The following is a 72,089-nucleotide window of genomic DNA, read 5'->3' as shown; positions in this document are numbered from 1 at the left end:
CCAACAAAGATGATTATTACTGGCCAATAACCATAAACCATAAATCATTTTCATTCCCAGTAAAAGAAGAATATGAAGAGGCCCTTCTACTAAGCTGCGCTAAAATGTGGTCAGCGCTATCCCCAGCACGGGTCTTTGCCATGCTCTGAGGCCACTTTTCCTGCCTGGGTGGCAGATTGTCTTGGGCCGCCCCTGCTTACTGCAGCTTAGTTAAAGGATCTCATGTGTCTTTTAAAATATAGGTTAAAAATAGGTGCCTTCCTTCACTATTGGCCTAGATGACTCTAATAAAATTACCCTCTCAGATCATAAAGGAAGTAGTGGTAGAACATCATTACCACAACTGTTGACATCAATTTTAAACATTTTTATTATCAATATCATTTTTCCAGTTAATCGCCAATCATCCCATCATAATAATTACCATTGTAATGATCATTATCACTGTTACTTAATGTGATTGTTGACATGGAGGAGTGGCCTAGTGGTTAGAGCACCAGTTTTGCAATCCAGAGGTGGCTGGTTCAAATCCTGCCACTGCTGTTCCTTGTGATCTTGGGAAAGTCACTTAATCCTCCATTTTCTCAGGTACAAACTTAGATTGTGAGCCCTCCTGGGACAGAGAAATATTCAGTGTACTTGAATGTAACTCACCTTGAGCTACTACTGAAAAAGGTGTGAGCAAAAAAAAAAAAATCTAAAATAAATAATTACATGTTGCTATTATTTAAAAAAAAAAAAAAAAATCAATGTGAGTATTACAAATCACCATTACTAGTATCCCTATCTTCAAAATATCATCACCACTAGTGTCTTTGTCAATGCCATCCAGACCTCATCAAGATTACGATCATCCTTGCCATCCTCATTAATGTCAAGATCACCAGACTTATTATCAAAGAATCAATGTCATGAATAGCATTGTCATTATCAGTTATGAACATTACTTTGTTCAAAATTACTATCAACATCACCCTCATGCATGACTATTATACTTGTCGTCATCATCATCATCATTAAATCAACTAGAATCATTAATTTTATTGTATTTGGAATTTATAGCATTTAAAAAGGGCATTTTTGATATGACATCTAAATCTGACTTTGGATGTTTTGCTGAGAACATCCAAAATTCAAGTGGTAAACATAGCGATTTTGAACCAGAAAAATGTCTATTTTTTTATGTTTTGAAAATGGCCATTTGCTAGATGTTATTGTGCTCAGTGCATCTATCTTTTTTGACCATTTTCAAAAAACCCCATCCAAGTGAAAAATGTACAAAAACAAGCCATTGGGACGTATGGGGGGGGGGGGGGGGGCTAGCATTCATACTAGACTGGCCACACAGACATCCCATCGTAGCAGTGAGGCACAATGGACTTTACATAAAAGGTTGCAGTTATACATCTCACCTTTACCCCCTTACATTCTATGGTAAGCCCTCCAAAACCCACCAAAAACCTATTGTGCTCTTATGGCCCTTATGTGGGTACAATAGGTTTTTGGTGGGTTTTGGATGGCTCACATTTTCCACCACAAGTGTAATAGTTAGAGAGGGATATGGACCTGGGTTCCCTTCTCTACAATGTATTGCACCGATCACTAGGCTACAGACCAGCTTGCTGCTCTAATAGGACTGGCCATAGCATCTGAAGCTGTCATAGAGGCTGATGTGTGCTGTTTCTTCACATTTTCGGGGGGTGGGAGATGGCCGGTGACCACTGGGATAGTAAGGAGGGTGTTATGCTTTAATCCCTCGAGTGGTAATTTGGTCATTTAGGGCACCTTTTTGTGACTTACTCTTGATTTAAACAGGTTTAGACCAAAACGTCTAACTTTTTGCCCTGGACATTTTTGTTTTGCTTCATTATGGCAGAAAAACATCCAAGTTTTGGGAATGCCCAAATCCATTCCCCAACATGCCCCCGGTATGTCCATCTGCCGCTTTGTTCCACTTTTTGGACTTTTCACCTTAATCAACTAGGATCATTAATTTATAGCATTTTCTATTAAACTAAACAAGATAGGACATTTTGCAGAGTTGACTTGCTTAATTATGGGGAGGGAGGGAAGGTAGATCTTACTTGTGGAAAACCCTTTCAACCAGATTTTGTGCAGCCAATGAAACTTGAGTGTTGTCCAGGCATTCCATCTAGGCTGCCTCTAATGAGCCATGACCTAATAGGGTCATAAGATGCTAAAGAAAGGAAATATATATATATTTTTTTGGTTACATTTGTACCCCGTGCTTTCCCACTCATGGCAGGCTCAATGCAGCTTACATGGGGCAATGGAGAGTTAAGTGACTTGCCCAGAGTCACAAGGAGCTGCCTGTGCCTGAAGTGGGAATCAAACTCAGTTCCTCAGGACCAAAGTCCACCACCCTAACCACTAGGCCACCATGGAACAGCAACAAAGTGAAAATAGTGGAGGGTTAAGAAGCAAAATACTTAGAATATGAAATACAGTAGATGGTATAAAATGCAGATTATAGTTAGAGTTATCGGCATAGAACCTTATCACTGCTATAAAATCAGATTGGAATATATGTAGGAGGTCACATGTAGTGAGGCAGGAGAAGAATCATAAAAAGGTAGATTTTGCATGAGTTTGGAAAAGAAGGAGGTATGAAATTGTCAATACTTTCATAATTACCATTGCCATTACCATTAATATCATCATTGCTATTTGAAAAATAAACTTCTAAATAATTCTCTTATCTTACAATTACATCCTTTATGGGATAGAGAATAAATGGATTGAAAGATGTGATTGAATGGTTTTTTAGATATGCATAATGTAAAGGTATTGCTTAGGATAAGTTTTATGAAAAGAATTGATAATAAAAAATAATGTGCCAGTTGCCTAAGGTGTGTCTTTATTATATTTTTATGGTGTTTGCCCTGTCTCAACATGCTGTCTTTCCCCACCTATTGTTTATGCCTTAACTCTGCGTGAATGTTTGCACTTTCCTATTAGAAAATGTAGTTCTTTTCCCTTTTCTATTTGTATTTTGTAGTATGTACACCGCTTAGTCCTGCATAGTCAGTCAAAGCGGTATAGAAGCATGAATAATGATTTATTTTATTTATTTTTAGCACTTGATATATTGCAAGTGATCCCTGAGGTGACCATATGTGGTTTGCAATTTCTGTTACAGATACTTTGCACTGTCTCTAATGTGCTCACAATCTAAGTTATGTATTGTACCTGGAGCAATGAAGGGCTAAGTGACTTTCCCAGGCTCACACAGGGCTGCAAAGGGAATTGATCCTGGTTCCCCAGGTCCGCAACCCACTGCACTATTGCCTACATTTTAAACAGACAGTGCGGCAGACATTTTAAACTCATTCACTTTGGAACAAAGTTTCAAAGGGAAACTACTCACATTATCCCCCTTTGAAGATGAGTCCACCTTATAATTGTGCAGATGGCTGAACACAGTAGCATAGTAAATGATGGCAGAAAAAGACCATATGACCCATGCAGTCATGCCCTCAATCCAGTTGTTGCTCTGTGCAGGATACTCCTTACCCACGCCTTCATTTAGGGTTGTAAGTGCCATTTGATGAAAGTAACTCCCAACACCCATGGCTTCTTTTTTTTTGAGCTGAGACACTCGGGACTAGATTCTATATATGGCACCCAAAAAATCGGTGTTGAAAAAAGCACTGTTTTATAAGCTGTGCTTAAAGTTAGGCGTGGTTTATAGAATAGTGCTTACATCCAGGAATTGTGCCTAACTTTAGGCGTGGCCATTTGTACCAACATGGTGCAAATGTACACGCCTACATTAGGTGCCTATCCTCGTTATTCTATAACAACACGCATTAATTTTAGAAACGTCCCCGTTCTGCCCATGACCCTCCCATTTTCACGCCTCCTTTTTCAAATCACCTGTAAAATTTAGGTGCAGATCCCATGCCTGAATTTACACGCGTAAAGTTCAATTATCTTTAATTAGTGCCAATAATGGCTTGTTAAAAAGCCAACTATTGGTGCTAATTGCCTCATTCAATTTAAATTTGCAAATGCAATTTTTAGTGATTTTTATAGAATTAGAGGGTTGATGCTTTGTTTTTTTTATCTTTTTGCCATTTGGGGATCCTGAGTGCAATTCTGTAAAGGGCACCTATATGATGCCTTTCTAAAAAGGAAAGAAGTGATCTCCCTCATAGAATAGTAACATAGCTGGCTCTATATGTGTGTATGTGCTAAAAGCATAAGCACTTATGCCAGCCATAGAGCTGGTGTAAATTTTCATACTTAGTGGCCCTTTTTTTCTAAGGTGCGCTGAAAAATGGGCTGCACTAGTGTAGGCGCGTGTTTTGGGCGTGCGCAGATCCATTTTTCAGCGCGCCTGTAAAAAAATGCCTTTTAAAAGTTTTGCCAAAAATGGACGTACATCATAATTAAAATTGGCACGTGTCCATTTTGGGTCTGAGACCTTACCACCAGCCATTGACTTAGCAGTAAGGTCTCTTGTGTTAACTGTGAGGTAATCGCCTATGCGCTTCAAGTCAGAGTTACCACCTGATTTTCACATGCGTAGTGGATGTGCGTAAAAATGAAATTACCACACAGACCATGCGGTAGCTGGGCAGTAACTCTACATTGACATGCGTGGGCGTGCTTAGACACCAACGCAGCTTAGTAAAAGGACCTCCCCCCCTTAGATTTGGAAGATACATGTGGGCAATTCTATAAAACTAGTAAAAAAGGCCTGTTTCTGTTTTAAAGAAAACGGGCGCTAGCAAGGTTTTCCTCGGAGTGTGTATGTTTGAGAGAGAGTGTGTGTGAGACTGACTGTGTGAGAGAGAGTGAATGTGCGAGTGTGTGTGTGTGTGACACAGAGAGAGTGAGACTGTGTGCGAGTGTGTGTGTGAGAATGAGAGTATGTGCCAGGGTCCCCCTCCCTCCCAGTTGCAGGGTCGTCGTAGTCCCCCGGGTCTGTCTCGCAGTTGCAGGGGGTTCACCCCTTCCCCTTCCCCCCCCCCCCCCCAGTTGCAGGGTCCCCCCTCCCTCCTTCCTCCCTCCCTCCAAGTTGCAGGGTATGTTTGTCTCCCCTCTCCTTTTGTCCTCCAAGTTTTAAGGCACTGTCTATCCAGTTGAAAGAGGTTTAGACTTGTTTCAGATGGAACAACATTTTAAAAACGACAATATCAAGCAGCTGCAAGTTTTTGCTTGTTTTTCAGTGTATAGCAATGACGGCTGCGTAGGGGAGTGGAAACAGAGATTAACCAATGGGCTTCACTGCTTACCGTAGACTTGCTTTGCTGACTTCCACTCCTGTCTATTGAACTTGCTGCAGCATCTCATAGGTTTGCAACCTTTGTTTTGAGTGAACGGGGATGACGGCTGCGCTGTAGTAGGAGCTGCTTCTCTTTGCCTCCTCCATCTTGCGAGTCGCCAGTGGACCCCGACCCACGTCCTGAGCCCTCACCCGCCTCCTGCAGATTCGAAACTCGCCGCAGGTGCTCACTCGCTGTGTCGCCGCCCTCCCTCTTCGTCCTCTCCGATTGAGGGCGGTTAGTGTGCGCGGGTGGTTCGGGAGGTTCGCAGGCAGTGTGCAGCGATTCCTAGGCAGGGGGAGAAGTAGGGAAACACGCTCCGCATGTTTCCCTACTCCTCCCCCTGCCTGGGTCACTGTTTGCTGCTGGCTGGGTCGCGATTTCCCTGGGTCGCTGTTTTCTGCTGACTGGGTGGCGGTTTGCTGCTGGGCGTCGGGCTGGACTCGGAGGCACACCCAATCAGTGGCACTTCTTTCATGATGTCACTATTATCTACTCCACTCCATTAAGTAGAGCACCTCTGGCTGGAAGCCAAGGTTCCAGGCAGCCTCAGAACGTTGGAGGTGAGAATTATTATATAGGATGTCACCCAAAGATAGGCACCAAACCCCAGATTCTATATGTGACGCACAAAATTGTGCATTGAAATTTGGGTCAAATCGGGTATATTCCATAATTGCGTGAACAACTTAATTGACAAATGAACAGTCAATTGGCAATAACTGGGTGGTAATATTCAATGATTGGTGCTAATTGGCAACATTTAAAATCTGCACACACATCTTCCTAGTCGGGATTTTGTAAAGATGTGCATGTAAATTTTCCATGGGGATCTGAAAAGGGGACGTGGCCATGGGAGGAACATTGGTGGATCAGAGGCATTTTTAGAAATTGCACACAGTATTATAGAATACGGCAGATCCGTGCCTAATTTAGGCACGAGGATATACATCAGGTTTCAGTTGGTGTAAATCTTCATGCTCAATTTTGTGCATGGATCCTGGTGCTAAGCGCTATTCTATTCAAAGTGCTTAGTGCTCTTTTTTTTTTGCATCCAAACTTGGGCGCCATTTACAGAATTCAGTCCCAATTGTGTGTGTAAGTTACAGCATAATAGCACTTTGAAGCATGATTGGTGCCACTGGCTGCACTAGATGGCAATTATGTGTGCAAGTGCTGGGAGCTATGCTGTAACATATACACCAATATTTATTTATTTGGATTTATTTGCCGCCTTTTTGAAGGAATTCATTTAAGGCGGTGTACAGTAAGAATAGATCAAACATGAGCAGTAAGCAATTAGAGCAGTAAAAATATTCGAACAACAATACCAAGTATGGCATGGTATAGTACTCGCAATGACAACACAATATGTACTAGAACATTTTAATTGGTAGTGAGGAGTAAGGCAAAGTTGTAACATACAGATGAGTAAGAAAGTAGGAAGAATTAGAAAGTAAGGTGATTGATTTGAAGAAAGTTGCACGTCAGGTCAGAGAGATGGTTAAATATTATCTCAGCTAGGGTAGGAGTGGATAAACATGTCCCACTGCAGTATGTGCAGCCCGAGTCAATCCTTGTGTGTGTGAGTGAGACTAACAAGTTAGTTACTTCTTCCATTAAAGGCTTGGTTGAAGAGCCAAGCTTTCACCTGCTTCCTGAAGTAGAGGTAGTCTTGTGTTAAGCGGAACCTTTCAGGCAATGCATTCCAGAGTGTGGGGGCTACTCCGGAGAAGGCTCGCTTGCAGGTCTCACATTGTGTAATGTCTTTTGGAGAGGGTGTAGTTAGTGAAAGTCCTTGGGAGGACCTTAGTGTCCTTGGCGGTGTGTGGAGGATCATCCTATTCTTCAGATACTCGGGGCCATTTCCTTTCAGGGCCTTACTTGCTTAGCAAGTAAGTGCAAGGGGACATAAACATGGGTTGGGTATGGGCGGGTTATGGGCAGAGTATGGGTGGGTCATGGGTAGAGTATGGGCAGGTGATGGGCACAATATGGGTGGGTCAAGGGTGGGTCATGGGCAGGCTATGAGCAGAGTATAGGTGGGTCATGGGCAGAGTATGGGCAGGTCATGGGCAAGGTATGAATGGTCATGGCTGGAGTATGGGTGGGTCATAAGTGGAGTGGGCAAGTCATGGGTAGAGTATGGGCGGGCCATGGGCAGAATATGGGTGGGTCATGGGTGTAGTATGGGTGGGTCATGGGCGGAGTATAGGTGGGCGGGGTATAGGTGGGTCATGGGTGGAGTGGGTGGGTCATGGGCAGAGTATGGGTGGGTCATGGGTGGAGTATGTGTGGGTCATGGGCAGGTCATGGGTGGAGCATGGATGGGTCATGGGTGGAGCATGGGTGGGTCATGAGCAGAGTATGGGCAGGTCATGGGCAGTTTATGGGTGGGTCATGGGTGGAGTGGGCAGGTCATGGGCAGAGTATGGACGGGCCATGGGTGGAGTATGGGTGGGTCATGGGTGAAGTATAAGTGGGTCATGGGCGTATCTCTGGAATACATGCAGAATTCTCTGTTACCCCTATTTCATGACACAGTCAGATGCGAAGAGTTGTAACTGACATTGATGTGGTGTAACTGTTGATGCCTAACTTTAGATGTGCAAATGCTGACTTATACTAGTGTTCTATAGTGGTATCTTGGCAGGAAAAAGCCATTATGGAATTGGCACTAAGTGAGTGGCAGTGGGGTGCCTAAATCGTGGCTCCAATTTATAGAATTACCACTATAATATTCTATAACTTACACACTTGAGTCCCACTCGTGTTCCACCCTTGCTAATAACCACCTATAAAATACATAATTTTGAATACTAGTAAAAAAGGCCCGTTTCTGACACAAATGAAACGTGCACTAGCAAGGTTTTCCTTGGAGTGTGTATGTTTGAGAGAGTGTATGTGAGAGTGACTGTGTGTGAGAGAGAGAGTGAATGTGTGTGTGTGTGTGTGAGAGAGAGAGAGAGTGTGAGTCTGGGTGCGAGTGTAAGAATGAGAGTGTGTGCAAGTGTGTATATGAGACACAGTGTGAGAGAGAGAGTGTGTGTTTCACACAGATACAGTGTGTGCGAGAGTGTGTGTGAGACACAGACTCTCTGTGAGACTGAGTGTATGAGACCAAGAGAGTGTGTGAGTGACTGTGTGACACACAGAGTGAATGTGATACAGTGTGAGACAGAGTGTGTGAGAGACAGTGTGTGAGAGTGAGAGAAAGAAAGAAAGAAAGAAAGACATTGACTGTGTGAGAGAGTGTGTGTGTGACAGAGAAACCTCTCCCCCTCTGTGGTGTCAGGCCCCCCCCCCCTCCCTCTCTCTCTCTGGTGTCTGAGCGTTACTGTGCAGGACGCTGAGCTCTGGCTGTGCTTCAAGGAACTGACCAATCCTATTTAATAGAATGCACCTCCAACATTCTGAAGCCGAGAAACCTTGTGTGGTTGGTCACTTCTGCTTGTGAGGAACCCGGAAGTATGTGATGTCAATTCAGGAGATGGATACAGAGAGCAGGACTGCCTCAGCCATGCAGTCAGCTTCAGAATGTTGGAGGTGCGTTTTATTATATAGGAGGATGATCTGAAAATACAGAGTTGAAAATTGCTGTTTCTACCAGGTAGAATAATTTTTAAAGCTGTTTTAGTGATATTTAATGTAGATTTCATGATATTCATATGTACAGATGGGAAGGTTTCAAATACATTAAAATGGTGTGCATTAAGAAACGAAACACAAAAATCTTATGTCCTTTACCCCTAGTAAAAAAGGCCCTTTTCTGACACAAATGAAACGGGCGCTAGCAAGGTTTTCCTTGGAGTGTGTATGTTTGGGTGAGTATGTGTGAGATTGACTGTATGTGAGAGAGAGAGAGAGAGTGAATGTGTGTGTGTGTTTTTCTTTTTTTGTTTGTGTTTGTTGCTTGTGTGGAAGGTTGGTTTTTCCTTTTTGTGTGTGTGTGTGTGTGTGGGGGGGGGGGGGGGGGGGGGGTGTAGCTCCTGTAAGCACTTGGGAACCTGCCTGTCAAGTCGTTAATATGCCTGTGTTCTGGTGAGCTGTGTTTGCCAATTTGAACTGCATGTGTATTTGTCAGCATTCCTTGTTCTGTGGAAGGCTGCGTTTTGATTTGTTTTTTTTGAGGTGGGGGGTGGGGAGGAAGTTCCTTTAAGCACTTGGGTACCTACCTGTGAAGTCGTTAATGTGTGTTGTGGATAGCTGTGTTTGCTTGTGGTTGGGGGGAGTGTGTCTTTTGAAGCTCCTGTAAGCACTTGGGAACGTGCCTGCTTGCTGTTTTTATCTCCATTTGTATTTGTCTGGTTTTCTGGTTGTGTGGAAGTGTGCGTTTAGATTTTGGGTGGGTTGGGGGGGGCGAGGGGGTGCAGACGTCGAGTCAGTGGTTAGTTTTGTGGGGGTGGTCGTTTCTTAGAGTGGCTGCACATACCGGGAGCAGGAACATGGGCAACCAAATAGTTTTGTCCTTCCAGCGATGTTCCTCGTTTCTCTGTGCTGCACAGAAAGTGACTTGCTGTGCTGCTGAGTCTCCTCGGAAGGAAGAAAAAACGTGTATGTGCTTGGTTTTGAGTGTATGGGAATGACGGCTGTGTTGGGGAGTGGAAACAGAGATTAACTTCCTTGCTCGTGTGTAGTAATCGTCGTGCACCATGGCCGGAGTCGGAGAGGAGAGGGAAGGTGGTGGAACGGTGAGCTAGCGGCTGCGGGAGGGTGGGTGAGGGGGACTGTGGGTGGGGTGACGGGGTACAGCCCGATTTTGGTTGGTTTTGAGTGTATGGGAATGACGGCTGCATTGGGGCGTGGAAACAGAGATTACCCAATGACAATCCGATTTGTTGAGTGTCATTACTCCGCCCTCAACGTCATCACGTTGTGACGTGTGGGCGGGGCAGACACTCATGAGATCTTGCAACTACAAATTTAGAACGTTGGAGGTGCCTTTTATATATAGAGATATATCCATATTTGCCCAATACTGCATAGGGATTTTTGGCATACATGCTGTATGTGCACAAATATGCACATATACGTCAGTATTCTGGTCATTTACATGAGTATTTGCTCTGAATTTATAGAATTACCCACCCCCATGTGTATTCTGCTTCATTTTGAATTCCATTCCCTCTTTGGCATTCCAGGCACAACCCCCCCCCCCCCCCCCACACACACACACACACTATCCTTTCAGCCACTCTGCAGCTTCATATCATGTCCCCTGGCTGTTCAGCTTCTTTTCCTTTGCAAAAGGCTCATCTCTTGCATACTCATACCTTCTGAGCATTTAAACATCTGCATCATATCTATGCATTTGAGCTGGAATGTACCCTCACTATCTTACTTCCCTGACCACTATATGGGATGGGAATGGGACTTGACATACCGCGGTTACAATCAAAGCGGTTTACATATTATATACAGGTACTTATTTTGTACTTGGGCAATGGAGAGTTAAGTGACTTGCCCAGAGTTGCAAGGACCTGCACTAGGAACTGAACCCAGTTCACCAGGTTCTCAGGAACTCCTTGTTATAACATGACCAAAGGTTTGCACACTAGAATGCCAGCAGATATCTTTAGCTGAGCAGAAAAAGGCCATTTTCTATCATTTTATCCTGCTATATAGTCATTCAGTCAAGTAACATAGTAACATAGTAACATAGTAGATGACGGCAGAAAAAGACCTGCACGGTCCATCCAGTCTGCCCAAGAAGATAAATTCATATGTGCTACTTTTTTATTTGTACTGTCCTCTTCAGTGCACAGACCGTATAAGTCTGGCCAGCCCTATCCCCGCCTCCCAACCACCAGCCCCGCCTCCCAACCACCAGCTCTGGCACAGACCCTATAAGTCTGCCCAGCACTATCCCTGCCTCCCACCACCGGCTCTGGCACAGACCGTATAAGTCTGCCCAGCACTATCCCCGCTGCCCAACCACCAGCCCTGGCACAAACCGTATAAGTCTGCCCAGCACTAGTCCCGCCTCCCACCACCAGCTCTGGCACAGACCGTATAAGTCTGCCCAGCACTATCCCCGCCTCCCACCACCGGCTCTGGCACAGACCGTATAAGTCTGCCCAGCACTATCCCCGCCTCCCAACCACCAGCCCCGCCTCCCAACCACCAGCTCTGGCATAGACCCTATAAGTCTGCCCAGCACTATCCCTGCCTCCCACCACCGGCTCTGGCACAGACCGTATAAGTCTGCCCAGCACTATCCCCGCTGCCCAACCACCAGCCCTGGCACAGACCCTATAAGTCTGCCCAGCACTAGTCCCGGCTCCCACCACCAGCTCTGGCACAGACCGTATAAGTCTGCCCAGCACTATCCCCGCCGCCCAACCACCAGCCCTGGCACAGACCCTATAAGTCTGCCCAGCACTAGTCCCGGCTCCCACCACCAGCTCTGGCACAGACCGTATAAGTCTGCCCAGCACTATCCCCGCCGCCCAACCACCAGCCCCGGCACAGACTGTATAAGTCTGCCCAGCACTAGTCCCGCCTCCCAGTCAACCTCTTAAAGTCAAACTTCTTATTTGGAAAGTTTCAGCTACGAACTGTAGTGCAAAAAGTATCAGAAATCATGTGTACTAATAAGCTAGTTCTTAATTAGAACGATTATCCTAAACCCAGAATCTAGGAGCAAAATCACTTCTATCTCAGAGCAATTCCCAAACCTACAAAAATTGCTGCAATATAAACAAAAGCCTATCTGAAAGGTTTTGACAATGGCACAGTTTTCTACTTCAATATCCTTATTTTCCAATATTAATCACGTGTGCCCCCTCTATTCTTTCTTTTTTCTATTTTACTCTTTTTTATCTGTTGTCTTTTACTCTTTTCCATTTCACTGTTTCTTCTTGCCCTTTCGTTGTTTCTAGTTTCCTCTCACTCATACTGCTCGTGGGCTTTCTGTTATACTTTTCTCGGTCTCTTATTTTCTCTCCCTTTTTATCTTGGTCTTTTTATATTTCTTCTCTCTCTCTCTCTCTCTCTCTCTCTCTCTTTCTCAAATTCCCATTATGTTATACTTTGCCTCTTATTTTCTGTCCCTTTCTTGGTCCCTGTCTTTTTATATTTCTCTCTCTCTCTCTTTCTCAAATTCCCAATCGTTTCTCTCTGTTCGCTTTCTAGGAGCCACCAACAAACCCTGAGGCAATATTTTATATGGTAATGCTTGAATAGAACTTCTATATTGACATAAGCAGGGTGATTCATGTTAGTCATGGGACAGCAAGTGCACTATATAAAGTAGAGGTGATGAAAATTAGCGTCAGCAGTACTGAGAGGACTTTGATGTCATTGTGGCAAACAACTATAATCCAAACAAGAAAACAGCAACAAGGGCCTTTAAAAATGGAACACAGTTCTTTAATGAATAAGCCTTGACAAAAAGACCCGACACGGGCCATGTTTCGGTGACTAGCACCTGCGTCAGGGGTCACAGTGATAATGTGGAAAACTCGGGGAAGAAGTCGAAAATATTTCTCTACAATATATTATTCCTTACCCCACATCTCATATAGTAAAGGCTACAAAGCAACAAGGCACTTTCACTCGAGGTAAGCGTTAGTAAAAGACCCCCTGAAAAACTTAAAGCTGATACACACAATCAACACAAAATTACAGATCTAAAAACAAGATAGAAGAAATACATCAGAAGCCGAAAAAAAAAAACTCCCAGTAAAACAAAGTTCAATCAAACGAGTGCAAATCATAACTAAGTCAAGCAATTTAAGAAAGAAATTATATTAAAAAATATATTTGGCATATTATGAAGGTCATGCATGTTAGCTCAGTGAAGATAATTGCATCCTTACAACAGTGATCTCTGTTACCCTCTAGTGGCACAAGACTGGTAATGCAGATTAGAAGAGTGGATTATTTTATCCCATTCCTCCTGTCTGTGTGTTGCATAGTAGGGATGGGCAGCCAGAAAATTCTCATTTCCTGTTGTTTCCCATGTTGTTTACTATCATCTTCATTTTATTCATTTTTGTTAGGCCATTTTGTCATCTTGTCAGTTTCTGATAATAACGAGTGCCCTCTTCTCCTGAGTTTGCGCATGTGCAGTAGTTTGCACATCCACAATGGTTTGTATATGTGTGGTGGTTCCATTACCAGGAAAGATTTTGATTTGATTTGATTTATTGATTTGATATACCACTTAATACATAAGTTTTAAAGTGGTTTACAGTGAAAAAACAAAAATAACATACAATAGGTGTATTATAATATAACATGATATATACAAAACATAGCAATTTAATTTCATCAAGCAATCAAGTCATCAACTTTAAATATAAACCAGAATTAAAACAACCTATAAATCACCAAATGTATTCTCAAAAACCTTGCAGAAGCCAAAATAACTATTTAACCCACTGGCAACACAAAGTTATTCAAAGTTGTCAAATCGCAAGAGGATTGTGAAAAATTACAAGAGGACCTTACGAGACTGGGCATCCAAATGGCAGATTTCATTTAATGTGAGCAAGTGCAAAGTGATGCATCTGGGAAACAGGACCCACACTATATTTACATGGTGTTACATGGAGTAACAGACCAGGAAAGGGATCTAGGTGTCATCATTGATGATATATTGAAACCGTCTGCTCAGTGTGTGGTGGCTACTAAGAAGGCAAATAGAATGTTAGATATTATTAGGAAAGGAATGGAAAACAAAAATGAGGACATTATAATTCCTTTGAATCACTCCATGGCATGACCGCACCTTGAATATTTTGTGCAATTCTCGTCACCGCATCTCAAAAAAGATATAGTGGAATTAGAAAACGTACAGAGAAGGGCAACGAAAATGATAAAGGGGATGGGGCAACTTCCTTATGAGGAAAGGCTAAAGCAACTAGGGCACTTCAGCTTGGAGAAAAGACGGCTGAGGGGAAATACGATAGAGGTCTATAAAATAATGAGCAGAGTGGAATGGGTAGACGTGAATTGCTTGGTTACTCTTTCCAAAAATACTAGGACTAGGGGGTATGCAATGAAGCTACAAAGTAGTAAATTCAAAACGAATTGGAGAAAATATTTCTTCATTCGACGTGTGATTAAACTCTGGAATTCTTTGCCAGAGAATGTAGTAAAAATGGTTAGTTTAGCGGGGTTTAAAAAAGGTTTGGATAGCTTCCTAAGTCTCGGAAGCCATTTTGAAAACCCGGCGGCAGCGCCCGCAGCACAGAAGAGCAAAATGGAGACGGAGGAGTGGCAGAGGGCAGGAAATCGTGGTATTCTTTCCTGTCCTTGCAGCAACAGAGGCCACTACACCACCAGGGCGGCCTTCAAGGATCAAGGTAGGTCTTCTTGGGAGGGTTGTAGTGTGTGGGAGAGCAGGGTTGTAGTATGCGGGAGGGGGATGGCGGCATTACTGCGGCAGCAGTGGGGGGTTGGCACAGTATTAGTCATCACAAGGACAGAATATATGAAAAACAATAGACTGCATTAGGGGCTTATAGCCCATTTAGTTATGTTTAAGCAAATGAGAATCTGCATGAAATAAAATATTTATTTTCATTGTTTTGACTTCTGAATATCACTTGTCCCTGAAACATGCTCAAAACAGAATAATCCATTTGTACAAAAAAAAACCAGAACAATCCATTTGTACAAATAAGATGAGGTGAGGATGTGATTCCATGTGCTCCAATATAACACCAGGCTTCCCAAGGCAGATTACAACCCATCATTAATGGGATATCCTCACTGAAATTTGGCCATATATTACTATATTGTGTAGAACAGTGTAGAAAAAGGAGCACAAAATACAGCCTTTATTAGTGCTGTTTCCACCAGCTACAATAATTTTTAAGTTGTTTTAGTGATATTCAATTTTATTTCATGATATTTATATCTACATATGGGAAACTTTCAAGTAAATTAAAAAGCTATCAAATTAAAAAAACAACTTTTGTTCTTCACCTTTTAAGATACTGGGCTGAAAAAGGGGGCAGGGTGGGAGAGAAAGGGGAGGGAGAAGAGAAAAAGGAGATGCTGGAAAGGGAGGGGGGGGGGGCATCAACTGATAGTTTGCAGGGGGCGCCAGAGACCCTCGCACTGGCCCTGGGTCATTTAACTTTACCCTCTGTTGACTGAGTCAACAGAAAAGAAACCAGGATAAGTTTGAGAAAAGAGATCTTCTGTTTTGGAAGGATGTAGCATTGGATAATGTATCCAGGCAGATACTGCCAAGAAAGGTATATGAGCTTTTGGAGGAGGAAATAAAAGCACCATGAGAGTGAATGTCAACAGCAAATTTGAAAGGCACAATCATGTATCTTTGAGGTACACCAGTTTAGAACAGAGGACGAAAAGGAAAAGCTATATTGGCTACAACCGTAACATAATTAAGCAGAAGCCAAGAGATGCAAGAGAACTGCAGCTAGGAGAATACTCTGATCAAGCTTATAAAACAGGAGTGAAGGCTGAGAACCCTAGAAAGCAGAAATGTCTGAGCCAGGTCTAAAGGAGAGGTGGTCATTCTATATTCCAGATGATGCTAGATAAGGATGGGCAGTAAAGGTGGGGTTTAGTGCAACTTTCAGACTGAGAAATAGGTATGGCTAGTGGATAGAATTGTGCAAACTCTAAAAACAATCTTTGCTAACTAGTTTTTAGGTTTAAGGTTCAAGGTTCAGCTTTATTTCATATATTGCAATCTGTGAAAATCTAAGCAGTTTACAGATAAAATTAAATAGAGAAACTAAGATGTATGGAATGGGGAGGAGGAAAAACACAAAAGGATGCTAGGTTACAATTTCTTCTTAATAAGGGATTAGGGGAAGGGAACAAAATTACCCTAAAGATAAGAAGGGAGGGGAAGTAAAACAGATAAACACAGCATACAAGTAGCACAATGCCAGGGTTACAATCCCACAATCAAATTGTGTTGCAAATTACTTTATTTGTAGCACAATTTGAACCCTCTCAATTTGTGAGATCAACCATGGGCAGAAAGTTTAGATTAACCACATTGAGTGTGGCCCAAATTTACTAGGGTCCCACATATGGCAATATGGTTTAGGATGGGCTGGAGAGGGATCATTATCCACTTTAATAAATCTAATCTCCCATTTCTCTACATTATCAGGGTACAGAATCAACTGGGGTAAAACAGACCTCATGCCATTAAATGGCTCATGCGTACTTTTTACCGTCCTTAGTTACTTGCTTAATATTTTCTACTATTAAATATGGAGAAAATCCTCAACAAGGTTAGGGATTCCATTTCTATCTGGTCACCCCTCCATCTTTCATGGTGGGGTAGACTGGATTCCCTGAAGATGATGATAGTTCAAAAAATTACATATGTTTTAAGTATGCTGCCACTACTATTTCCAAATTCCTTTTGCAAAGAACTTGGCCATCTCCTATCCATCTTTCTATGGAACTCCATATCACCTAGGATATCCTTAGCAAAACTGAAAACGCCTACATCTTCTGGCAGTTAACTTCCCTGATATGCTCCTCTACCATAGAGCCTTTATCTTGAGACATGGCCTAGAATGGCTTTCTCCTTCTGACCCACTTTATACCCAGATGGCTAACACTTGAATAATGCTTATTTGTTCCTCTATCTCCTCATTGCCTGGTAGGTAAGCAACTCCCTAACCAACTTCTGCATTATCCTATTATACAAACAACACACACTTTACTTGTGAAATTTGACAACTCCTTGAAAATTCCATGGTCCAAATCCTTTTCTCTAACTATGTGGAAGAATCTCTCTATTTTAGTTGATAAAAAGCAAAATTCTTGAGCCCACTGGCAGAGAATCAGTATAAGGTATTTTGGTGACTTTGTTAATCCACATGATCATACTTGGAAAACATTTTCTGAAATGCAGAATGCTTTTTCATGGCCCCATTCTGGTTATCCACCAAGCACTAACTGGCAATATTCAGCAGGAGATAATCAGCTTTCTCTTGCTGAATATCGCTGGATAGCTGGCTAAATGGTTTTAAATATCGGGTGGCTTGTCTTCTTGGTATATTTCCTCACAATTTTGGTTCCCGAAAGGACAGGAGATGTCATTTACCCCTTCCCCTAATCATAACAGCTAATTATTTTTGTAGCTATTTCTTTGATTTTGTATTTGTAATGTATATTCCTTTTGTTTTTTAGGCCTGTGTTTGAAATGTATTCTGAAGGCCCTTGTGACCTCAGTATTGCCAAAGTAAGGCAAGTCATTCACAGCTATAATCAGTGACCAGAGTCACTTAATGGTCACACCACAATCAATCATTCCCAGTCATGTTCAATGCCAGTGTGATGCACTGTATAGTTGATTGACCATTGCAGTTAGGTCTATCATAAATGGAGTGTGACGTCTAATTGATTGTCTGCTATAAGTGGACCATGCTGTATAACTTATTGTGCTAAAGTGTAAAACGTTCTATTATTCATGCCCATTATATCCAGAATGTACTGTGTAACTGATTGACTCTTGTAGCCACAGTGTGCCTATCTAATCAATCATGTTATTGGGAAACTGTTCTTTACGACTCTCTGTTACTGCTACTGCTCTTACAGAAAGAATTACATTGCTAGTGGTGTGTGATTTACAAATTATCTTCAGGATCTGCAAAGAAAAAGTTTCAAGGTCACAAGACCTAATCAGTTTATACAGATCAGCAAAAAAACATGAGATGATGGATACCGTTTCATTGGACTGACAATATACTTCTGACTAGGTTTTGAGAGGACACTCCCCTCATCAGGTCAAGCAAAACATGCAGAACTGTGCAATGGATAACGTTGCCCACAGAGACAAGTAAATCACAGATTAATCACGAGGGGTGAGAAAGGGGATGAGTGGGAGGGGGGTGACGTGTTAGCAAAGAAGTAGCAGGGTTGTGTCTGGTAACAGCTGAGGAAATCCATATCCTTAATAAGCCTTTTTCTGTTTGTTTTGAAGTATTTGACCATTTGTCTGATGTTCTTTAAAGTTCTCTGTTAGTATCCTCTTGAAATCAGAAATGTATTCATTAGTCCGATAAAATGTACTATCTTTTTGCTGACCTTTATTTCCACATATCTCAGCGGACTAATTCAGCAACCACAGCACTTTATTCAAAGACTCATTGCTATTTTCCATTATTTCTCTTGGGTTTTCTTGATATACCTCTTTTCTGTGGTACAAACATAGCAGTTTATATATTACATACAGATACAGTAGGTATTTTCTATGTGTGGTGTGAAATATATCTTCTTTCAACCTGACTCAAGTTTGACCTTGTGCTTTCTGTTTCCTGCCGCACTGGTATTTCTGAATCGTCTTTGAAGACTCTCTGAAGTGCAGCCAAGATGGTGAAGCCTTCAAAGATCTGCCTTCCCTGGCTCCCCACTAAGAAGTAGATGAATGGGTTGGCAGTACTGTTGATTGAGGAGAACAGGATGGTCAGATATTCGAATATCTCTGGGTAATTAAGTTGCTGGTACCACAAGAGAGATAAAATCCTCAAGGGCATTGCAAATACACAGAAGACAAAAACTGTGGTCACGATGACAATATAGAGCTTTGGCTGGTGATGCTGCTGGGAGGACATCCGGATCTTAATCAGCAATGTCAGGCTAGAGATGACCATAAGTGGGGTAAAAACCAAGAAGGTTAATATGCAGATGAACATAAACAAAGCAATCTCACAGCCCTTCATGTGGGTAAAAGATTCTTCACCCCATTCAACACAGACAAAAAACTCCAGCCCGGTGACTAGGCAGGAGAGGACCCACAGAAAACCACATACAAAAGCAGAGAGATGCCTTGGACGTTTGCACTGATACCAGATTGGGTAAAGGACAGACAGACAGCGCTCCATGCTGATGGCTGTCAGGAGGTATAGGCCAGTGTAATATCCAAAGATGAGTAAGAACTGGAGGACAGTCCAAGGAGCAATGGATGTTCCAATATCTAGCAGAATATAAAACAGTACAACCAAGCAGCAAAGAAGGAACATCAGATCTGCTGTGGCTAGGTTTAGGATGTAAATGGTGAATTTGTTCCTCTTGATCTTGAAGCCAAGGAACCAAAGAATGACTCCATTCCCAACCACTCCGAGCAAGGAGATGACCAGAGAAAAGCTGATGAGGACAATGTCAGCTGTGGTGAAAGCCTCAAATGTGTAGTTCTCTGATGTCGTATTGAAAGCTTCTGTTAGGATGGTGTTGGCAAACTTGGTGCTCTGCTCTGTCATGATGGGACCTTCAGGAACAGCTGCAGTCCTCTCTCTATTCTGTCAAAGTAGAAGAAGACCATGGTCATTTTTGGCTAATATATTTTGTCTATTCTTTTATAAACAACATCTTTTATTTCATTTGACTCAGGTCATGGAATAATCAAGCACCTTCTTACTGCTTCCTCTCCAACTCTTATCAGGGAGCCATTGCTCTTATAGTTATTATAATCTAACTATATCATACTAGATATATGCAGCACTGTTCAGGGAGACACAATGCGCACTCTCTACTCATGGGAATTTACAATCTAGTCTAGTCAAGACACACAACAGAAAACAAACAAGACGCTTAGAGTTAATGCCATTATCGAATAAATAATTGAGCTGCATGGGATATAGGGTGCAGCTACTTGAGGAAGGGCAGATTAAGTAAAGAATTAGACCTCTTAAATGTTTATAGAAAAACTGTGATCCTTCCCACTGAAATTTTATCAGAGAGTAATTACAACTTCCTCTGTCCTTTGCCCTTACCATTCAGACTTCAGTATTAATTTTTTTTTCTCCTCCATCACCTTTCATGCTTAGGCCAATTCTACAGCAATGTTTTGTGGCTGTTGAGAAATGGCTCCTCAAATCTGCCCACTGGCTACCACTATCCCATAGCTTAACCCTTTAAGTATTACTCTTACATCTACAAGACTCGGGTCTCTGGCAAACCTTTATTTCTCTTTAAATCTTTGATTCCCTATTCACAACAGAATCGCCTTGTTTATTTATTTATTTAGATTTTGCTCACACCTTTTTCAGCAGTAGCTCAAAGGTGAGTTACATTCAGGTACTCTTTTCACACCCTTCATCATGCCACCATTCGGCACATCGTTTTTTTCAGTCCAGGGCCCAAACTTTGGAATAATCTGCCCTAGCACCTTAGACTATGTTCTTCCCTTCAGCAATTTAAATCTGAGCTAAAGACCTTCCTTTTCTCTGATGCCTATGGCTAATCTTAGTCCTGTTTCTGGTTCTATTGTCAGCCAGCCTGAACTACACATTTCTCTCCTCTTGTGCTTTCCACACCTGCTTTCCTATCACATGTTGTGTAGTTAAGCCCCCTTTTTTTATTCCGCTTTTTCCTTGTTTCTCCCCCCCCCCACACACACACACTTATGTGCATTTCTTATTCTTTCTCCCTCTTGATATTTGATTGTAAGCTGTCCAGATGCTGCGCTCATGGCTGAGATATAAGCCCTGAATAAACCTGGAAACTCGGAAACTTGGATGCAGCTTCCTTGAAAATATTTCTACCACTGTCCTTTGGCCAGTTACTAGAATTCACAGCATGAGAGTAATGTTATAGAGGTGCCTATTTTTGGATCGCAGTCAATAAAGGAAAATAGGCACCTACGTTTCTTAAGTCAAAAATAGACCTATATTTTATTTATTTATTGTAAGCATTTATAATACACTGTAATACCAAAGTGGATTACAATAAAAACATATAGCAATTCAATAAAACACAATAACAAATATCACAACATACACATATTCAAAACATTTCTACTGTACATCAACCAAAATCCTGTGTGGTGTAGAACAAACAGAAGTGAATCAATTTTTTTACTCTTTCAAAAAGTACAAAGAGTAGGGGACACTCAATGAAGTTAATGTGGAAATACTTTTAAAACAAATAGGAGGAAATATTTTTTCACTCAACCAATAGTTAAGTTCTGGAACTGTTTGCCGGAGGATGTAGTAACAGCGGTTAGCATATCTGGGGTTAAAAAAGGTTTAGACAAGTTCCTGGAGGAAAAGTCCATATTCTGTTATTGAAATGGACATGGGGAAGCCACTGCTTGCCCTGGGATTGGTATTGTTGCTACTAATTGGGTTTCTGACAGGTACTTGTTACCTGGATTGGCTACTGTTGGAAGCCTGGGCTAGATGGACCATTGGTCTGACCCAGTATGGATATTCTTATGTTCTTATGTTCTAATTATCTACATATTGTGAGAGTGCAGGTGAAAGGGGATCCGGGAAGGCACGAAGAAAGGGGGTACAGGGAGCCGGGGAATCCCAACGGGGCAGATTTCATGTGCACAACACCCACATTCAGAAAGCTGGGCTACCAGAGGCAGAGAGGTTGGCTGGGTTAAGGAAGAAGGGGAGGAACTACCAGTCCCAGAATCCTTCTCTTCCCCACCCGGCTGTGCAAGAGTTAGGGAGGAGATAGAAGATTGAGAAATGGTCTCTGAGGAAGGTGATGAGGGCCAGCTGGAGAGATTGGAAGCAGGGGAAGTTGGAGAGGAGGATAAAATGGAGATTACTGAAGGGCTAGGAGAGGAACAGATGGAGATTGGAGCCCTGGCTCAAACCCAAAAAGCTGCTGTAAGAGGGTGGCTAGCTGTACCTTGGAGAGACTGGTGGAAGACCAGTGGAGAGAGGCTGAGGCACTGGGGGAACTCTCTACTAAAGAGGAAACAGGTGCAGTCTGTGGGAGAGAAAGAGAGCTGGAGCACAATTGAAACCCCAGCCTGAACCAGGTGGGAATAAAGCTGTGTAACCATGCTTAAGAAGGTGCAAGAAAGACTGTGTAAACTGTTGCATACTAAAAAGGTCTGGGCTGCAACCTACCAAGCTATTGGGTTTTTCCCTCTGATAATGTACTGTTCCCTAAGTGACGTAATCTGAGCTAAAGTGAAGTTATATGGACTGTTTTTGAACCTGAGTTTGAAGTTATATGGACTGTTTTTGAACCTGAATTTGACTGTGTTGAACCTGAATTGTGCTCTGGGCTGCTGGCCTAAACAACCTGGAGTGAAAGGTGTTTTGTTTGATTTGAATCAAGAAAATAAAAGCTCTTACTTATAAACATTGGGCTTTGAGTGTGCCTCTGTGAAAGGAATGGAGGGAGGAGGGAGGAGGAAGTCCTGGGAGTTCGCAGGGCCTGAAGCTAAGGCTCAGAGGAGTCAGATTGCTGTGGAGTGAAGGCAACAGTCATGTGGAGGAAGAGGCAGCTAAGCAGGGTCGAGCCTGGCTGGGTCCTGGATGGGTGACCCAGCTACAATATACATGAATGCATGAATAGGTTCACTGTCACGTCATTACTTCAACCTGGATTCGTCTGCACAAAATAGAAAGCTTTTTAAAAGATTCTTAAACTGAGAAACTGGTGCACAAAGTCTCAGATAGACAGGGAGTTTGTTCCACAGCAAAGGTTCTGCCAATGAAAAAGCACGAGAATGGGTTTCCACATAGTAGAAATCAGTAGCTGTTGGTATAACTAACTGGATATTTCAGACCATAATTCCCGTTTTAGTTTGTACACTTGTAACACTCTAGAAACATAGGCTGGAATTACCTGCTATGTCGTTTGATGAGTCAGTGACACAAGTTCATATTGTACCCTATAAAATATTAGGAACCAATGCAGCAATTTCAATATAGGAGTAATGTGTGCTGCCCTAGATATACCAAGAATTAATCTTGCCACTGCATTTTGGATTACCTGTTATGCCTTAAGTCAAGAAGAAACAATTCCCAATGTCACTAGCAGGAGACTTCCGATAATGATTAGCTGCCTCTCAACATTTTCTTTCTGGTTACCACTGTTCTTCCTTTCATAAAACACAGTTCTCAAGAGACATTCTTTATTATTAGTCATCAGGCTTTTATTAGGGTTTCAAACAGTCAAACATAGACTTAGCTTCCGCTGCCTCATTAAACCTGCAGTATCCATATCAAAGTTGGTACAACTCTTTCTGTACAGTCTCTCCTCCAGGCATCCTCTCCTTTAGGCAAGCCCCCCCCCCCCAGGCCCATTTCCATTGGGGGTTTGGAGCCTTCACTCTCGCTCCCCCACCCTCTTACTCTCTTTTTCATTTAAAGTTCTGAGGCAAGTTTGCTCCCTCCAGTTCTCTTCACAGTTAAACAGGTCCCAAAACAAACCCCTCAAAGCACACAGCCCTAGCCTTTTACTTCTCAGCCATAAAGGCCAGAGCAGCCTCCTCCCTTGCCAAGTCCTTGCACACTGGTCCTCCCCCAGGCTGCTTTATTATCCAAATACAGTCCATAGCCCATAGAAGTCACCAAAGGCTCAAATAAAACTTCTCTCCATTGCTGAATCTCCTCTTCAGTTCCAGGGCTATTTCTCGCCCATCTCTGGTCTCAGGCTGCCCTCCCATTCGGTTCCACTGCTCCTTGACCGAGCATCTATTTCGGGGTTCTACTCACCTCAGGTTAGATAACCCACTTACCCCCCGCCCCCCCCCCCAAGCCTTTTGCGTCCACTGCCTCTGGTTAGGCATCTACTTCAGGGTGCTCCTTGCCCCGGGCTAGATAACCCATTTCCTGGATGAGGGCTTGCTCTGGGGTCTTCTATCAAAGATGGGATAAACAAAAATGTGTGGGATAAACACAAAGGAATCCTTATGGAAGGCATGGAACCAAACAAGCTTAGCAGTGATTACATGGAAAAACCAATAATTGGGAAGCAAAGCCAGTACCAGGCAGACTTCCACAGTATGTGCCCTGATCATGGCTGGACAGATTCAGCTTCAGTAGCTGGAGACGTAAGGCCATTGCCGGGCAGACGTCGACGGTCTGTGCCCTGAAAATGGTAAGGACAAATCAAGCACAGACTGTAAGTAGTATCAATCATAGCTTTTGCTATGAGTTTATCTTGTTGGGCGGATTGGCAAAAATACAGATCAGTGCCAGTATTTATTCACATATATGCTTGTAAATGGCCACTACAATAATGCTTATGGCTGACAGGGCACTTATATATGGGTACAGTAGATTTTTGGTGAGTGTGGGAGGGCTCTCACTTTCCACCACAAGTGTAACAGTTAGAGTAAAATATGGGCCTCGGTCCCCTTCTCTACATTGCATTGCACCGACCACTAGGCTACTCCAGGGACCTGTTTACTGCTCTAATAGAACTGGCCATAGCATCTGAAGCTGTCATAGAGGCTGGTATGTACTGTTTCTTTCACATCTTTGGGGGTGGGGTGGGAGGGAGTCAGTGACCACTGAGAGAGAAAGGGGGGGGCTTACCTTAATCTCTCCAGTGGTCATTTAGGGCATCTTTTTCTGACTTGCTGGCAGATGATCAAAAGCCCCGCGCTGTTCCAAACAGCGCTCTAACAATAGCACTGGAATAGCGTTATTAGAGATAATGACATGCAAATTTAAGCACGCAATTATCTCTGATCATGGGGTAGAAGTGCGGGAGAATTATGCCTGAGCATGCGCTCAGCACAATCCTCCCACTCTTGTTTGACAGGCCTGGGCTGTCAAAAGCCCAGATCTTTCAAACACAGGGGCTGGAGGTCCACCAGACCCCAACTACCCCTGCCTTGAGCAAGGCAAAACAGGGGCTGGAGGTCCAGCAGACCTCTGGTCTCCCTGACGACCCCCCCCCCCCCAGGATCAAGTCCCCCCTAACTTCCCTCAGCATTTCTAAAAGGTCCTTGGTGGCCCAGTGGGTGACCAACCCCCCCCAGTGACAGGGGGGGGCTGGAGGTCTGCCTGACCTCCAGTCCCCCCAACACCCCCCGACACAGTTCAGGGAGGGCTGGAGATCCAGTGGGTCTCCAGCCCCCCAAACCCCCTAGCATTAACAAGGGGTCCCTGGTGGTCCAGTGTCAATCCCCCTACCCCCACCACCCCCTACCTTGAGTTGGAGGAGGGAGGTAGCCTTCCTTTGACGCCGCCTGCAAAATGGCGGCGCCCAGCTCTGTCCAGTGTATCCTGGGATGCGCTGGGTGGGGGTTTACACCATATAAGCGCATCCCAGGATACACTGGTCTGCAAACCCTAATGCCAGCTCAGAGCTGGCGTAGAGTTTGCCGCAGCCAGTGACCCAGTCTTTGGCGCGCTGGTCGCTGATCATTGGGGATGAATAGGTTTAGCATGCATTTTAATGCTATTTGCGCTAAGAGCCCTGTTTTGCATGCATTTGCATGCTACTTGCGTTCAGAGCCCATGAGCGCATTGTTTCACGTGCTCGGGGATTCTGATCATGGGGCGTTAGCAAACGCAGGCGCTAGTATGGTGATACCAGACTCTAGTGCCGGTGTTTGCTTCTGTTCATCCCCCTGTTAGTCATGATAAAAACAGATCTAGAGCAAAACGTCTAAATTGTAGCCCCTGACGTATTTGTTTTGTTTCATTATGGCAGAAAACATCCAAGTCTTAGGAATGCCAAAATCCCGCCCTGACATGCACCCTTGTGATTTAAATGCACTGCCGATGAACTGCATAACAAAATGTTTAAAAAATGAGTTCTGAAAATAGTAACGTTTTGGCAAGCAAAATGTCCAAATGCAGCTTTATGTCACTTTTTGAACATTTGTCTGTTTCATAAATGAGCCCCATGGTAGTTAGTCACGTATACTGAATTTGTCACTAACACATAATCTTTTTTTATCTTCAGTACTCCTTTATTTTCTGCCCTCCCTTGGGCTTTTTATATTTTATTAATCACTTTGCTGTATTCCAATGTGATCTATGGTATATCAAGCTTTTGCAAATAAATAACAAACTTCCAGGTCTTCAAGCATTAATGTTGGAGGAGGATTTACATATTGTCACAATTACAGAGACACGGTTCAATGAGTTTCATCAGTGGGAGATAAGAACAAGATCATAAGAGTTGTCCTACTGGATCAGCCCAGTATCCAATTTTTAATCCAGGTCACAAGTACCTGGCAGAGACACATAAATTATTTTTTTTTTTTATTTATCATTTTACTTAATTACATTCACATTTATCACATAAATGTAAGGAAAAACAGAAATTAATATAAAGGAAAAAGAAAACATTTTCTCTAATCAATATATATTATATAATTGTCCACAATTGGGAGATCCAAGATCAGGAAAACAATCTCAAAGAAAATAAGAAAAACTCAAAATGGTTAATCTTACAATTCACATTTTCTGAGGGAGGAAGGTTAATTGGTAATTGCAGCCGGTACAGTGGTAACTAAAGGAAGTTGCGGTAGAGGGTTCTTCATCTGTTCTTTCAACTCCACAAACTCTTGTAATTTCTTAGGTTCAACAAATAAGTAACAAGGAAATAAAACACTTACCAAGACACATAAATTAGCAAGATCCCATGTCACTTACAAACAGGGATAGGCATTGGCTTTCCCCAGGTCTACCTTAATAACGATTGATGAACTTTTCCTCCAGGAATTTGTCTAAATCTTTTTTAAACCCAGCAACATTAACTGCTTTTACCACTTGCTCCAGGAATGAGTTCCAGAGCTTAACAATGCCTTGAGTGAAAAAAATATTCTGTGTAACTTCATGGAGGGTCCTCTACTCTGTACTTTTTGAAAGAATAAAGAATCAATTTGCATTTACCTGTTTCATTCTATTCAGAATTTTATAGATCTCTATTATATCTCCCCTTAGTCATCTAACATAGTAACATAGTAACATAGTAGATGACGGCAGAAAAAGACCTGCACGGTCCATCCAGTCTGCCCAGCAAGATAAACTCATATGTGCTACTTTTTGTGTATACCTTACCTTGATTTGTATCAGTCCTTTTCAGGGCACAGACCGTATAAGTCTGCCCAGCACTATCCCTGCCTCCCAACCACCATCCTCGCCTCCCGCCACCGGCTCTGCTACCCAATCTCGGCTAAGCTCCTTAGGATCCATTCCTTCTGAACAGGATTCCTTTATGTTTATCCCACGCATGTTTGAATTCTGTTACCGTTTTCGTTTCCACCACCTCCCGCGGGAGGGCATTCCAAGCATCCACTACTCTCTCTGTGAAAAAATACTTCCTGACATTTTTCTTGAGTCTGCCCCCCTTCAATCTCATTTCATGTCCTCTCGTTCTACTGCCTTCGCATCTCCAAGCGGAAGAGCCCTAAACTCTTTAGCCTTTCTTCATATGACAATTGTTCCATCTCATCAATCACTTTGGTCACTTTTCTCTGTACATTTTCAAGTTTCAATTTAACTGTTTTCAGATGTGGAGACCAGAACTGCATACAATACTCAAGATGCGGTCTCATAAGAACATAAGCTTTGCCTTACTGGGACAGACCGAAGGTCCATCAAGCCAAGCATCCTGTTTCCAACAGTGGCCAATCCAGGTCACAAGTACCTGGCAAAGTCCCAAAACAGTACAATACATTTTATGCTGCTTACCATAGAAATAAGCAGTGGATTTTCCCCAAATCTATCTTAATAATGGCTTATGGACTTTTCTTTTAGGAAATTATCTAAACCTTTTTTAAACCCCGCCAAACTAACTGCTTTTACTACATTCTCTGGCAAAGAATTCCAGAGTTTAATTACAGGTTGAGTGAAGAAGTATTTTTTTTTCCCGATTTGTTTTAAATTTACTACTTTGTAGTTTTGTTGCATGCCCCCTAGTTCTAGTATTTTTGGAAAGAGTAAACAAGTGATTCATGTCTACCTGTTCCACTCCACTCAGTATTTTATAGACATTGATCATATCTAGCATCAGCCATCTCTTTTCCAAGCTGAAGAGCCCTAGCCGCTTTAGCCTTTCCACAAAGGGAAGTCATCCCATCCCCTTTATCATTTTTGTTGCCCTTCTCTGTACCTTTTCTAATTTCACTATATCTTTTTTTTGAGATGCAGTGACCAGAATTGCACACAGTGTTTCAGGTGCAGTCACACCATGGAGTGATACAAAGGCATTATAGCATCTTCATTTTTGTTTTCCATTCCTTTCTTAATAATACCTAACATTCTATTTGCTTTTGTTGCCGCCGCAGCACATTGAGCACAGGGTTTCAAAGTATCGTCAATGATGGTTCCTAGATCCTTTTCCTGGGTGGTGACTCCTAATGTGGAACCTTGCATCATGTAGCTATAGTTCAGGCTCCTCTTTCCCACATGCATCATTTTGCACTTGCTCACACTTAACGTCATCTGCCATTTAGATGCCCAGTCTCACAATGAAGGAATACAGAGGCATGATATTCTTTCTTTTATTCTCTATTCCTTTCCTAATAATTTCTAACTCTATGTTTGTTTTCTTTGTCTGCTGCCACACACACTGAGCAGAAAGTTTCAATGCATTGTCCACAATGACACCTAAATCCTTATCCTTGGTGGTGACTTCTAATGTAGAACTTAGCATCATGTAGCTATAATTTGTTTCTTTTCTTCCCATTATGCATCACTTTTCACTTGTCCACATTAAATCTTATCTGCAATTTGAATGTCCAATCTCCCAGCCTCCCAAGATCTTTATGAAATTTCTCAACTTTAAATAGTTTTGTGTCATCTGCATACCAAGCTATAATCAGATTTCAAGGAATAGAGATTGCAAAAAGGTAGAAGAGTAGTTATCAAGAATGATACCAAAGTGACTGAAATACTGGGGTAGTGGGGTAAGGAGGTAGCATTGTCGACTATCTTGGAAAGAGAAGATGGCAGGCTTAGAAGAAAGGACTAGACAGAGCTCTGGTCATAGATATCCAGAAGATGGGAATGAAAGTGGAGGTGCTGTTGCTAGGAGATTGCAACCTACTGGGTATGTACTGGAGTATTTCATATAAGGAATCTGAAATAAGTAGAGAGATCGTGGATGCCTTTCAAAGAGTTCTACTCAAGCAAATGGTAATGGAACCCATGAGGGAAGGGGTGATGTTGGATGTAGATTAGTGTTCACAAATGTAGACAGTCTGGGGGTCAATATTCAAAATTATTTATATGGGCAGGAGAAGCTCCTGCCCTCTTAACTCGTGCACTGTGGGCTGGTCATCAATATTCAGTGACAAGGCTGCTGAGAGACAAAGCCAGGCCTGGGGCAAACACCCCACCCCGGGCCCCCCCCCCCCCCCCCCCCCGGCCTGCACGTGCCTTCCTCTCTGGGCCTGCTTACTTGTCTCCTCTCTTGCTCCGTTCTGCTGCACAGGTCTTTCTTCCTGCTGTATCCAAACAGGAAGTACTTCACACAGGAGGCGGGACGTAGCAGAAAGAAGGATCTGTGGCTGGCAGAGTAGAGTTAATGCAATAGTGTAATGACTCTGCTCTGCAGCTCACAGGAGCAGGAGAGCCATGCCCTTGGAGGCTGGGCCCTGGAGAATTTAGCCCCCTCCTTTTGTAGCCCTGTTCAGCGGTACTTAACTGGGTAGCAATAACTGGCCATTTTCATATTGGGCTGTATAGGGGCATTGGAGCTTGCAGAGTTGGGGAGGAGCTGGCAGTTATGTGACTGAAAGCTATATTTAGTGCCAATGCCCGCATAGGTAAGTGTATGCATAGGACCGCACAAAAAGCAGTCCTAACTATACCTGCTAAGCTATTCAGGTACTTTCACTGAATACTGGCCAGAACCCATATAATTTCTGAATAGTGATTTGAAGTGTTCCAATCAGTTCTTCCCTTCTATCCCCCAGAACATGAATATGCCACCCCATTTTAATCACCTTCCCTCCCAGAACATTAACAGGATCCCCCTCCCTCCCTTCCACCCCCTGAAACATGAACAGACCACTCCTCAAGGATCCCCCTTCCTCCCCCCCCCGAATATCAGAAGACCCCCCCCCCCCTGTACTTACATGCTCAATCTCTGGTGGTCTAGCAGAGAGCAGGCAGGAGCGATGCCCACTTGCTACTGGCTGTTGTTGCTGCCCCTTCAAAATGACTGCTGGGAGTTCTAGCAACATTCTGATGGTACTTATAGTACTGTGAGGCTGCTGCTAGAGTTTGTGGCAGTCATTTTGAAGGGGTAGCCGTAACAGGCAGAAGCAAGTGGGCATTACTCCTAACTGTTGTCTGCTAGACCACCTGATGTGGGTGTCTGCAGATATTCTGGGTGGGGGGAGGAGGCAACCTGGGAGGGGTCAGTCCATGTTCCTAGGGTGGGTGGGAGGGAGGGTGATCAGAAGAGGGCCTGTTCATATTCTCGCACCCTCCACCCTCCCCCCCCAAAATATATATGCTTAGCACAATTTAGTACAGGGGCCCTTAAGTAAATAGTTGGTTCATAACAATTTTTGTTGCAGTTGACTGAGTTTTTGAGTGAGTGGCTTACTGATATTTGGCTTTCTGGTACTAACCAGCCCTGGCCCTGGTTCCGATAAACAAAAAAAAAAAAATGGGTTTGGGGAAGTGGGCTCCTACCACTTAGGATAGGCACTAAGCAGATGCCTAGATCACATATCAATCCATTAGGGATATCCTGAAAACCTGACCTGTTGGTGGCCCTTGAGGACTGGGAGAGAAGATAAAGCTATAGAAAGTATAAATGAACCCAGGGGAAACAGCTGGAAAAGTACAAGTGCTGTGGAGTAAAATTTCAGATCTTCAGGCTCAAAGGTGGAGGTGGGCACAGACATTGTTCCTATTACAGAGACATGCAGCCAGTGCCTGATGAAGCTGCCTCCTGCCTTCAATATGGGAGTTTGACCTATGAGCACCTGTTGCATCATATCTTCCTATTATTGATATTCTAGAACTGGTGACATATACAGTAGTTATAATTTTTGTAAGGGGTATGTGCCTAAAAACTCCTGCAGTTTGAGCCTGGAGACCCTGAGCAACGGGGGATGGGGGTGTCCCTCATTGTGTGGTCACTAGGAGTCAACTCTGACTCAAGGGCACATCTGGACTTGGAAGTCCTGGTCTATCTCAACAACTACGAGGAGGATTAGACAGAATCCCTAATAATTTTCTGATTCTTCTAGGGTTGCTAACTTTTTGAAACCCGTTATCTGTCGCTGCTCATACTCCGTCCCTGCCCCACCCCATTCCTTGTCCCCCAAAATAACAGTAGTGATGGCAGCAATACATTGCACCAACAAGCCACATCAAAGGGGGGGGGGGGGTACAAGAGGTTGCACTCTTCAGCTCTATCACAATAAACTGAGGATGTGGTGGGCAAAGTAAGGATAAATCATATAAGTTTATTATGTACTAGAGCTGTACCCAGGGCCGCCGAGAGGGGGGTAGGGGGGACAAAATTCCCCGGGCCCGGGCCTCCAAGGGGTGCCCGGCGCTGCAGTCCCCGGTCTCACCCACCCGCCCTTGGCTCCGTCAACAGTCCCTCTCCGTCCGCCACTGGGCCCCCTGCATTCAAATCGGCAGCGCCTCACCTCCTTGTGAAAGAGCAGCGGCAGATCGCCTCCTTTCAGGCCTTCCCTCCCTGTGTCCCGCCCTCGCAGAAACAGGAAGTTACATCAGATGAGGGCGGGACACAGGGAGGGAAGGCCTGAAGGGAGGCGATCTGCCGCTGCGCTTTCACATGGAGGTGAGGCGCTGCCGATTTGAATGCAGGGGGCCTGGTGGCAGACGGAGGGGGCTGTCGACGGGGCTGGGGTTGGCGGGTGGAGACTGGGGACTGTGACGCTGGCGGCCTGAGTAGTAAATGGGGGGGGGGGTAGCCTTGCCCCGAGCCCGGCTCAGTTTCTCAGCAGCCCTGGCTGTACCGAACAGCATATTTTACTATTTGGCCAAATTCAAATACCGAATACAAATACTGGTCATTGAGCTTTAATATAACAATTAATAAAAGAAGCAACATGAAATCAGAGATCGTGTTAATTTTAGTAGGATTTAGTACAGTAGAGCTCCAGATTATTCATATCCAAATTTAAATCACTATTCAGCTGAATATGAATAATTTATTCAGGGCCTAATTGAATTGAATATGAATATTCGGTACAGCCCTATTATGTACAAGTACTAACACAGTAACCATATAACAAAGAAGATAATAAAAGCAATTCTGTAACTCTGGTGCCTAAAATTAGAACATGTAAGCTACAGAGTTCTAGCCCATGATTGGCACCAGTATTAGGTGTTATTCTATAAGATGTGGCAAGTCACATAGAAACCCTTTTACTAAGCAGCAGTAAGCAGTAAAGCAGCTATTGTTGGGGTTGGAAAGGTAGAGGGTGGGAGGGGGAGGGTTATTATAGTTGCTCATTGTTATTATTGTTTTCTATTTAAGATTTATAAACAGTTGCACAGCATATTGTTCCTTTTTATACTTTAACAAGCTGTTGAGCCCATTAAAACGGTCGGAGCAACGCCGGGTGCAGCCAAGCTCCCACCCAGGAAAGCCGCCCCGGGGGATGGTGGCAGAGGAAAGCGCCCAGGACACAGCAGTGGTGGCAGCAGCTCATCGTACCTGTCAGAGACGGAGTGCGCCTCGGAGCTGCTGTCGGACGATCCCCGCCCGCCCGGTGCTCGCCGGCCAACGTCGGAACTTGGAAGAGATTTGTGACGTGCCACGCATGCGCAGATGTTCTGCACATGCGCGGCACGTCGGTCACTCTTCATTTATATAGTAGGATAAAAAGATTTAAATATAAAATCATAAGTGTTTGAGGCTTCTGCAGATGAGGACAGAGCTCACGGGGATGGGGCAGGGACACAGACAGAACCTGCAGGGATGGGGCGGGGACGGTGACAGGGCCCGCGGGGATGGTACGGGGACGGACACAGAACCCACGGGGTCAGGGCGGGGACGGGGACTAACTTTGTCCCTATGTCATTTTCTACTGGGAGGCAGATTGGGACAGTGAATTACATGTTGAAAACAGATTATTTTCCATGCTATTCTGATGGGCCTATGCAGCCAATATTTCAAAGCTGAATGAGGCTCAGATATGAATCATCCATTTTTCTTTTAAATGAATTGGAATGTCCTACAAGCATAAAGACAGAACACAACCGCTTTAGAACAGGGAGAGAAGAAATCTCACAGCCTGCTAATGTTGGTCTTAAATCTTCCATCCTTGTGCAGACAATGACCTGCAGCTCTGGACCAGCAGCAAGTCTTAAGGTCAGGAAATAAATTAAATTGTTTTGTGCTTGGGCATTGAAGCGATTCCCAGTGTTTGGATCAGATCTGAGGTTTTTCTCCTACCACATGCATTTATATTTAAAAGATCTACAATTAATTTAGTGCTGCAGAAAGGTGTCAGAGTGACAGCACTAGAAACAAAAGTCCTGACGTTATCCACAGAACAAGTACAGCACATACAATGTCGGTACGAGCCTCCTCCACACACTGCCCCTATGACAGAACAAGTACAGCACAGGCAGCAGCAGTACACACACATTGTGCCCCCTTGTTATTAACTCTTAGACCCCTGGACTCCCTCCCCAAGATTCTGATAACTAAACTCAACAATCCTGATCTCTCCCATCCCTCTCAGAACAATCCTGTAAAAACACATATTTGGGCATTGTACTTGTATATATTTACAGACCAAAGTTTAATATTAAATTTATGAGGGTGATTTCTAAAATCCATTAACTAAACTACTTAAGAACTGGCCATTCTTCCTGCAGGTTAAAGTATGTGCTGATGGCTCTTTGCATTTGTGTGGTTATCAGGATTTATTGTTTTGCTTTGACGTAAGCTACTTTTTGCCTCTCCCAGAAGCTGCTGCCCAAGGCAGCTGCCTAGTCCTGCCTAATGATTAGCCGGCCCTGGCTATGGCACAGCCAGCAAAAGGATAAGCTTCTGGCACCATAAAAATATGTACAGCATAGGCAGTAACAATGCAAGTTTCCTATTCACACACTATCAGGGGCATAATCGAAAGAGAAGGACGCCCATCTTCCGACACAAATTGGGAGATGGGCGTCCTTCTCTCAAGGTCGCCCAAATCGGCATAATTGAAAGCCGATTTTGGGTGTCCTTAACTGCTTTCTATCACGGGGACGACCAAAGTTCACAGTGGCGTGTCGGCAGTGTACCGAAGGCGGGATGGGGACGTGGTTAAGAGATGGGCGTCCTTGGCCAATAATGGAAAAAAGAAGGGCGTCCCTGACGCGCATTTGGCCGACTTTACTTGGTCCAATTTTTTTCACGACCAAGCCTCTAAAAGGTGCCCGAACTGACCAGATGACCACCGGAGGGGATCACCTCCCCTTACACCCCCAGTGGTCACCAACCCCCTCCCACCCTAAAAAAAAATTTAAAACATTTTTTGCCAGCCTCTATCCTGCTTATAATCGAAAGAGAAAAACGCCTATATTGCGACCCAAATCGGGAGATAGACGTTTATCTCCCAAAAACGAATAAATCGGTATAAGCCAAAGCCGATTTTGGACGTTTTCAACTGCACTCCGTCGCGGATGCGGACAAAGTTGATGGGGGCGTGTCAGAGGTGTGGCGAAGGCGGACCTGGGGCGTGGTTATCGGCTGAAGAGAGATGGGCGCCTTTCGCCGATAATGGAACAAAAGTATGCGTTTGTAGCTAGAATTTAGGGCACTTTTCCTGAACCCTGTTTTTTCACGAATAAGGCCCCAAAAAGTGCCCTAAATGACCAGATGACCACCGGAAGGAATCGGGGATGACCTCCCCTGACTCCCCCAGTGGTCACTAACCCCCTCCCACCACAAAAAATGATATTTCACAACTTTTTATTTTCACCCTCAAATGTCATACCCACCTCCCTGGCAGCAGTATGCAGGTCCCTGGAGCAGTTGTTAGGGGGTGCAGTGGACTTCAGGCAGGTGGACCCAGGCCCATCCCCCCCCCACCTGTTACAATTGTGCTACTTAATGCTTAGTCGTCCAACCCCCCCAAACCCACTGTACCCACATGTAGGTGCCCCCCTTCACCCCTTAGGGCTATAGTAATGGTGTAGACTTGTGGGCAGTGGGTTTTGAGGGGGATTTGGGGGGCTCAACCCACAAGGGAAAGGTGCTATGCACCTGGGAGCTCTTTTACCTTTTTTTTGTGTTTTTGTAAAAGTGCCCCCTAGGGTGCCCGGTTGGTGTCCTGGCATGTGAGGGGGACCAGTGCACTACGAATCCTGGCCCCTCCCACGAACAAATGCCTTGGATTTATTCGTTTTTGAGCCGGGCGCTTTCATTTTCCATTATCGCTGAAAAACAAAAACGCCCAGCTCACACATTGTCGAATAAAACATGGACGTCTATTTTTTTGCTAAAATACGGTTCGGTCCGCCCCTTCACGGACCCGTTCTCGGAGATAAACGCCCATGGAGATAGACGTTTTTGTTCGATTATGCCCCTCCATGCCAACCTCAAATGTCATAGCCAGCTCCATCACAGCAGTATGCAGGTCCCTGGAGCAGTTTTTAGTGGGTACTGCAGTGCACTTCAGGCAGGCAGACCCAGGACCATCCCCCTCCTACCTGTTACACTTGTGCTGGTAAATGGGAGCCCTCCAAAACCCACTAGAAACCCACTGCACCCACATCTAGGTGCCACCCTTTACCCTTTAAGGGCTATGGTAGTGTTGTACAGTTGTGGGTAGTGGGTTTTGGTTTTTTGGGGGGGGGGGGGGCTCAGCACCCAAGGTAAGGGAGCTATGCACCATGGGAGCAATTTATGAAGTCCACTGCAGTGCCCCCTAGGGCATGTGAAGGGGACCAGTGCACTGGTCCTGGCATGTGATGGGGACCAGTGCACTACGAATTCTGGCTCCTCCCACGACCAAAGAGCTTGGATTTTTAGATTGTAAGCTCCTTGAGCAGGGACTGTCCTTCCATGTTAAATTGTACAGCGCTGCGTAACCCTAGTAGCGCTTTAGAAATGTTAAGTAGTAGAAGATTTGGTCATTTTTGAGATGGGTGTCCTCGGTTTCCATTATGGCCGAAAACAGGGGACGAACATCTCTATGGTCGACCATCTCAATATTTAGGTCGACCGTCTCTTAGGATGACCTAAATGTTGAGATTTGGGTGTCCCTGACCGTATTATCGAAACGAAAGATGGACGCCCATCTTGTTTCGATAATACAGGATGCCCCGCCCCTTCATGGGGACATCCTCAGAGATGGACGCCCTTAGAGATGGGCGTCCCCGTTCGAAAATGCCCCTCCACAGGTAACAGTCATGCATTTGATATACCACCTTTCTGTGGTAGAAACAAAGGGGTCCTTTTACTAAGCTGCGCTGAAAAATGGGCTGCGCTAGTGTTTTCGGCGAATGCAAATCCATGTTTCAGCGAGCCTGTAAAAAGGCCTTTTAAAAATTTTTGCTGAAAATGGACGTGTGGCAAAATAAAAATTGGTGCATGTCCATTTTGGGTCTGACACCTTACCACCAGCCACTGACTTAGCGGTAAGGTCTCTCGCGTTAACTGTGCGATAATTGCCTACACACGTCAAGTCGGAGTTACGCAAGAAAATAAACTATATTTTCTGGTGTGAGTAGCGGACGCACATCAAAAATGAAATTACCATATGGGCCATGCGGTAGTCGGGTGGTAACTCCAAATTGATACACGTTGGGCGAGCGTAGGTGCCTCACGTAGCTTAGTAAAAGGAGCCCAAAGTGGTTTTTATATTATATACAGGTACTTTTTCTATTCCTAGTGGGCTCACAATCTAAGGGGTCCTTTTACTAAGCCATGGTAAAAAGTGGTAAAAAGTGTAGGTGCGGGATTTGGGCGCGCGCAGAAATATTTTTCAGCACACGTACCAAAAAATGAATTTTAAAATTTTTTACGAAAATGGACGTGCGGCAAAATCAAAATTGCCGCGCGTCCATTTTGGGTGTCTGACCTTACCACCATCCATAGACCTAGTGGTAAAGAATCTGCGTGCTAACGACCTAAGCGCATTAGATGCCACTTGGCACGCGTCCACTATGCTCATCCAAAAATAAAAAAATATTTTTCAGATGCATGTAGCGGACATGCGCCAAAATGAAATTACCACAAGAGGCACGCGGTAGTTGGGCGGTAAGTTTATTTTGGCATGCGTTGGGTGCGCGTAGACGCTTTCACAGCTTAGTAAAAGGGGCCCTAAATTTTTATACTTTGGACATTAGAGGGTTAAGTGACTTGTCCAGGTCATAAAGAGCTGCAGTAGGAATCAGACCCAGTTCCCCTGATTCTCAGGCCACTGCACTAACCATTAGGCTACTCTTCCAATTCCACTTCCATTGAGAACGATCTACGAGCAAACCTCCTTCCGCAAACTATTGAAGACCCATCTTTTTGAAAAAATCTATGGCAAGAAGCAAAACACATAAAGCTCACACTCACTGTTCATTAATGCATCAATACATCCACTTCTGAACTCTCATCCCCCGTGGTCTCACCTCACTCATACCCTTACTCACAGAAATATGTATACCATACATAATGCCCTTTTAACCTCCCGCTGTCTCCTTCCAATGTTTCAAGGTTTGGTTCCAGTGTTTATATTCCTTAACAACACTTTGATTGTCTTGTATAACTCTTCACAATGTAATCCATAACCAAGTTGTAACAAATTGTATTTCCATCATTCATATCGTATTGTAAGCCACACTGAGCCCGCAAAGAGGTGGGAAAATGTGGGATACAAATGCAATAAATAAATAAATAAATAAAAAATAAATTGTCTTCACAACTGTAACAACACAGACAGCAGCTGTGAAACTTTCCCTCACATATACACACAAACACTGCCCACAACACAGCTGTTATTCCCACATCAGTATATCAGAATTTGGCTCAGGATGGGTTGTCCCTCAGCTAAGTGAAATTCCATTTTAAATGCCCAGTCATTTCATGGATGCTCAGTTATGGTAGCCAGGAAAACAGTTTGAAATATCCATGGAAAGTTTGCCTATGCCAGCCCCTATACCGCTCCCATCTTAGAGGTGAAAAGCTCCGTATCACTTGGTACCTGCACAGCAAGGGCAGTTATTTTGTACTTTACCTGTTTTGAAAGTCTCTCCCATCACACCTCAGGAAAATTCAGTCAGACAGGATCAAGAGGCGTGAACAGTTATTTCTGTGTAGAGGAAGAGAAGTGATGCCCTCTCCAGTGCTGAGATCCGGGTGACTTGTGTTTCCTGGTTTCTGGTCCTTACTGAAAGAGAAATGCTGCTGAAGTGGATTTAATACAGGGCAGCACACTTGCCTGGGAAGCCTGGAACAGATCCAGCACACACAGTGGACAGCTGGCACAGCTGTGAGCTCCGCCCTACCTCCATCTCCTCCTTCTCCTCCTCCGGCAAGTGAAAGTGAGCAGAGCCTTGATAAATGCTGCAACTGCTCAGCAGTTTTAAACTTGTGCAAAATCATGTTTTTTTTATGTACAAGTTACCATGAGGTCAGTATTAAGTGTCACTGCCTGCCACATCATTTTAAAAGATAGGTCAAAATTTAATAGCACCTGCTATCCAGATAAATACTGTGGATTCAGTGGCATTGTTTTGGGAGTGCCATTGAATAAACAAAAAATAGAGGCATGATCCAACAAAAAAAACCCCACAGAGGTATAAAAAAGAATTAGATAAAACACACAGTTCAGTGCAGCATGGTAAGCGTCACTTTTATTCAAATGATCCCAACGCAGTCACATTTCAACTTGCACTTGCATCAGGGGCATAAACAATAATCCTGTAGGCCTTATTCAAACTCCTTCAGTGACAAGAATTTCATTACCCTCTGGCTTGAGACCAGTCTTCATAAGTGGATCATTACTGAGATACATCTTGTCCAATATAATTTTACTACCTGGAGACTGAATAAGGCTACAGGATTATTGTTTATGCCAGGGGCGTAGCCAGACTTCGGTGGGAGGGGGTCCATAGCCCGAGGTGAGGGGGCACATTTTAGCCCCTCCCGGCGCCGCCGCCCCCTCCCGCCATTGCTGAACTCCCCCCACCAACTTTGACCCCCTACCATTGCCGACCCCCCCGCTAGCAACGTTGACCCCCCCACCATTGCCAAACCCCCCCGCCATCAACTTTGACCCCCCCCTCCTGCCGCCAACCCGCCATCGCCTACATATGATGGCGGGGGACCCCAACCCCCGCCAGCCGAGCCGAGGTCCTCTTCTTCCCAATCCCATGCAAGGCTTCGTTCTAGTCTGACGCCACTGGTTTATGCCCCTGATTCAGGTGATAGTTCTAACATGGCCACATCAGGCTCTTTTGAATAAAAGTGACTGTTACCATACTGCACTGGACTGAGTGCCAATGAATATCCTTACAGACAGACTCAGCACCAGTATTGTATAGTAACTAAGTAATGTAGCTAGTTACTGTACTTAAGCAAAAGTTTTGTCGCTTTTACTTATCAATAATTTTGCCAATTTTTACTACTTTTTCACAGTTACATCTGATACTTGCAGTTAAATGTAAAAAGTAAAAGCAGAAACTAGATATAAATGACGATTCCTCAGTAAAGCCAATGAAACAGCAAAACTGGGAACAGGATTAAGCAGTGAATCATCCCATCTAATATTTTGCTGTTCAGTGAATTTAGTCTATAAGGACAGTGGAGTTGCCTGTGTTTGTTGAAGTGAAGTGGTTACTGGTCTCCAGCCAAAGAGAACAACGATGCTGGGTCATTTTGAAGCAGAGATGAAGCTGAAGCTGGTTGGAATTCTTGGTGAACAGACGTATGTCTCTATCACAACAAACTGCTCTTCATCCCATAGAAAAGTTTTTATTGGGGTGACTGTCCACTTGATTGAGAGTCTTTAAGGAGGAAGTCTGATTGACTGGCCTTAAGGGTTCCTACACATTTGATAATTAGTTCTTGAAGATATTCAAACAGAGTTCAGTGCCAGAGATGAATGTAGTGGAGGAAGTGAAAAAAAATGACAAAGGGACAGCAGACCCTGAAAAGAGAGTACCAGAGACTGGGACCTACATAATTAGAACAATTAAATGGCCAGACAACAAAGGTAGAAAAAATCATTTTAATTTCGGATGATGTAGTATGGTAGTTATGTTTAGTCTCCTTTAAAGGTTAATAAATAAAATAAAGATCTAAACATGTCAACTAAGGTGATATTTATTGGACTAAATACATTTTTTGACTTTCATAAAAGTCATTTCCAAGCGAACAGTTTGATATTCCACTACGTAAGACTTTTTATCATTTTCTCCTTTCTTGTAAAATAACAGGTTACACTAACAGCCTGAAAAGTAAAGCTCTGCTGTACTCTGATGGACTTTAGAGGTAACTGCACATCAAAACCTTTAACTGGATTTTATAGCTTGCTACCAGTACAGTACAGGGCTAAATTTAAACTCTATGGCACATATTTTAGAAGCTCTATTTGTGTTCTGGACATCTGAAAAGCAGTATTTAAACATCCACTGTGCATGTTCATCCAAATACTGATTTTACAAAGCCAAAATATGGACATTTCACACTGTAGTACATCCATATGGCAAGGGGGAGTGATGTGGGCGTGCTTTGGGTGGGACTAAGGAGGAGCCAAAAGATGGATGTCCAGCTCCGATTGCAGAAGGGGAAGGGATGTCCGTGTTCAAAAACTCTGTATCCTGTTTTAAAATACATGTAAGATGGCCATCCATTTGTGACGTATTGACTGGGATGTCCACATTCTGAATGGGACATCTATTTGAAAATGCCCCTCCAGAACGTGGTACGGGCGGTTAGCTTGACGGAGTTTAAAAAGGGGTTAGATAGATTCCTAAAGGACAAGTCCATAGACCGCTATTAAATGGACTTGGAAAAATTCCGCATTTTTAGGTATAACTTGTCTGGAATGTTTTTACGTTTGGGGAGCGTGCCAGGTGCCCTTGACCTGGATTGGCCACTGTCGGTGACAGGATGCTGGGCTAGATGGACCTTTGGTCTTTCCCAGTATGGCACTACTTATGTACTTATGTACTTATGTCTGATCTTCAAGACCCTTAAAGGAAATGGGCCAGAATACTAGAAGAACAGGATCTCTGTCTACATACCCTCAAAGTTGCTAAAGTCCTCCCAAGGAGTTTCCCTAACCATACCCTATCTAAAGGGCATCACACACGGCGTGGCACCTGCAGAGTAGCTCCCACAATCTGGAATGGACTCCTTGAAAAGCTTTGATTAACTCAATGCTATCTCTATGTTAGGAAGCAGGTAAAAGCTTGGCTCTTCCCCCAAGTCTTTAATGGAAGATGCAACTAACTTGCTAGTCACACACATATGAGGACTAACACCCTCTGCACATAGTGTAGCAGGACTTATCCACTCCTACCCTAGCTGAGATCATATTCATACACTTATCTTAATTCATTAATTAATGTATTTGTTACATTTATACCCCACATTTTCCCACCTATTTGCAGGCTCAATGTGGCTTACAAAGTACCGTAAAGGCGTTTGCCATTCCGGTTGATAACAAATACAAGATTGTGTTATGGTCAAATGAGATAGAGGTGAATCAGGCGTCATGGGTCGAGGGAAAGAGGATAGTAAATTGTCCAGTTCGATCTTTGATTATGTTGTGCTGCAGGGTGTGGGGATTCATGTGCATCATTCTTTAAGTTAGTCCCCTTATTTTCTGTCTAACTTTTGTTACTCTATCTTCTCTGCCTATATGCTCCACCTTCGCTTATACCCTATGCTGTCTATTAATATATGTTATTATGTATTATGTCGACATTGTAAGTACATACTATGCCATAATATGTACTGTTATTTCAAAATTTGTACTGCTGTAATTGTGTGTTGCCTATGTCCAGATTGTTTTTGCTGTACACTGCCTTTCTTCAAACCCAATAAATAAAATAAAATAAATAAATATGTATGCTACATTCCCTGGAAAAAGTCTTTTATAAAATTGTGCAGCCATACATACCCACTTACAAGATCAAGCACACTTAGACATGCAGGACATGATATTCAAAATGATTTAACTGGCCAGACACAGCAACCGAACGGTTAAATCACCTGTTCGGCCTATCCATTAATTTTCAGCAGCATTTAACAGGTTGCTGCTGAAAATGAGCAATTAGCACCTAAGTGAAAACTAGCTATTTTGGGGGCCTTCCAGGGACCGCGTCAGCACTTGGCTGGTTAAGTAACATAGTAACATAGTAGATGACAGCAGAAAAAGACCTGCATGGTCCATCCAGTGTGCCCAAGACAAACTCATATGTGTATACCTTACCTTGAATTTGTACCTGTCCTTTTCAGGGCACAGACCGTATAAGTCTGCCCTCCCCTATCCTCGCCTCCCAACCACCAACCCCTCTTCCCCCCACCTGCTCCGCCACCCAATTTCAGCTAAGCTTCTGAGGATCCATTCCTTCTGCACAGGATTCCTTTATGCATATCCCACGCATGTTTGAACTCCGTTACCGTTTTCATCTCCACCACCTCCCGCGGGAGGGCATTCCAAACGTTCACCACCCTCTCCGTGAAAAAATACTTCCTGACATCTTTCCTGAGTCTGCCCCCCTTCAGCACTTATCCGGTCAGGTTAACTGCATAAATACGACTGAATGAAACACAGTTCTATCTTTGGGCCCCTTTTCTCACATGACAGTAAAAAGGGGGCCTGCGGTAGTATCGGCACATGGTTTTGATGTGCGCCGAGGCCCCCTTTTAGTGTAGTAGGTAAAAGGCTGGATTTTTTAAAAAGGAAATGACCATACAGTAATCACAGGGATTGCCATGCGACCATTTCCGTGGGGGGGGGGGGGGGGGGGGGGGGGGTCCTTACAACCACCTATTTAGGTGACACCGGTAAGGGCTCCTGCGCTAACCTGGCGGTTACACGTGAATAGAATGCACACAAACATTCACACTTTCTTCAGGGCAGGTGCAAATTTGGCCATGTAAATTTGCATGCTGTTGAGACTGGTTTTCCACTGTGAAGCTGTTAGCTTTTCACTGTGAAGTAAAGGAAGTAGGCAGTTTTGTATCCTAGTTCTGAGCTACTATAAATAAAATTATAGATTCAAACTGCTAGTCTTCCACTGTGAAGCTGGTGTTCTGCTGTAAGTCTGTCTCCAAGAAGTGCTGAGTTGTGAAGCTGGGTGGCTTTGCCAAAGTAAGGCTTGGAGAAGTGATTAAGGAGTAAAGTCATCTTGAATGTTGGTTAATTCCAGGAATAAAAGATTTTCCCTTGGTTAGTTGTCAATATTATCCTCTGATGCAGTCTATTTGGCGAAACATGGCCACATCGGGACTGGAATTCATTCAATAAAGATTTGTTTGGACTTTTCCCTGTCTGCTTTGCTGTTTACCTGTTTTAAAATTATCCCTAAGTTCAACCCTTCCCTTCACATTGGACAAGGTTTTCATGTGTAACTCAATTATCTGAGGAGCTGTAGAATTAATCTTTATGTGATAGCCACTACATTTATATTTCAGTATTTGCTCTGCTGGAGTTAAGGTTTGTCTCTTCTTCCATCCCATACTTGAAAACTCCCTGAAGAGCCACCTTGATAGAGTCCTGGCCTTTCTGCTTGCTTCGACTTCCCACCAGAAAGTATATATAGGGATTGGCTGAGCTGTTGATGACAGACAACAAAAGACTAAATAGAGAAGGTTTTTATTATTTATTTATTTGTAACATGTATATCCCACATTTTCCCACCCATTAGCAGGCTCAATGTGGCTTACATAATACCATAAAGGCGATCGCCAAGTCTGGTAGATGTTAAACAAATACAATTTAAAATAAGGGTTAGATAAGGTTAGAGTAAACAGGTACAAAAAGGGACAAGGAAATAAAGGAATATATAATGTCCAATGCGATGTAAGATATTGATGCATTGCAGAGTTGAGGCATTTAAGTAGGGCCGGTAGGGTAGGCCTTGCAAAACAGATAGGTCTTTAATGATCGCCTGGAGTTTTGATGGTCGTGAATCGCTTTCACACTCTTTGGTAGTGCATTCCACATTTGTGTACTTAAGTAAGAAAAATTGGATGCATAGGTTGATTTGTATCTGAGTCCAATGCAGCTTGGATAGTGGAGGTTCAAATAAGTACGTGACGCTGTGGTTCTGTTGCTGGTCGGAAGATCTATGAAGTCAATCATATATCCTGGGGCATCACTGTAGACAATCTTGTGGACCAAAGAGCAGATTTTGAAGGCAATGCGTTCCTTGATTGGGAGCCAGTGCAGTTTTAATCGGAGAGGTTTTTTTTTTTAATATAAATCATTTTTATTAATGACAATAATACCATAATGTACAAAACATAAACAGGTGTATAGAACAAATGATGGATACATGTATCTAAAATACAAGGTATGAATTGTCATCATACATTTTCATTTTCTCTCCCCCCCCCCTCAGCCCTCTGAGAAATCACATTCACCGTGGGGCCTGATGGCTATCCACAATGGAACAGCAACAACATACAAGTACAGTTCTGCAGCTTTCCTTTTGTCTTCCCCATTCCATCTGTGTACCCTCACACCCCGTGTTCACCTCCCTCCACCCTTTCAACACCCCTTTCAACACCCTCCCTTCCCTCCCTTCCTAACCCTCCCCCCTCCCTCCCCTCCCTACGAGTTATCCATTCAAAATCCTACTGCGGGCTGTTGGAGTCAACGTGTCCCAAAACGGAGATAATCGGAGAGGTTTAGCACTATTGAATATCAGCCTGGCAGCTGTGTTTTGGGCTGTCTGGAGTTTTTTCATAAGCTGTACTTTACATCCCACATATAATCCATTGCAGTAATCTGCGTGGCTCAGAACCATTGATTGTATCAATTTACGGAATATTTCCCTCGGGAAGTAAGGTCTTATACCATAGGCGGTCGGTGGCCCAACTGTTTGGGGAGGCTAAAGGGGGTGGGGTTAGGGGTGGAGCCAGGGGCAGAGCTTATATCCATAATTGTCTGACAACACAGAAAAAAAAAGTAAAAATAAAAGTCACAATTAATACCTTTTATTAAATTTAGATATTAGATATGTATCATATGTCAAAGAATAAAGTGGTTGCTCGAAGCATATACTAACCACAATTGCTCAACTGCAAAACACTATGCACAAATTTCTGCAAAAACACAATCAGAACCTTACTGTACCATAACACTGGGCAGACCCTAATAAACCAATATACCACTCATACGGAAAATGCAGACTGTCAACAATATGAAACAAGGGATCATAATTCTCATGTAGAGCCACAAAACACCCTTTTAGGGTGGAAAGTGTTCACAATGAGCTCCTTTTATGAACGACTATATGTAGATCCTTCAAGAGGTAGTGTGTCATGATTTAGGCTCTAAAACCCTTTCTGATGTTTTGGTGCCACCTCAGGAAGGCCAATACACAATCTCTCCACTGCAAAACACTATACACAAACTTGTGCAAAAACACACTCATAACCTTACCAAACCATAACAGCACTAATTCCAAGGACAGGACGAGCTACAACCTTATGCGTGGAGAGGCAGCACTGTAATTACACCGGGCTCTAAAACACCAGTACACAACCTAGTGAAACAAAAAAAAAAACAAAAAATGGCTGAAAATACTACACGCTAGCAGAACACTGCACCTTGATCACACATGAAAAAGACATGACACAACAGATTTGAAGGAAAAATACTCAACTGGAAAGTTACCTCAAGAAGTCAGACTCAGCATGCAGCAATACTAGAAAAATTGAAACTTACATGCAAAATATCACAGATGCACATTTCCAAAAGCTGACATATTCCAGTTAATAAATTCTGAATAAAATACTTTTTTCTACCTTTGTTGTCTGATCATTTAGTTTTTCTATTCGCTTTGGTCCCAGTGTCTTCTGTTTTATGCAGTGTCTTCTTTCCATTTGATATTTTTTCTCTCACCATGTCCACCATCCTCCTGTGTCCTTATGCATCTTGTCTACCATCTGTAGCCCTGTCCCTATCCTTCAGTGTCCTGATCCAGCTCTTAAATTCAGCAGTTTCCCCTCCATCCATATTCAGCATTTCTCCTCACTCCCCTCAATCCATGTGCATATACTTACCTCCCCTCCATCCATGTCCAGCATTTCTCCTCTCTCCCTTCCCCTCCATCCGTGTGCATCTCCTTCCTTTGTCTTTCCTTCCCTCCATCCCTGTTCAACATTTCTCCTCTCTTCCCTGCCCTCCATCTATGTGCATCTCCTTCCAGTCTTCCCTTCCCTCCATCCATCCATGTCCAGCACCTTCCCCCTTTCTCTTCTACCCTTCCATCCAGTGTCATACCTCTTTCTCTCTCCATCCTTCCACCCATTACCCTCTCCCAATCCTTCCATCCATTGTCTCCCTCTCCTTCCGTCCATTGTCTCCCTCTATCTCCCCTTCCTTCTAGACAGTTCTCTCTCTCGACCCTTTTCCATTCAGCATGTCCTCTCTCACCCCATCCTTCCAGTGTCTTTTCTCTTTCCCTCCCTACCGCGTCTTCCCTCATTCTGCCCCCACCTTCCAGCATTTTTCCTCTTTCTCCCTCCTTTCATCCAGCATTTCTCAGTCTGGCAACTAGGGTCTCCCCCATTCTCCCCAGCAGCTTCTCTCTCTCTCCTGCCCATATCCCCTCTTTCTCTCCCCATCTTTCCACTCATCTCTCTCTCTCTGTACCCCTCTTCCATCCAGCATCTTCTCTATGGCTCTCACCTGCTCTTTTCCATGTCCCCTATTTCTCTCACCATCTCTCTCTAGCTCTCCCCTGCTCTTTTCCATGTCCCTGGCTCTCCCCTGTGCTTTTCCATGGCCCCTCTTTCTCTCCACATCTCTTTCTGGCTCTCCCCTGCTCTTTTCCATGTCCCTGGCTCTCCCCTGCTCTTTTCCATGGCCCCCTCTTTCTCTCCCTATGTCTCTCTGGCTCTCCCCTGCTCTTGTCCATGTCCCTGGCTCTCCCCTGCTCTCCCTCTCTCTCCTCCTACCATTTCCAGCCACATTCTCTCCCTCCGGGCCTCTTTACAGCAGCGCTGACATAAGAAGAAAAAGAAGCGCGGGGCCGCAGCAGCCTTCAGACATGCGCTGTCGGCTCTGCCGATCCTCTGCCTCCGGAACGGGAAATTGGCGTCAGGGGACAGAGAACGGCAGAGCCGACAGTGCATGTCTGAAGGCTGCTGCGGCCCCGCGCTTCTTTTTCTTCTTATGCTGGCTGTGGAGAGAAGCGGCAGCAGCGGAGATCAGCGTAGGTCTTGTTCCTGCCGCTGCTCAACAGAAGCAGCGGCGGCGGCAGCAGTAGCAGATTTCGTCGGGAGTCTTGGCGGATTTCGGAGAAGGAGGCAGGCAGGGAAGTTCACAGCTGGGCTGGGGAGGCTTAGCCTCCTCAAGCCTCTTATACGGGGCGCCTATGTCTTATACGTTTAAATTTCCACAAACAGTGAAACATCTTTATAATGGAGTTAACTTGGCTCTCAAGTGTAAGATGGCTATCAATAGTAACACCTAAGATTTTGAGGCTATCGGAAATAGGAAGAGAATAAACAGGAATGCTTAGGGTTGTGGGTTTATAATTATTGTATGGGGATGAGAGGATAAGACAATGTGTGCATTATCAGCAGCATCAAATTAAGAGGCAGACCAAAGATGAGGAAGAACTGTGAGCATGATGACCACGTAGAGCTTTGGTGGGCGCTGGTGCTGGGTGCTCCTCTGGATCTTGATAAGCAGAGTCAAGCTGTAAAACACCATGAGTGGAGTAAAGAAGAAAAAAAATAAAGCATTATTGGAAATAAATGCTGATTGTGGACAGTCAATCCAGAGCATTTCACTGCAGAGAATCCATTCTATTCCAGTGGCCAAGCATAAGAATGTCCACAGGAGAACACATACAATGGAGGACTGGTGCTTCGGGCCCTGGCAGCGGTACCAGAGTGGGAACAGAGCAGACAAACAGCGGTCCAGACTGATAGCTGTCAGGAGGTACAGCCCTGTATTATACACCAGCATGTGACTGACAATTATGATACTCCAATACAGAATATCTAATAGATCCAAAAGAATACACAGTGCCATAGCACAAGAAAAGAGAAGGAAGAGGAAGTCAGCCACTGCCAAGTTCAGGATGTAGACAGTGAATTTGTTTCTCTTGATTCTGAAGCCAAGTAACCAAATGACAATTCCATTCCCAATGAATCCCAAGACAGAGATGATGAAACTAAGGCATAAGAAACTTAATTTTAAGCGTGTATCTTCTTTCACAAAACTGTTCTCGTCTGTCCCATTATCTTCTATACTGCTGTGGTGCTAAGAGAGACTGTTGTCAGCTCAATCATGATTACATTTTTGGTCAGGATGGAAATGTAAGTTTTTTTCTTGGTTCCGGTAAGTTCTGCTGTTAGAACTTTCAATTTCTGTCTTCAAGGTAGAGCTGGAACCATGTCTTTATCTGTCCTGCCAAAGATGCTGCAGCTCGCTTTCACCTCCAGGAAGCAAAATAGCTCTCTCTCTCTCTCTCTCTCTCTCTCTCTGTCCTGTTAATAGAGAAGGAAATAATGAGACTCCAAAATATTTGTTCAATCATTATCAACCTACTATTAAGAATATAAGAACATAAGAATGGCCATACTCAGTCAGACCGATGGTCCATCTAGTCTAGTATCCTGTATCCAACAGTAGCCAATCCAGATCACAACTACCTGGCATAATCCAAAAGAGTAGCAAGATTCCATGCAGAATCCCAAAGAGTAGCAAGATTCTATGCTACTGATCCCAGGGATAAGTAATGGCTTTCCCCCCATGCTGCTATGCAGGTCTAAAAATGTCCAAGGCTATATTCAAAGCCAGAATCACCACATAATGATAATCAGATGATTTATTCATCTATTCAGTGGTTCTCTCTATTTAGATATGCATATGCTTTCCTAAAGTTAATTGCATAATTTATCTGTTATGTTAAGAGTGCTGCTTGTGCAGTCCCCTTAAACAGCTATCTTTAACTGGATAGCAGTTGAGTATCTCCACCTCTGACCCATTCCTAAATCTAAATGGAGTGAGCATTGAATCTGGCCAGACTGCCTCCATATATCTTCACTGATCTCTTGAATTGCCTTTTGGGATATACTTTGGCGAGGCATATCTTGGCAAAGGACTTTCCGCTGTGGCTCTCTCCACACACTTCCATTCATTTTGGAGTAATTTCAGGTCTTTTCTTCATTATTCTTCAGTGTGACTCAATTCAGGGGCTGAGGTTTTTGGGGGGTTAGATTTCACACCAGCTGGGTGAAGGGTGTTAACATGTGGGTTGCTGCCATAATTTGTGCTCTTGGTGGTTGCTTTACTTTTTATAGGAAGAGGTTTGGTAAAAGAACAACATTTATAGCAGATTCTGTACTTTTTTTTATCAATTCCCTGCATTCTGGTGAGGGTTTCTCTCTAAAACCACAACATTTCCTCACTGGGTGAGTTTCTTGTGTACTGTGGTTCAGAGGAATCAGCTTTGAAGGGCACACAAACATTGTTCACTTAAAGCAGACAGGGGCTAAGTATACAACAAACAGTCCCAAAGAAAGCCCAGCATCTAAAACTTTGATACTAAGATTTTTACCAATGAACTTTTAACATAAAAAGTCATACACCTCAGTGGCGACTCATTTCATAAGAGCCAGAACATTTCTTAGCTTGCCTTGCCTCTTCACTGGTCTATAGTGACTTTTAACTCAAATTCATTATTTTCATTTTTTCAAATATTGTTATGAATAGATATTTTTATACATTTTTTAGGAACTTTAAAAAGAGTTCAATCCAGTCATAAGTTCTTATCTCATATCTCTAAAGGACAGTTATAAATGTTCTTTACAGATATGAGATAAGAACTTATGACTGGACTGAACTCTTTTTTTTATTTTTTTTTTAATAACCATTTAAATTTTTACAAGTGATAAAACAACTTGCCGGAAATACAGAGAAAGTAATATATAGGAATTATTTCAGTCAGGTAATTCAATTCTCTTCCTTAGACCACTGAATAGAGAGAGTGAAACAAGACAAGGAGATCAATTAAACAGTAAACAGAAAAAAAACGTGGTATTAACCTGATTATCCCCAGATATTACTCGTCTAATTCATTATTCCACATTTATCATCTGGTTGGCTTCTTCAAGGCCAATAAGGGTGTAAAGTCAAATCATTTAATTGAAAAAATACTTATTGTCCAATATTAGTTAGAAATAATAGATCTGATTACATTCTTTCTCTTTTAAAAACCAGAAGTTATTTAACAATACATATACTTAAGTCTCTAATTCAAGTCCCACTGATTAAAGTAATCCCAGTTTTCAAAGGCTTCACTCCTTTTAAAGTAAAGTTTCTGGTCTATTATCATTTTCAAAATCATAACCACTTCTTGCTTGTGTAGAATCATTTGTTATATCAAATTTTCACTCTCAAAGGGTTCAGTTAAATTGTCCATGTAACTCTTTAATAAAATTATATCTGAAACAAAATTATTTACTGCCACCGTTAGGTCCCGAAGCGCCTTCCAGATGGTATTCAATGTAACCTCCACGGGAGCCAAAAACTCCAAGTTGATTTCTCATAGGTGTTTAGGAGTGGTTCTGCCGATTTGGGTTCTGCTGTAAACGTCCTCCGTTTCAGCATATGCCTCTAACTCACTCCACCACTCCTTTGGACATGATGGTTGAATAATTCGGGAGCGATGGAGTTGTTTTTTCCAGGTCCAAGAGCGTCGACGCTCCTTCGCCAGCACTAATCAAAGGACTCACTAACCCTTTCATCTGTGGGCAGTTTGTCGCGCAGCGGTCCCGCATTTGCTGCTCAGGGGACAAAACGCTGGCCATCGGCGGCTGACCGCCAGTTGTCCCCTTCTTCTCAGTTAAGGTAACTGCAATTGCAGAGAGGAAATTTACGTAAAGAAGACGAAACTTCAGAGGGCAGCTGGGCCGTTGGGCATATAAAATTCAGGTCGCCATCTTACCACTCTCCCAGTTTGGGACACTCTTTGTCTGGTTTCTCCTCAGAAGCCTGTCTGATATGGGTAACCCTTCAGCATAGCCCTCTGAGTCATTGAAACACAGAAGCCCCTCCACCACTACAAGGTGGTGTCCCTTCGGAGGGGAATGAACTCTTTTTAAAGTTCCTTAAAAATGTATAAAAATATCTATTCATAACAATATTTGAAAAATTGAAAATAATGAATTTGAGTTAAAAGTCACTATAGACCAGAGAAGAGGCAAGGCGAGCTAACACATGCTCTAGCTTTTATGATACGAGTTGCCACTGAGGTCAAAAGTTCATTGGTAAAATTCTTGGTATTAAAGTTTTAGACGCTGGGCTTCTTTGGGACTGTTGGTGGTTCAGAGGAGCATGGTTAATGCTGGAGTGGTTTGGAATGGAGCAACGGTGGACCCGGCAACTATCTAAGTACTGCTAATATTCAGTGCTGGTACCCAGATATGGGCCAACACTAAATATATGAATCTAATTCAGTATGTTTAAAAACAACACTGAATGCTCTAGGCTGAATATTGACTGGTTAGATTGAAGTCCTCCAGGGACAAGAAAATACCTACTATACCTGAATGCAACTCACTTTGAGCTACAACTGAAAAAAAGTGCGTGCTAAATTTAAAATCCTTCTCTCCCTCCCTTTTTCTCTTGGACATCTGCTCCTTGAGATACATCTTGGGAATGAAAGGATAATGTATCAGCGGGAGGTCAAATCCTACATACAGGATAACTTCTTGTCACGGCAAGTCGATATTTCCTTCCAGGTGAACGCTTTCCTCCAAAGTATTACAGGGGCTGCCAGACTGGAGGTGGGTTGACTCTACAATCTCCCTGAACACACAGCCAAAAGATACAGTTTAGTGTCCCGGGAAATTTAAAAACTCACATTTATGTGGTAACGTCCCAATTTTTTCTGCACAGTGTTTGAGTTCGGATTTCACAGAACGCAGTGGATATTTTCTGTGTATTAGTAGATGAGTATTCTCCTTCTGAAAACCGGTTTCCCAGTCTTCTATGTTCTATGATTTATTCTCTGTTTCACTTCACTTTATTCTCTGTTTCACTTCCTTTCACCTGTCTCTTTTTCTGCTCTCACAATATTTAAGTCTCTCTATTTACTTTCTTTTCCCCTCAGAATTATCATCCTCAGTTCCCTCTATTTTCCTCTTTCCTCCACTTCTTTCTTGCCCTCTTCTCTTTCTTTTCCCTTTCTTTCCTCCCTTGGGGGGTTTTTCCCCACCTCCTTTATCTCACTTTCTCCTTCTGGAGAAATTGGGAAATCTTAGGAGGATGTCCAGGTGACACCATCTAGCGAGGGTGAGTTGAAGGTACGCATGCCTTTATTATTGACAACAACCTTCCTCTTTCTCCCATTATACTAGAGGTAGCCTATGACCACAGTCATGTCTGTCTCGTTTCCCACATTCTCCTCTCTCTCTCTTTTCATCTCCAGTTTTCCTTTGGCTGCAGGTTTCTTTTTTTTTTTTTTAATTTGCATTTATGATTTACAAAGTCAGAAAAACAACTTTGAAAGGAAATAATAACAAAGTTAAACATGCCAATTAACACGATTAGCTATTTGCTCAATGTATAAGAGATTCAGAAGATATTGCAGGTATCACAGTTAATGGGATGCCCCTCAAACTTTGTGCTTGCTGATTATATTATTTTATCTGTTACTCAATGTCATACTTCTCTACCTGTAATTATGTGAGAAATGTCTTCACATGGTCAGGTGTCTGGCTGTAAAGCCAACCTGGACAAAACAGAAGCTATGAATGTTAATATGGAGGAATTGGATTGGAAGGGGATGAGGGAGAATTTTCCCTTCAAATGTGTCTCTGACATGTTAAAGTATTTGGGAATCATTCTTATGCAGAACCTTCAGCAGCTATTTGAGGCCAACTATGGTGCAGTATGGCGTAAAATTAAATTGGACCTTAGAGAGTGGTCTTGAGGCCTGTTCTTCTGGTTTGGCAGGATGGCTATTATTAAAATGAATGTACTTCCTAAATTTTTATATCTCTTTCAGTCTCTGCCCATTTCGATTCCTTCAACAACTATTACTACTTGGCAAAAGTTTCTGTCTCAATTTATATGAGTAAGTGCAAACTTTAGTATCTTGTGATATCTTACTATGTAAGTGAGCTTTTGGGAGGTCTTGGGGGGGTTCCTCATTTATATTATTACTACCTAGCTTCTCAGGTTCAACACCTTTGGGACTGGAGGCCTTCACTGAAAGTTAAACCTTATGTACAGATTGAGCAGTCCTTCTCTCTAAATGTGCCACTGCATTACCTCCCTTAGATGTCAGGGTCTTGGACAAGTCATCTCACTGTTCCTAATCCCTATTTTAAGAATACATTACATCTATGGCATAAGCAGGTATCTAAATTAAGGGGTCATAATTGAACTTCTTAGTTATCACTTATTCATTCTATATTTGGAGGAGTGTCTGTACTGATCTAGGCTGGTTTTAGGGGCCGGGATCACAGGGATCTCTCCAGTGTATTTCAACTATTTGACACTAAGAGTTTGAAATCCTTCGATCAGCTGCAGAAGGAATATGATATGCAGGCATCTGACTTTTACTACTATCTACAGCTACGACATGGACTTTCTGTTGCTGCATGGAAAAACACTCTCTCCAGAGAGTGGCATCCTCTGGAACAAGTTTGGCATCATCACCATTCTTCCAAAAGCCTCATCTCGGCTTTATATGATATATTGCAGCCTTCTGACTTCCAGAAGTCTAGTTATATGGGCACTTGGGAATGTGATATCACCGAGACTTGGACTCAATCAGACTGGGAGAGTATTTTTTGTAATAATTATGTCTCTCTCTGTGCAAGTCAAGGAACATAACTACAAAGTTTTGATGCACTGGCATCTCACTCCTACACGACTTCACCGCATATCCCGTAATCTTCCTACTTTGTGTTGACGACAATGTGGTTTACAAGGGACTTATTTCCACATGTGGTGGCACTGCATTGTTATACACCAGTTTTGGTCTGCAGTCAGGGGAGAAATTGACCATATATTGGCTATATCTGATTGGCTCTTTAGCCCTGCAGTGTGCCTCCTCAATTTTACTTCTCCAGATTTAGATGATGTCTCACAACAGATTTTATTTTTCTGCATAACAGCGGCCAGATGTGAAATCGCTTGATGCTGGAAGGCACCTAAAGTTCCTCTTTTAGTTGATTGGAGGAATTCCCTGTGATACATTCTATCGATGGAACAATTAACAGTTATTAGACATGATAAGGAACAACAGTTTGATCGATTCTGGGCCCCACTGCAGTCTTATTTATCTTCATGTTAATGGTTCTTGCTGAATTTCACAGTCTCTCTGTTATTTTCTTAATCTCAGTTTTCTAAGCTTTCTCAGTTTGGGGGAGGGTGGGTTGGGTGGGAGGGGGATGAGGGGGTGAGGAGGTGTAATTGCCTGGATTTATATTGTTTTCACATAACATGGTTTTCAATATTAGCATATTGTTTTTGTTTTGATTGTTGTAAATTACTTATAACAAAACTGTAATAAATATTACATGGCAAAAAAAAATGACTTACAGTTCTGAAGTGTTGAACAAGAGTTTCTGCCCAGCAGACTGCAGTCTGTTCTCAACCAGTCCCCTCAGCATACAAAAATTTGCTGGGAGATTTAAGCACTGTGCTGAGAACAGATGTTGTAAATATTTTTAAACTGTGCTTGTGGTAAAAATCTTGATGCAATTGCCAAGATTGAGGGCCTTTTGCAACCCTAATACAGCGTGAAAGTTGGAACACAGGGTAAGCATGCAATCAACAGTTCAACAGATCCTATAAAGAGGTAGAGAGGGGACTACTACCCAGCACCAGCAATCCTAGACAGCCAGGCTAGCCAATAGGGAGAATCCCATAAGCAGGGCTTTTTTTGAGGGGGTACTTGGGGGTACTGAGTAGATTGTAAGCTCCTTTGAGCAGGGACTGTCCTTCTTTGTTAATTGTACAGCGCTGTGCAACCCTGGTAGCGCTTTAGAAATGTTAAATAGTAGTAGTAGTACTGAGTACCTGCACCTTTCCCATTGTCTGCTAAAATTGATCCATGGTTCCCAAGTTTTAATGAAAGAGCTCAGTCCCTACACACCAATTCTGCCTTGTCATAGATTCTGTGACTGGTTGCAGGGAGCCTGGCTATTGTGGGGTGGGTCCCTCAGTGATCACCCCACTCCTGAAAGGTGGCCTGGCATTTGAGTACCGGCACTTTTTTTGCTAGAAAAAAACGCACTGCCCATAAGACACAGGGAACTGGAACATGTGCTCAAGAAGAGCCTATCACAGAGAACTACAGAATGACAGAGATTTGTAGTCCTATCCTATTTAAAGACACAGGAACTGAATTTGCTATAAGCAATGTCCAGTGTGCATATATAAACAACAAGCAACCACAATGCTATTAAGCCCAACTCCAAATACACTAAATATAGAGATTTATTGGATCTATCGGATACGCATGCTTCCATCCATCAGGCTATTATATAAATCTGAGCCTAGCAACATAAAGGATGTGCGTGTAATCGTCATCAATCCATAGTATATTTTCCATATAGTGTATTTTCCGTATTTTTAATTTTTCAACTTTTTAAAGCTTATAACATTGTTATTAAAAATGTACTTAACTCAAATTCTTCCTCTTAATCTTCCGTCAAGGAGATACATAAATCATAGCATGAGACACATCATCATCGACATGAATTCAAGTTTTGTAAAAATAGTTGTATCAAGGTCAGTCTAATAAAAGTTCTCATATATTGCCGCTCATATAAAAATGTTTTAATGGAAATTAAAAAATGATGTGATGCAAATAAAATATAAAAAGAATCAAAATAATATATTGGATAGGGAAGGGGATTGGACTTGATATACTGCCTTTCTATGATTACAATCAAGGTGCTTTAGATACTATATAGAGGTACTTACTTTGTACCTGGGGCAATAGATGGTTAGGTGACTTGCCCAGAGTCACAAGGTGCTGGTGGGGGAACTGAACCCACTTCACTAGGATCAAGGTCCACTACACTAACCACTAGGCTACTCCTCCACCCATACCGCAAAACACATCTACCCCCATGTTTACTAAGCCGCACCAGCAGCTCATGTTCGCTAATGCCGATATAGCCCATTCATTTTGAATGGGATGTCGCCATTGCCATGTGGCAGCTGCTACCACAGCTTAGTAAACATGGGGCTAATTGGTTAAAGTCCTTCTGTTTCATGTATCAGTGTCCTAGGAAATCTGAGGTTATTGTTTCAGCCAATTGATTCATTCTGCCCTAACCAGAGTCACAGTTCAGAGCTTCCCAGAATTTTTTTATTTTTTAATTCACAATCACTAAACCAAAAGGAGTGGCCTAGTGGTTAGGGTGGTGGACTTTGGTCCTGAGGAACTGAGTTCAATTCCTAGCACAGGCAGCTCCTTGTGATTCTGGGCAAGTCACTTAACTCTCCATTGCCTGCCGCATTGAGCCTGTCATGAGTAGGAAAGCACAGGGTACAAATGTAATAAAAATAAATAAAAAGTAAAATCCAATCTACCTCTCTCGGTTTTTCTAGAAATGATTTAATAGAAAAGTTTTCCACAATTAATTGAACCATAAAACAATAAATAATTCTTAAATAAAAAGTGTAACATATATCCTTAAAGGTATTTGTGTTACTTTAGGAAAAAATAAATTATAATTTTCTCCTCGCAGCTATTAGTTTTAGACTTGCTATGGAGAATCAGAGAAATGGGCACCTTTGTGCCTTCTCTCATCTCCAGTGTCAGCTGATCCAGCCAGTACAATCAACTTCATTCATGCTCAGACTCACTGCTACTTTGGCACTCATCCATTCTCTTCACCAATACTTCTGTATTTGTCAACCATATCCCCATTGAGCAGCTGATGAGCTGTATGGTTCTGAACGCCCACCAACATCAATCTTATCAGCCTTTCCAGTCTGGCCAAAAAGTGTTATCTCTTTCTCCCATATCTCCTTCCAGTGGCCTGATTGACCAGTTCTTTAAAGAGGCAGATACTTTCTACCAGTCAGTGGCATACTTAGGATAGGTGTGTCATGGCGTATGCACCCCCTGTCAGTCATGGCCCCCTTTAAAATCCTCTTGGTGTCTTCGCCCATCGGTGGCACTCATAGGCTGCCTATAGCTTGCTCCAGGACTTCCTCCCTGAACCATCCTGCCCAGAGACAGATCAGAGAAGAAGTCCCCGAACAGGCAGCCTATGAGTGCTGCTGCCGCTGCCGGGTGAAGACACTGAGAGGTTTTTAAGGTGGAAGTGGGGGTGGAGGTGGCAGTGGCATATGGGGGCAGCAGTGAAGGTGGGCAGCAGGGGGGCAAGGGAAACCCACCCCTACAAATAGTTCCTGGCTATGCCACTACCTCCAGTGTAAGTCAAAACAAATGAATATAAAATAATAGCAACATAAACTGTATTTTCAGACTACATTTCAGTGAATCTGAGACAGGTACATGTCCTCCTCTTCTGCCTTTCCTCAGAGCTTTGTCTAGATATTTGCCCCACTCTCTATGTTAAACCTAGTGGACTTACCGCCCAGGAATGCCATAAGATCAGCCCGCAAATTCCTCAATTTGAACTTCCCCAGCTGTAAAGGAATGAAATACAAACAGGCCTATGCTACCACCTTTGAGTACAAAAGCACACAGTCTTGGAACACATTACCCATGGGCCTGAAAACCTTGACCAATCTAACCAGCTTTCGCAAAGCTCTGAAAGCACATCTCTTCAACAGAGCCTACAAAATTCATCCTCAATGAAACAAATCATTCCTAAACCACCCAAATACACCAAAGAACACCTCTCTCATGACCTTACCTAACACCCTTCCATCTTAATCCTCTTTCACTTCAGCTTATGATCAACTATTTTTGTAAAACATGTAATGACGTTCTCATAGCTATACTCTGTAAGCCACATTGAGCCTGCAAAAAGGTGGGAAAATGTGGGGTACAAATACAATAAATAAAAATAAATAAATTAAATATAGCCTCAATTGTCAGGCTCTGTTGACTCTCAGAAGAGATCTTCTTAGGGACAGAGATAATTGCTAGCTGTTGCTTCCTTTCCAGCCTTTTTCTCTTCAATAAGAGCTAGTTCTTATCTCTTCTGTCTCTTATCAGTGGCCATACAAGTCCAGTTTTATCTGTTTTAACCAGTATACAATCATCCCTTGCAAAAAGTTAATCAAGTGACAGTGCGCTGCAAATAATCTATGTTTATGTAGATGTAACACTGGTCTCACCTCAAGGTTCTGGCACCATGTAGATCTTTGGGTCAGGTACCTGAACCATGGCCACAAACAAAAGATTTATTTCACTGAGCTGGGTGCAGGCTGGGGCTGAAATACATCTGGTAGGCCGTAGGGTTTTAAGCCACACTTTATTGTTACTCTTTTTCAGCTTGGGAGTAAAGTAACTTCACTTGCACTCCAAAGAAACTTCTCACTCCAGGTGTTTATAGTGAAATACAATAAATTTACTGGAACGCTGCAACAGGCAATTATCCAAATTTCATACTTCTCTTCAGTAAACAATTCACTTAATATCACAACAGTTCACTTTGCTGAAAGAGTTTTTTGTGCCAATCCAAGACTTTTGGTGTAAACGTTAATAGTATCTACATATTTATAGCTCAAACCAATCCTTCAGTACCCATCCTTTCAAGCAGAACCATCCAAAGCTATGGCTTCCCGCACTTTCTGTGACAAGCAGTCCCACTGGGCTTTCTCCCAGCTGCTGGACTCACTCAGAACCAGACCTCCCTGTCTGACCTTTCCCTCCAGAAGGGCACTTCCATGAGCTGCTGCCTGTGGCACAGAAAAGGCTCTTCCTGCTCCAGTCTTGGGCTGGGTTGACCCTTTCTACCCACCAGGAGCATAATGCTTTTGTTGGCAAAAACTTCCTCTATATTCAGCCTTAGGTTATTGAGCCCGACCAGGATACTTCCTCTCCTCACGGGTCCTGGTGTGGGTGAAGGCAACCACAGGCCATCATGCGCTCACTAATACTATCACTTTTAGAACCTTCCAACTCCACCCCAACTATCACAACCATTGTCATTTATTTGCTCTTAGACCTTCCTCTGGACTGGGCTCTACACATAGACGGTCGGTAGCCAACTGTTTTGGGGAGGCTAAAGGGGGTGGGACTTACCTCCGTAGCGACGCCAATGATGTCGCTGCCAAGGGGGCGGAGCTGACCTCCGTACTCTCCGTGGAAGCAACGTCAATGACGTCGCTGCCACGGAAGTAAAACAATTAAAACGCACGCGCGAGGGGGGCGGGTAGGGCGGGCGCAACACCCAAACGGAAGTCGACCATTGAGCCTTCCCAAGCCTCTTATACGAGGCGCCTATGGCTCTACACCTCCCACTCATGCTGTTCTCCCTCCCCTCAGTGAATCTGGAGAGCTCTATACCAGGTCTAGTAATCCCCTGAGGAAATTTCCAAACTCAATTTACAAGGAGATTACATAAGAAGTACTCACAGTCTGCCTTGCTTAGGAGTGTAGAGACCTCTAGAAGCTCTACCAGTATGTTGTGGCTGGCCCTTTTCTTACCATAACTATTCTGGAAAACACTGAAAAAAGGGGCAGCCATTGTGTCTGGATTGACAGCAGTGAGAGGAGTCATTCCCTAGAGGGAAAACTGGGGTCATACAAATATCTAGCCAAGGGGAAGTTGTTTTTTTTTTCAATTTTTGGTTCCTGCTCCTTGACAACTGCACCATTAGGGCCAGAATCTATAAATGGAGCTCAAAAATGGGCAGCGTAAAAGATTAACGACAAGTGCTATTCTATAGGGCACACACCCTTTATTCAATAGCGCTTAAGCATGGATCTCGTGACTAGCCTTTGTGCCAGACTTACGCCTGCTGAAACCTGGTATAAATGCTGGGCACACTGAGCCATTATTCTATATGAACGTGAACAATTTTTTTGGAATGCCCCTGACACACTCATGCTCCTCCCATAACCACGCCCCATTTTGGGTTGCATGCTATGGGAGTTAGGCATTACAGAATAGCGCACAGACAGATGCATGCACAAATTGTAATTGTAGCCAAATAACATCAATAATTGGTTGTTGGCACCCAATTCTTGATTGTTAATGGCTAATTAAGCTATCAAGTTGTATTCGCATCTTGGCAGCATGCCCAAATTTTGGCGCCCAACTAGAGAGCAGCACGAGAAAGAGGATTGCGGGAATCCCATGGGAATGGAAGAGAAACAGACAGGTTTTAGGAAAATATATATTCCAAACGTCAAATCATAGGACTCTAATGCAATGATAAGCCGAAATCAAAATATATCTTGGCAGGACACCAGACATTTGAAACAAAGCGTTTTGTTTAAAATGTCTGGCGTCCCGCCAAGACAAATTTTGATTTCAGGTCATCATTGCATTAGAGTCCTATGATTTGACATTTGGAATATGTGGTTTCCTACAACCTATCTGTTTCCGTGAGGAAGGCTTTTATGACAAAGCACAGCCTGTGTAGGGTAAAGATTGTTCACACATTTGATGGGTTCAGACTGCGTGTTCTTTTGGAACACTGTTGAAGAACTTTGAGCTAATGCTTTCCTACAATACAGCTTACTATATAGTCGAGGGGCCAAGTGCAAATTTATAGATGAAGACAAGATGGGTGATACAGAGTCAGTTGGGATAAATAGGTGGCTAAACACAAAGCAAGTTCTTTGTACATTCAAACATGATATAAGGAACTGGTCTAAGTTACAGTGTGTTTAGGAATGCTCACTTTGATAAATTGGGTTTAATTTTAAAATTCTTACTTTGACCTTCAAGATTTTCTTTCGACTTTAACAGTTCCTTATGTTTCACCCCGTTTATTATGCTTAATCAATGATCACAGATCAGTTCTCCCTGGCCCCATCAATGAGCTACTAGTCATTGGAACAACTTACCCCTTGATGTAAGGTCTGAATCATGGTATAATTGTTCAGAGCCAAACTGAAGACTCATTTATATCAAATGGCATTTGGTAGCTCTAGAGCACTGAGCAGGGAACAATGAACCCCATCAATGGGGCTATTGATATTTTGTATCCCTTTAAGGGGTCCTTTCACTAAGGTGTGCTAAACAATTTAGAGCACGCTAAATGCTAACAAGCCCATAGGTATAAAATGACCCCTTCAGACAACGCAATGCCAATGCATAATACTGCAAACATCCAAAAATCAAGTGGCAAATGTGGTGATTTTTGAACTCCAAAAGGACTATCTTTTTTTTTTTTTTTTTTTCAAACATGGACATTTGTTAGATGTTTTGTAGGCTTTTATGCTCAGTGCATTGTTCTTTTCTGACCATTTTTGGAAAAAAAACCATTCAAGGGAAAAACTCTCAAAAACAAGTGATTGGGATGTCTGGGGTGCTATCATTCTTAGTAGACAGGCCACACAGACATCACACCAGGTCACCCTGGGGGGTGAGGGGGGGGGGGAGATGGATGCTGCAGTGGCTTCACAAAATGGTCCCAGCTGTACATCTCACTGTTACCTCCTTATATTATTTATTTAGATTTTGCTCCCACCTTTTCCAGTAGTAGCTCAAGGTGAGTTACATTCAGGTACTCTGGATATTTCTCTGTCCCAGGAGGGCTCACAATCTAAGTTTGTACCTGAGGCAATGGAGGATTGTGACTTGCCCAAGATCACAAGGAGCAGCAGTGGGATTTGAACCAGCCACCTCTGGATTGCAAGACCAGTGCTCTAACCACTAAGCTCCTCCTCCACTAGCAACATTCCATTTAGAAGCCTGCCCTTGCAGATCACCAACACGGCCACGAAGGCTTCTGTTTCTGTGAGTCAGACTCACAGAAACAGAAGCCTGCGTGGCCGTGTTGGTTGCTACTATTTGGGATTCTGCTTGGTACTTTGACCTGGATTGGCCACTGTTGGAAGGAGGCTATGGGCTAGATGGACTATTGATCTCCCCAAGTATGGCTATCATGTTTTTATGTTTAGGGTTTTATACTTAACACTTAAATGATAGAATTTTCATATTTCAGTCTCTGCTCCATTGGAATCAATGGTCTTTTCTTCCACCTCTTGCTTGAAGACCCTCTGAAGAGCAACCTTGATAGAGCCCCGGCCCCTCAGTTTGCTCTGACTTCCTACCATAAAGTATACAAAGGGGTTGGCTGTACTGTTGATGACAGAGAATAAGATACTTGAGATGATAAGAGTAGATGAAATGTAGGAATGATGAGTGTTTAAAATCAGCATCATCACCTTGAAGGGCAGAGCAAAGATGAGGAAGACGAGCACTGATATCACGATTACCACATAGGGCTTCAGTGGGTACTGGTGCTGGGAGCTCCTCTGGATCTTGATGAACAGAGTCAGGCTGGAGAACACCATGACTGGGGTGAAGAAAAGGAAGTTTAAAACACCAGTGGAAAGAAACACAGATTTTTCACAATTTAGGTACTGGTTCCAGGAGAGTGGCTTGCAGAAAAAATGTTCTATTCCAGTAACTGAGCATGACAGTACCCATAGGAGGATACATACAACAGTGGACTGGTGCTTTGAGCGCTGAGAGTGGTACCAGAATGGATATAGAGTGCACAGACAGCGCTCCAGGCTGATGGCTGTCAGGAGGTACAGCCCTGTGGTATATGCCAAGTCTTTGCTGACAGTCAGGCTAATTTGGTGAAAATGAGCCGGTATAGTCATTAACAAAATAGATAGTACTATAACACAAGAGCAGAGGAGGAAGAGGAAGTCAGCCAGGGCCAGGTTCAAGATGTAGATAGTGAAATTATTCCTCTTGATTCGGAATCCGAGGAACCAGAGAACAATCCCATTCCCAACCAATCCCAAGACAGAGAAGACCAAAGTAAGAGAGAGTAGATTTATATCTAAGGTCAATAAATATTCAGTAGAACTGTAATTTCCAATCCCATTTGATTCTAATGTCACTGTGGTTCTGAGGGAGATTGTGCTCAACTCAGCCATGATAAAGTTTTTGTTAGGAATCAAGGAAACAAGTGGGGTGAAGTTCTCTCCTAGGTCTTGGAAGTTCTGCTGTCAGATCTTTCTTCTTCTGTCTTCTAGGTGGTGCTGCAGCTCTCTCTGTTTCTCTGTCTGTGTCCCTCTATCCTGTACATTCTGCTGCCAGTCTCCCTTGCTCCCTCTTTCATCTCCAGACTGTACAGTTCTCCCTTTATGCTGTGAAAACATAAGGAAAAGAGTCATGTTCATTTTTATTTGAGACTCTGAAGACTTTGCTCAGCCATTGCCAACTTGAAGATGCAACAGCCTTACAATCTTAAGTTCACGAAAACAGCTTTGTAAACAAATTAGAAAAATATCCTTAAGTGCAGTGTTTGCTTAATTTAAGTGTAGCATCAGTGGAACATCACACATTTCTAAAGCCACTGTAAGACATAAACTCTCATGTCCATGCACTTGGGGTACTTTTCTGCTCTTCTGCAAGCTTACAGTAGGAATCCGGATAGACACTAATATGATACAAGCTTGCTCATATTTTTAAAGGAGATAATATTTAACGGAGAAAAGACTCTAGCACTGATATCCTAAATCTAGATGGCAGGATGTGATATAAATTCTGTATCTTCTTTCAAGATTTTGTATTTATACCAAGGACTTTGAGTTCTGGACACACTGTTGAATGTTATAACTCTGCTGCACGTCTTATATTCCGCCTGAACCGATATACTCATATCACCCCTCTTCTCAGGTCACTTCACTGGCTTCCAATCAGATACCGCATACAGTTCAAGCTTCTCCTTCTTACCTACAAATGCACTCAGTCTGCAGCCCCTCATTACCTTTCTACCCTCATTTCCCCTTATGTTCCCGCCCGTAACCTCCGCTCATAGGACAAATCCCTCCTCTCAGTACCCTTCTCCACCACCGCCAACTCCAGGCTCCGCTCATTCTGCCTCGCCTCACCCTATGCTTGGAATAAACTTCCTGAGCCCTTATGTCAAGCCCCCTCCCTACCCATCTTCAAATCCTTGCTCAAAGCCCACCTCTTCAATGTTGCTTTCGGCACCTAACCTTTATACCTTTCAGGAAATCTAGACTGCCCCTATTTGACTGACTGTACATTTGTCCTTTAGATTGTAAGCTCCTTTGAGCAGGGACTGTCCTTCTATGTTAAATTGTACAGCACTGCGTAACCCTAGTAGCGCTTTAGAAATGTCAAGTAGTAGTAGTAGTAAGTTGAATCCATGTGTGTGAACATTTGAAACTGGAGGATCACAGTCCATCTAGAGGAGGAAGTAATGCACTGAGCTGTTTTCCGCTCACTTGGTGTGTGGGTTTTGAAAATCCAGTCTCGGAGATCCTTTGGGAAATTTATTTTTAGTGTTTTACAGTGTGAAGTGGGAACATTATAGTATTTATTAAACAAAGATATAGTTTTGATGTTATTTATTTGTTGCATTTGTATCCCACATTTTCCCACCAATTTGCAGGCTCAATGTGGCTTACATTATGCCGTAAAGGCGATTGCCATTTCCGGATAGAGAAATACAAGTGGTATTGCATTAAGGTGCATAAATGGTAAAGCAGAATACAAAGTGGTATTGCAACGAAGTTCTTAATGATAGAGTCAATCCTTATTGAAGGATTATGTAGTGTGATTTACATGCATATTTGCAACAATTTATGTACTGTGTTCAGTATATTGTTGTTTGTATTTATTGTTAACCCATTGTGATACTTATATTTTTAAAGATACTGGGGATATTTTTAGATGGGGATTCTTTATTTAAGCCACATCTACTATAATAAAACGCACCGTGAACCATAGGCGGTCGGTGACCCAACTGTTTGGGGAGGCTAAAGGGGGCGGGGTTAGGGGTGGGGCCAGGGGTGGAGCTTAAATCCATAATTGTCTAACACAGAAAAAATAAATAAATAAAAATAAAAGTCACAATACCTTTTATTAAATTTAGATATTAGATATATATCATATGTCAAAGAATAAAGTGGTTGCTCAAAGCATATACTAACCACAATCGCTCAACTTCAAAACACTATGCACAACTTTGTGCAAAAACACACTCAGAACCTTACTGTAACATAAATATTACACTGGGCAGAACCTAATACACCAATATACCACCCATATGGAAAATGCAGACCATCAACAATATGAAACTAAGGATCATAATATCACAATTCTCATGTAGAGCCACAAAACACCCTAATTCATGTTTAATGTGGGATAAAATGCCATAAATAAGTAAATATAAACTTTTAATGTTGAGCACCTGATTCTCAAAGTGGACATATTCCAAACACTATAATGAAAATAAAATGATCTTTTCTACCTTTGTTGTCTGGTGACTTTGTTTTTCTGATCATGCTGGCCCAGTATCCGATTCTGCTGTTATCTGTCCTCTTAACTCCGTTTCCAGGGCTTCCTTTCCATTTATTTCTTTACTTTCCGCCTTTCTTCTTCAATTCTTGTCCTACATCCGTAAGTAAAAGCTGGGTCCTCCACAGACTTGACTGTCCAGTGGATCCAGGTTCTGCCTATTTTCTTCCTCCATGTGCAGTTTTTCTACTCTCTTCCTTTTCCCTCATCTCATCTCCTTCCTCACTCCTCCCTCCCCCTCCATCCATGTCCAGCATTTCTTTGTCTCCCTTCCCTGTCCTCCAACCATGTAATGCAACCCTCCTCTCCATCCACCCACTCATGTCCAGCAACTCTTCTCTCCCCTGCCCTCCCTCTCTATCCACCCATACACCCACCCAGCAACCCTTCCCTCCATCCACCCATGTCCAGCAACCCTGCTTCCCCTTCATCCACCCATGTCCAGCAGACCTCCTCTCCCCCCTGCCCTCCCCTCCATCCACCCATGTCCAGCAACCCTGCTCTCCCCTCCATCCACCCATGTCCAGGAGCCCTCCTCTCCCCCCTGCCCTCCCCTCCATCCACCCATGTCCAGCAACCCTCCTCTCCCCCTGCCCTGAGCCCTCCCTGCCCACCACCAGCGACTCTTCTCTTCTCTCCCCTGCTCCCCCTCCAGCCATCCTTCGATTTCCCCCCCCCTGCTCTGAGCCCTCCCTGCCCACCACCAGCGACTCTTCTTTCCCCTGCTCCCCTCCAGCCATCCTTCGATCCCCCCCTGGGTCCTGTCTTTTCCGCCCGCCCACCCACCCACCCATCCGCGTTCTCCCTCACTCCGATGCTGGCGATTCAGATAGAAGCCAGCCTTAACGTGCCTGCGTTGGAACCTCTCCCTCAGACGCGTCCCACCCACCTCTGCGTAAGACAGGAAGTTGTATTACAAGAGGCGGGACGCGTCTGAGGGAGAGGCTCCGACGCAGGCACATTAAGGCTGGCTTCTATCTGAATCGCCGGTGTCGGAGTGAGGGAGAACGCTGATGGGTGAGAGCGAGAGTGGCGGCAACGGCGGGGGGGTCATCTTTTTGGGGGAGCGACTGCTCCCCCTGCGCCCCAGGAAGTCCACGATTTGGCTGGGGAGGCTTAGCCTCCCCAAGCCTCTTATATGGGGCGCCTATGCCGTGAGCATTCTGAGGACAAAGGTTCTGAAGTCACAGCACAACGATAAAGGGTTCATGGTTTCATGGTGGTGAAGCCATCCCACTGACAATGCCTCCCTGCCCTGCCCTCGCATCAGGTAAACAGCTGAAACGTTACTAAGCGACATAGCACGGACCTATCAGAAGGGGCTTGCACACTAACAAAGCACAAATGTTACCAGGCAACGGAATGCGACATAGAATGCACCTATCAGAAGAAAAAACAGAACAAGAAGGGAGGAACATTCAGCTGTAGAATGCCTCATTGTCTGAGCAGCACAGAGAGCACATAGCGCCGCTGGAAAGAGAGAATATCCCAGCAGTGGGTATGTACAGAAATACACTATATTGTTGTTGACGTGGACCCAGGTGAACAGGAGTACAGCGTGCCCCTCGCCATCTGCGACGTGCGCCGCCAGGACTTCCTAAGCGCCACCTGCAAAAATTCAACCCAACCAAGCCTGCATCACAGACCGACCCAGGCGGGGGGGAGGAGTAGGGAAACACGCGGAGCGTGTTTCCCTACTCCTCCCCTGCCTAGGATTCGGTAGAGACTGGCTGGTAAACTCCTTCAATACCAAAAAAATTAAATAAAAGCAAAATATACAAAACCACGGCGGCAACAAAGATCATAAAGAAAAAAAAATGATTCTCACGCACATGCATGTAACTGCAAACCCCTCCCTTCATCTTCTCACGAACCAACCCAGGACGTGCAAAACCATCCCCCGCCTCAACAAACCCATCACCCACCTCGAGGATGCACACAGCACACGGAACAACACTGCGCTGCTTCCCGCTGCGCATTCATCTTACATCATTCCTAATTGCACCCACGAAAACATCTAAGCCCGCCCGCAATGAAGAACACCGTCCAGTGGCACTCAAAAGCACAACAGCCCTCCCGCTGCAACTCTGCAACACCCGACGGCAAAAAGAAACAGCTGATCAAAAAGTAGCACTGTGGAAGAAAATGGTGGGCAACAAACTGAAAAACAGGAGAAGAAAAAAATAAAAAGGTAACAGGAACGTCTTCCCCCTCACTCCTAGGGGCAAAAACAAAAGCAAATGACCCTTAATCCACACCACCCTCCTTAGAGAAAAACGATCTCTAACACCACCCTCAGAGTTAAAAACAAACCCCACTTTCACACATTAAAAACCCCCCACAAACGAGCAGACAAAAACACTCTCAAAGACAGCTACACTCCCACACAGACTTGCAAAACATAACACGTCCCCAAATGACAGCAATAATATATTTCTAACAAACACAAACACACACTGTCTGCAACCCCCCCCCCCCCCCCCCCCTGACTATCACACAGAAACAAAAATTCAATATAACAGAGACACACACTGACACTCCTGGAAGCAACTCACACACACACCACCCTCCAAATAGAGGAGAGGGCGGGGGGGGGGGGGGGGCGTGGACATTGGAGGGCAGGAGAGAGAGGGAGGGGGGCGGGCGGTCCGGCAACTGGAAGGGGAGGGGGCGGGGAGCTGGACCTGCAACTTGAAGGACAGGGGGGACTGGAACACTCTGACACACAAACGCCCCACAACATACACAACCTCTCCCACCCTCCAACCCCCCCACAACATACACAACCTCTCCCACCCTCCACCCCCCCCATACACACAAACTCTTACCATGGACAAGCAGCATCTCTCTCTCTCTGCCACAGACAGACACACTCAATCACTGATACCCCACCACCCCAGCACCGATGACCCCCCTCCAAGCCCCTCACCACCATTTCCCATTAAAGAAGCATGGACCCTGTCACACTCTCTGTCATGGACACACACTGGCGCAGGATCCCAGTTCCCCCCCTCCCCCTGTCAATCTCACACACACACACACACACACACACACACACAGAGGCAGGACATGGATACATGGACACTCACTGTCTCTCACAGCACAGCACCCCACCAACCCCTCCAAATTCACAATGTCCCACCTCACCAGACACATACCCCTTCAAACATCAAACACACACACACACTCGCCCCCTCCCTCCGAGTTCAATGCACCCTCTCACATTTTCAGACACACACACACCATCTCTCTCTGTGACACACACATACACACTCTCTGTGTCAATCTCCTGACCCATCATGCTCCATGTACACCCTTTAAAATTACTAATTATCAAGACATCAGATGTATCATCACCGTTCATTAAACAACTAAACACATTAGAGGAAAACCTTGCTAGCGCCCGTTTCATTTCAGTGAGAAACGGGCCTTTTTTTCCTAGTATTTCATATTTTGCAAAAATGTGTTCTTATAAATTGCACATGATATGATCAGTAAGGTTTCTCTTTACTGTGACTGCATTAAGAATGATAACTTTTTCCACAGTATTAAGTAATATTGATTACTGTAATTGCCTGTTGAAAGAAATTTGGATTCTTGTCATGCGTTGCCTACAACAATTTCAAAACAGTGCTCTTAGGTTAATGAAAGGTGCATGTAAGTGGGATCATATTACCCCATTGTGTTTGAGCTTTTTTTTTTTTTATGTTTTCTTCGCACAGTGATTCAGAACAGATCTATCTATCTATCTATCTATCTATCTATAGATATAGATATATAGATATAATTGCCAGTTTGAGCATATACTATGCTAGAGTTTTGGTAAAATTCATACTGTTTTTTTTTTTGAGCAGTGGCTTTTTCTCCTATAGAGTATTCGAGGGAGTTTTATTCTGCTGCTCTATTTTCCAGTTAAGGTTGAAACCTATGGATGTTTTTCATGTTTTTGTATACTTTTATAACTGAAAATGCAATAAAAATTAAATGAAAAAAAAGATTGAAACTTATGATAGTTCTGACGCCATATAGGGTGTATTGTAATAAGTCCTTGGTGATTTTTCCCTGGGGATTTAAGGTTTCATTAATTTTCTTGACAACATGGTGTTCTCTCAACTGGACTATTAGGCAAAATTGGGGGTATGATTACTAAGGTGCGTTAGCATTTTTAACATGCCTTTAAAGTTAAGGTGCATTAAAAACTAATGCGCCAATGCATTCCTATGGGTGCATAAGTATTTAACGTGTGTCAACCATTAATGTGCGTTAAAACGCTAATGTGCCTATAGCGTGCCATAGTAAATATACCCCTTGGGGTCTTTTGGATGAATTTTGGATGAATGTTAGATTTTTGCTTTCAAGCCTTTGGTGTTTTTTGGTGTAAAACAAACATATCACATTGTTCTTCCTAACAAAAAGGTTTTTGCCTTACAATATCTCTTTTCAATTTTACTCACTATTCCTGTAGAGCAGTGCAGGACAGTGCTGGGCAAAATGGTAGAGTCTATTATAAAGAACAAAATTACAGAGCATATTCAAAAGCACGGACTAATGAAACAAAGCCGACATGGATTTAGTGAAGGGAAATCTTGCCTCACCAATCTATTACATTTCTTTGAATGGGTGAACAGACATGTGGATAAAGGTGAGCTGGTCGATATTGTGTATCTGGATTTTCAGAAGGCATTTGACAAAGTACCCCATGAAAGACTCCAGAGGAAATTGGAGAATCATGGGATAGGAGGTAGTGTTTTATTGTGGATTAAAAACTAGTTAAAAGATAGAAAACACAGAGTAGGGTTAAATGGTCAGTGTTCTCAATGGAGAAGGGTAGTTAGTGGGGTTCCCTAGGGGTCTGTGCTGGGACCGTTACTTTTTAGCATATTTATATGATATCCCCTCTCACCCACCTCTCTTCCAGGTTTATAGTTATACTGGGTAACTATTCAGGAAAGGCAAAACTGGAAGAAACGCAGGAGAGATGATATACATAAAAGATATGTTAAAGCAACAGAAGTGCAGGGATGAAGAAGTAAGGAAGACACACTGTGGGTTTATCTAGAAAGAGTCAATGGAAGATTGATTTGTGTAGAAATGATATGCAGATCTCCTTCACATCCAGTAAAATGGATAGAAATCTTGCCAGGTTGTGACCTGGATTGGCCACTGTTGGAAACAGGATACTGGGCTTGATGGACCTTCGACCTGTCCCAGTATGGCAATGCTTATATTCTTGTGTTCTTATGGTTTACTCAATGACATTCACAAAATTGCTATGAAAGGAGATGAGCTATTGCTAGATGATTTCATTCTGCCAGATGTTGATGTGATGTCATTTAGAAATAGAGCAATCCTAAATTATCTGCAGAGAGAGCTGTTTCAGAAACTCATAGTGGAGCCCACATGGGTCATACTGAATCTGGTGCTTAGAAATAGGAAGCGTGTTTCTAGGATGTAATAGTGAGTGGTTATCTTGGATTCAAATCCACAGGTGGTGATGATTAATTCAAAGAAAAGGTCCTAGACTTCAAGAAAACAGTTTTGTCAAGATAGGAAAGTACCTCAAGGAATCTTTATCTAGATGTAAAACTAGAGCAGTGGTGTAGCCACAGGTGGGCTAGCTGGCAGAGCTCATTAAGCCCCATTGGCTGAAGATTCCTGACATCTCTCCCTCCCTTCCCCTGCAGGTATTCTGGTGTCGCTCAACTCAATCCCCCTCCCCCACACAGACATTTTAAATCCTTCAGTTCTTCGCTAGCAGCAAACAGTGATTCATACCTGCTGCTTGCACCAGCCCAGACCTTCCTTCCAATGCAATGTCATGCTTCTGCATAGGTGGGACCACATCAGAGGGAAGGCTCCAGGACGGTGTGAGCAGTGGGTATGAATCGCTGCTTGCTGCCAGCAAAGAAGTGAAGCATTTACAAGGTATAGTGGGGGTTAGGGGTGAAGTTGAGACACCAGAACACCTACCCAGTTTGGGCACAAGCTCACCCAAAATTGGGTGTCTAGCTAAGCCATAAGTATATAAGAACATAGCATACTGGGTCAGTCCAATGGTCCATCTAGCCCAGTATCCTGTTTGCCAAACAGTGGACAAGCCAGGTCACAAGTACCTGCCAGAAACCCAAATCGTGACAACACTCCATACTACAAATCCCAGGGCAAGCAGTTGCTTCCCATGTCTGTCTCAAAAGCAGACTAAGGACATTTCCTCCAGGAATTTGTCTAAACCTTTTTTAAACCCAGATACACTAACCGTTGTTACAACATTCTCCGAAAAGAGTTCCAGAGATTAACTATTCAGTGAGTGAAAAAAAGATTTTCTCCTATTTGTTTTAAAAGTATTTCCATGTAACTTCCTCGAGTGTTCCTTACTCTTTGTACTTTTGGAACGAGTAAAAAATCGATTCACTTCTACTTGTTTGACATCACTCATCCATCTCTTTTCCAAGCTGAAGATCCCTGACCTCTTTAGCCTTTTCTCATACGAGAGGAATTCTGTCCCCTTTATCATTTTGGTTGATATTCATTGGACCTGGCCTTCAGCTGTGGCCTCCTTTAGCTTGAGGCAGGTTTGCGGCCCCCTAT

At 43.4% G+C, this 72,089-nt stretch overlaps 3 protein-coding genes across 3 annotated transcripts; all 3 read right to left on the bottom strand.

Moving 5' to 3' along the window:
* Positions 1-18,490: 18,490 nt before the first annotated feature.
* LOC115461406 (proto-oncogene Mas-like) lies at positions 18,491-19,498 on the bottom strand. Its single transcript, XM_030191182.1, has one exon. The coding sequence runs from the start codon at positions 19,496-19,498 to the stop codon at positions 18,491-18,493; it is 1,008 nt and encodes a 335-aa protein (XP_030047042.1).
* A 24,026-nt stretch (positions 19,499-43,524) lies between these two features.
* LOC115461399 (proto-oncogene Mas-like) lies at positions 43,525-48,533 on the bottom strand. Its single transcript, XM_030191171.1, is given in 4 exon segments — positions 43,525-43,699; positions 47,641-47,694; positions 47,696-48,332; positions 48,335-48,533. Coding segments are annotated over 4 exon segments (906 nt in total). The 5' UTR covers positions 48,375-48,533.
* A 13,613-nt stretch (positions 48,534-62,146) lies between these two features.
* LOC115460557 (proto-oncogene Mas-like) lies at positions 62,147-63,106 on the bottom strand. The gene has a single exon (XM_030190323.1). It carries the CDS (start codon positions 63,104-63,106, stop codon positions 62,147-62,149), a length of 960 nt encoding a protein of 319 aa, XP_030046183.1.
* Positions 63,107-72,089: the final 8,983 nt, after the last annotated feature.

This window comes from Microcaecilia unicolor, chromosome 1, assembly GCF_901765095.1.
Source record: "Microcaecilia unicolor chromosome 1, aMicUni1.1, whole genome shotgun sequence".
Classification (NCBI taxonomy): domain Eukaryota; kingdom Metazoa; phylum Chordata; class Amphibia; order Gymnophiona; family Siphonopidae; genus Microcaecilia; species Microcaecilia unicolor.
The sequence above is the reverse complement of the archived record's forward strand: the minus strand, read 5'-3'. Positions and strand labels throughout refer to the sequence as shown.

What these genes read in the sequence shown, in the direction of transcription:
- LOC115461406 (XM_030191182.1), bottom strand. Translation starts at nt 19,498, where the DNA reads ATGACAGAGCAGAGCACCAAGTTTGCCAACACCATCCTAACAGAAGCT.
- LOC115460557 (XM_030190323.1), bottom strand. Translation starts at nt 63,106, where the DNA reads ATGGCTGAGTTGAGCACAATCTCCCTCAGAACCACAGTGACATTAGAA.